The sequence below is a fragment of the Dipodomys spectabilis genome, unplaced genomic scaffold (genome assembly GCF_019054845.1).
Source record: "Dipodomys spectabilis isolate Male_0828 unplaced genomic scaffold, ASM1905484v1 ptg000019l, whole genome shotgun sequence".
NCBI lineage: Eukaryota > Metazoa > Chordata > Mammalia > Rodentia > Heteromyidae > Dipodomys > Dipodomys spectabilis.
The window spans coordinates 6819438-6891526 of record NW_024870696.1 but is presented as its reverse complement, the minus strand read 5'-3'; the positions used below and the strand labels follow the sequence as shown (position 1 = coordinate 6891526).

The window sequence follows — 72089 nt, the reverse complement described above, 5'->3', positions numbered from 1 at the left end:
GAGGTTAAGAGGTGAAGGAGCACAAGCATGCATGTTTGCTACTTGATCATAAAGAAATAGAAGTTAGTTTTCTCTCACATCTGTGGCAGGAAGTACTTTAAAATGGGGCAAGTTGACTGCCCACTTACATCATAATCCTCTCTGCCTATAGAGACTGGCAGATAAAGGTTCTTTCTTTTGAGATTATTACATTTCAATTCAAACGGATGTTTCCTGGGTCCTTGTGAATTGCATTCTGAATGATAAAACCAATAAGAAGATAAAAAAGTTTATTTCTCTCAAAGAAGCAAAGAAGTAATCTATACTAGTAAGGTTTTTTGTTTTTGTTTGTTACTTTGTTTTAAGTTTTCTTAAGCAAATGTTCCAAGGAAATCTAGATAATTTCAACTGAACTTGGGAAATTCTGAGGATGGCAAATGGGAAAATTCTTGAGATATTATTGATGCAGAGCCCTTGATTCTCGACAGAATATATTAGTTTAAGTCTTATAAATATTCATGAACCATAGTTACCATAGAGTGGTTTATCATTTGAGAAATGAGTCCACTGAAAACTATGCAGTTTTGTTGTGAAAGTAGCAAATTAATTTTTTCCAAGAACAAAAATTATCATATTTTTATTCATATATATGTATATATACACACAGTTACACAAACACACTGGCATCTGGCTCTAGATGAAATCTTTCAAAATGAGTTTCAACATCATGAGTTTCAACAGTGGAAATCATCTAATCACCTACTAAATTCTGTATTGTAGGAAAATTAAAGAGATGTAAAGAAAAAAAAGAGAATAAAAAATAAAAAGCTGAGAGGCCAAAAATCTAAATTCAAATAAAGTAAAAGGAGATGCTAAGGCCTTGGTGACCAACCATAACCTGATTTCCTTTTTCCTTTTAGTGTTAGAAAATACAGCTGTTTAAATGATAGGGAAATATAGGTTCCCTAGGTTATACTGTTACGATATATTATTTATATTTTAACAGATAATCATTTAATTTTTAAATTATTATTTTAACAGTGATGTGCAGTTATATAAATCAGGTAATGAGTATGACTTAAAGAGAGACTTCTCAAAAGAAGAAGTAGAAAAGTCCAGTACACACAGGAAGATATGTTCAACATTTCTGGCCATAAAATGCAAATCAAAACAATATTGAGATTCCACCACATCCCAATTAAAATGGTCATTATCAGGAAAACTAACAATAATAGGGGCTACAGGGATGTGACCAACAGGGAACACTAGTATACAGCTGGGAATATAAACTTGCTCAGCCACTCTGGAAAGCAGTATGGGGATTCCTCAAAAGACTAAATATAGAGCTTCCCTATGACCTAGTAAGTCCATTCCCAGGCATTTATTATCCAATAGACCACAAACAAAAGCTATCAGCACAACCATATTCACTGCAGCATTATTTATCATAGCCAAGATACAGAATCAGCCCAGATGCCTCTATGGATGAATGAATCGAGAAAATGTGTTATATATACACAATGGAATTCTATGATATTGTATCATGTGTAGGGAAAGGGGAAGAACTGGAAAGAAATATAGTAAGAAAAGGTAAGTCAGTCCTAAATAAACATAGATTTCCTGTTTTCCCTCATTAATTGTAACCAGAATGTGCCTACATGTAAACACACTGGATGGTAAAAGACACTTTGACATGATAAATTATACAGACATTCACACAGTGACATGAAAGGAGAATGTTCTTAGGAGAGGATCATAAAGGCTCCATAGCTATGTGCTTATGAGCATATAAAATGATATTTATGAAAGTGAACTTCAAGAAATGGAAACAAGAGTTTTTTCTGTACCATTGTCTTGTTCTTAAGTTTATCTGTTTTAGGGAGGGCAAGTGGAGAGCCAAGAAATAGAGGGACAAAAGGTGAACAAATGCAGCAGTGAAACTCATTAGACAATGTATTGAAAATCAACTATACAACGTGTGAGGGGTGGGGAAGAGGGAAAACTGGGAGAAAGTGAGGGGAAGGGTGACACTATCCATAACCTAATTTTCTTTAAGAATGAAGAAACCTAGAAACAATATGTAAAGAACCCCCACTTTCCTGGATTTTTCCCATGTCCTTCGGCTGGTATATGAGGATGTCAGCCATCTGAAAAGCCACTCTGTGGGGTATTCTTTTCTTACCTTTATGTCTAAAGCAAAGTGAGGTTTCATTTTGAGAAAGTATTCTCAAGCATAGTGAGTTCTTCTAGATCTTTAGCTTATCTTCCTAGAATTTTACTTGCAGCCTGAAGACACTAGTCTAAGCATTCTCTTAAAGTATGGTTGATGGCATTTGATGAAGGTTCATATAACACTAATGTTTAAAAGTTATTTTTAGGTTGAAATAATAGTACAATGGAAACTAAATTCATCTGTAGATGTTCCTGTTTGTATTATGAACACCTTGGGCTAGAAGTTGCTAGCCAAGTGTAAAAATGCCTACTTGTTTAATAGCAACAGTGCTGTTTTCAAAATAGGCCCATGCACATTTAGTTCTCAAATCACTCCGACTGATTACTTTCAATTTTGTCATGATTAACTAAACTTTACAATGATGTAACGTTTCTATTATTAAAAAATGCTCATAATTGAGTGAACAGATTTTTTTTTTGGGTCCGGTCGTGGGACCTGAACTCTGGGCCTGGGAGCTGTCCCTCAGCTCTTCAGCTCAAGGCTAGTGCTCTACCACTTGAGCCACAGTGCCACTTCCGGCTTTTTTCTTATGTGGTGCTGAGGAATTGAACCCAGGGCCTCGAGCATGCAAGGCAAGTGCTCCACCACTGAGCCACCTTCCCAGCCCCGAGTGAACAGATTTTATGTTTGTTTGCAAACAGTAAAACTGTATAGTTACATTTTCTTTTCCCTTCCTTCCTTTCTTCCTTCCTTCCTTCCTTCCTTGCTTCCTTCCTTGCCTCCCTCCTCCCTCCTTCCCTGCCTTCCTCCCTGTCTATCTCTTTTTCTCTTTCTTTCTTTCCCTTTTTCTTTCTCTCTGTTCCTTCTTTCTTGCTTTCCTTCCATTCTTACTTTTCCTTTTTATCTTTCCTTCCTTCCTTTCTTCCTTCCTTCTTTCCTTCCTTCCTTCCTTCCTTCCTTCCTTCCTTCTTTCCTTCCTTCCTTCCTTTCTTCTGTCTTTTCTTCCTTTCCTTGTTCCTTTCATTCTTTTTTCTCTTACTTTTTTGGTTTATTGCAGAGGATGGAAAATCAAATGTACCATCTTTAATATTTTTCTAGTTTTGTTTACTTATTAGACAGTGCTGAGGATCAAATCCAGGTCCTGGCACATATTATGGAAGCCCTCTACTAAATGGCATCTTAACTTTATATTTATTTTCCTAATTGACAGATTAAACTGAATTTATTATTCACAATATGTTTTCTAATATAAATACTTCTGATAAGATTAAATCTAATTATTAACAAGTGCATTACCTCAAATAGTTATTATGCTCTTGAGTGAGAATACTTAAACCTCAGTCCCTCTGTGTTTCTGAAGAAGACAGTATCTAGTCACCAACTATAGTCACTTTGTACAAAACAGTGACTTTTTCAGAGAGAAAGCATAATCAGTTAGGGGAAATTTTTGCCTTCTTTTACCCAGCACATTAGCAGGGAAGAAATTCATCTAAGACCACTGCTAAATCTCTCTTTTAGAATTTACCCATTCCATGTTTATGACCATTATGACCACAATTTTATTTTACATACCATTTTAATTACTGAATCTTAGTTATGAGACATAACATTGCATGTCTACTAGTAAAAGAAAACCTTGCACAGATTCTGCTGGAATGATTTTTTTTTATATTATTCAATTGATCTCTCAATTCTCCTCAGCCCTACACATGATAGTACATGTAATTCTTTTTACAATACCAATTATAGCAAAGGATGAAGCCATGAGGTTGAAATTTGAAAAAAAAAGGGCCAAATAAGCAATTGATACTCTGCAGCAGATTTGGTAGTAAAATGAAGCTCTGTTTTTATTTTATTTTTAATTGGGAAAGTAGTAAATATTATTTATTAAATGGCATTGAAATAAAATGATTCGACCTCTGACAAGTGTATAATAAGTGTATGATACTAGTTCATCCCATTCATTGAATTCTAATTTATGAAAACTATTAGCAAAAACTTTGGCACTTACTATATTTCAAGATATCACTGCTAAGAATAGGCAATAATAAGCATAAACTGCAAAAATCACATAATGTACATAAATTTTTAGACAATGGCCAGAATCAAAAAAAGTAGATTTCACCTTATTTAGAAGTAGTTTTATTCATTGTAGCTTCCTTTTATAGAAAGAATATTATTTTTAATTAAAAATTTGCCTAGTTTTTGAAGTTCACAGGAATTTCCTTAAGGTAATGTTGAGGTCAGTGTCAGAGTTAGGTATAGAACTGGACCCTGCATTGTGTGTCTTCCTGGAGATATGATCATTCATCAATGTCTAAGGCTTGAACTTGCACAGAGAAGGTAAGAAATAATTACAGATAAAGAGTCTTCAAATTTGGATGTAGGGTCTACCTACTCTACCTACTCCATATACAACATGAGCAGCTCCTTGTGTTGTGGAAATTTTCTAGATGGGCCATTAGCTATTCTTAGCAATATTTAAATTAAAAATATCTAAACCATATGCTGGTGGCTCATGAATGTAGTCCTAGTCATTCAGGAGGTTAAGATACAAGGATCTTGGTTCCCAGCCTTCCCAGACAGGAAAGTCTTTGAAACTACTAGCTCCATGTAAGCACTAACAACCCAGAAACAGAGTTGTGATTCAAATGATAGCGTGCTAGCCTTAAGAAAAAAAATGCTTCTGGACATTGTGCAAGCCTTAAGTTCAAGCCACAGTACTGGCAAACACACACACACACACACACACACACACACACACACACACACACACACACAAACACACACACACAATCCTTTTTCATAAATTATAATAGTAAGCCTGTTCCTGAAGCTCCTGAGTGGCCCACATTCATGCTTACTGCTATGATTATCATGTCTATCTACAAAAACATGTGAAATAAAAATTTAAATATGCAACACTGAAGAGTAAACCACATGGCATTTCTGGGTAAGAAGTCTCTAAAGCATTTCATACGGGAAAACGGAAACTTTGTAACCCAGGCCTGAGTGGAGAAAGAAAGAATTTCTACCCCCCTTTGAAAGAGTGTGATAGTTTCAGGTAACTTATGAGAACACATTATGTGGTGTTTAACTTTGTGTAGTTATCTTCCTCTTCATTACACTCCTGCCCTTGATGTTCATCTTTATTGTTACAAATGACAGAAGTTCCTTTATTTTTAAAAGGATTTTATGTATGTACTATAATCTTAGTATGTTCTATACTTTCTTTCCTCACTCATTTCTTTGATAAACCCTCAGGTGGATTTTAATTCTGTGCCATAACAAATAATATTTCTTTGAAAAAGAATGATTATCTCCCTTATCTCTTATACCCTTATTTCAATCTGATTCCTATAATATTCATAGTGTTATTTTTATACATGTACATTAATTATTTTTACCCAAATCACCCTTTTACATTCTCTTTTGTTCAAACCCCCCCACTCCTAGTACCATTCACACTAAGAACATAGTCTGTTTTATATTCTTGCCTTTGGATTAATTATATCTAGTTGTCCAAAGGATGTTTCACCATGGTATTATATACATGGACATAGAATACTTTATTTTGTTTTTCAGTGTTTACTAAATGCCTGCTTTTTAAATATTTTATTGTAAGGATACTGCACAGAGGGGTTACAGCTACATTAGTAACGTAATGAGTACATTTCCTATCGAGCATTGTTACCCCCTCCTTTGTTTTTCTCCTTCTATGGGGAGGGGATAGTATAGAATATTTTAATAAGATTGAGCCCTTCCTTTATTCTCTTTCCCCATAAAGATCCCCCATTATTCAACTGCTCTCCGTGTTTCATTTTGTTATCTTCATAGCAAATTCATGTCTTTCACTATGTTCATTCATGCCATAGCATTCTCTTTTCATCTCCTGAGTCCTTCACATAGTATTACATGTTTTAAATAGGTCACATATATATGTATGCACATATATCATGTATATATATGAAAATCCTGTGTGTATATCCATATTTTTATCTTTTAAGTTTAGCATATGCATATAAGAGAAAATGTGTTCTTATGCTTATTTAACGTAAGCATTCTTGTGAGAATTATGGATTTGTCCCACACCTAGGTTTGCCACGGAGGCCACAAGACTTATCTTTATGGTGGAGGCTCTTCTTTCTCCCCCATTCCTATTTTTCCAGAGGTATGTGGGTGGAGCTTTAACTCCTTTTCTAGATTTTTCTATGTCACCATAGTGTGTGGCTAAACTTTCTAGCTTTCCTATTTCTCTCTATTGGTTTTAAGTATTCTTCCTCAGTTGGTCTCATATTGTCTTTTCTGTTAAACAGACTCTACTTGGCAGTTCCCAATGTAGAAAACTTATATTTCTACCATCTTGAAATTCTTAGTCTCATGCTACTTTCAATGTATTTTGTCCTGAATTTGTATTGTTATTGTAAAGTTGATATTCCGAGGGATTACAATTACATGAATCAGGTAATGAGTAATGAGTACAGTTTTTTAAATGTGTCTCCCTTTCTGTTGCTCTCTCCCATCTTTCCCTCCAGCCCCCATCTACAAAATATCCAGTTCATTTTCCACCTAATGTCTATTGAGTATCATTGCTGTATTTGTTCTTCCTTGTTCCACCATTTAGGTGCCTTTCCTCACTTTCTCAATTGCAAACAAACTGACAAAGACAAAACAAAAAGAAAACAAAAACAGCAACAATGACAACTAAAATGTCTCTTGTTTCCTTTTCTTGGAGTTGATTTCATAGAATAATATTTTATATGACCATCTATACATAGATATTGTAGAGACTGAGCCTTTGTCCACCACTCCTATGCATAGCTTCCTTTGACCTCAGTATGTTAATGACTAGGGTTCTATATAATTTATCATGTCCAAGTGCATGTGTGCACATGCACACACATTCACACATGAAATAATTTGAATACCTTGATTCTCCTAAAGCCTGAAATCATAGCCGCTGTGCTCTTGATTAACTTTGTTGATTGAGGCCAGATCTCCACCATTTGAGAAATGATTTCAGTCCTAACTTTCTGCTAGTAAATTGGAGATGAGAATGTCACTCATTTATCTACCTACCTGGCTTTAGACTGGGATCCTTAGATTTCAGCCTCCTGAGCAGCTAAGAATATTGATATGAGCCACTGGTACCTGGTTTATATCAGCTCATATTAACTTTGCGTGTTTAGTGTAGTTGGAAACAGGTTTATGTTTGATGCACTCTCCTATTAGATATCCCATAATATATTTTTTTTTTTTTGGTTGGTCGTGAGGCTTGAACTCTGGGCTTAGGCGCTGTCCCTCAGCTCTTCAGCTCAAGGCAAGCATTCTACCACTTGAGCTACAGCGCCACTTCCAAATATCCCATAATCTTGTCCTTTACTACATCAGACTTTGTTTAGAAATGAGATTTTGGCTATTGATAAACAGATTTGTGTTCTGAATTTCATAGGTTTCTTTGGGTAAAAATTTTTTATTGACTAGAAATTGTGGAGATCTTGTCAAAATTTTAATGGGAAAATTTCCTCAATAGGCTTGCATATGCAGTTTCTCAAATAGAGAAACTATTTTCCTTTTTCAGGTATGTGAGGCCTTTGCTTCCTTGAGCTTGTATGGTATCCTAGATGTTCCCTGGCATTGGGATAGCTTTGGTATTTTTTGTTCTCAGTAGCCCTTGGGCTTCTAAAGTTTGTCTATTCTATCAATACTCAGTGGGAGGTGAGATAGAAACCAGCACTTCAAGCAGATCTCAGAAGATTTAGAATACTGTAAACCAAATACCTCTCCTCTCTTACTTAAAGAAAGGTATGAGCTTGACCACTTCCACCAATTACAGTTAGGTGTGTTGGCTTCTGTCAATATTATCATGTTTTCTGTTGTCCCCAAAATCTATTGGCTTTGTTATGTTGTCAGTGGTCCCACAACATCTCAGATACATGAATTCTTCTTCATCACTAAGTCAGTTGAGAAAGAATCTTTATCTGTAAGCAGCAGCCAAACAATCAGGATGCTGACTTTTTATTTCCTTTTCTTTCCTGTTCTAGACAGAAGGTTGAAGTTGGACTTTTTCTCCCAACCTTGTTCAGTCTGACTTGGAGAACTGGCTGTTGACGTGGGTTTTCTTAAAATTTTAATGTGGTTGGGCTTGAGACTTACCTGATGATTTACTGTAATCTTCTGTTTGGGTATTGAAGTTCTCACAATGCTTTGGGGGATCATATATTATCACTAAATGAGTTTCTCTGTGCCTAAGAAACTCTAGTGTTTCCTATTCCACAATCTTGTATTATCACTTATTTATATCTACTTTTGTATTTAAGCTTGAATTATCTTTATATAATAAAATGATCATCTCTTATTTGAAGTATTGGGGCTAGATTCTTTCATAATTTAAATTTGAGGAAGATAATGCATTGCACATACTGAGAACATTGTAATGTCTCTATGAAGGGTAGAGTACAGCCCTGAAATCAAGTCAAATCAACTGAGACAGAGTTGAATTTCTACAATGATATATGTGCATACTTAAGCATGTGATAGAAATTATAAATATTCATCTGTTGGATTAAGTCAATCTTTTCTATTATGTTTTTGTGAAAAACCATTTCAAGGATGGAAATGAGGATAAGAAATTATGAACCAGTAATATTTCATCCTCATTGGCAAATAAGAATATGAAAGGGTACTGTTAATATATAATATAGATGTTGATCTGTACTATTACCTTTATGTTACACATAGTGTACATTTGTATAATTGAAAATTCATAAGTTACAAAATATAAATATATAAGTGCCACCTTCTGCTGGGTGCTGGTGGAACATGCATGTAACTTGAGATACTCAGGAGGCTGAGATCTGAGGATCATGGTTTGAAGCCCAGCCCATGCAGGAAAGACCATGAGACCCTTTTTTGTACATTTTTTAATTTTAAAAATACTGTACAGAGGGGTTACAGTTACATGAGCAAGGTAATGAGTACATTTCCTGTCGACATTGTTGCCTCCTCCTTTACTTTTCCCATGAGACTCTTATCTCCAGTAAATTACCCATAAAAGCCAGAAGTGGTTCTGTGGCTCAAGAAGTAGAGTACTAGCCTGGAGCAAAAGAAGCTCAGTGAAAGTACCCAGGCTCAGAATTCAATCCCCAGGACCAGCTAACAAAGAACAACAAAAAATATCATTTGTACCAGTAGTAATGGTAATTATATGGTATTTAGTGGATATAGGGCCTGATGGGACTATATTATCACTAAGAGCTTTCTGTGAGGCTAAAACTCTGTGGATTTCTTATACCACCATCTCACTTTATATCTCCTTTTGTATTTAAGACTGAATTATCTCTACATAGTAAGGTTGATAATCTCTTATCTGAATAAAGAGGTTCTCTAAATAAATCCATTATCTAAATAAAACCACTTTTGTCCCATATGTGAAAATGAACCTGATCTGTGTACATATTCTTTTCTTTGGCCACTTGATTTTGAGACTTGGCCAATAAAAGGGTACAATTTTTCAGGTGACCATCAACAGCTATACAACTTTCATTGTTATTCTCTTGGGTGAATTCATAGCAAAGTGTCTCATGGTGAACTTTCTCCCAATGAATAAATCTGGGATCCAAATGATGATTACAGTGATTTCTTTGTCGTAAACTGAGCCATAGCTGCAGGTTCTTCATGTCAGTCTATGATATTTATTCTTTAGCTGCTCTCCGCCCAACCTATAGGAATGGTTAAAACTGTTAATTCAGTACTTTTAAAGTTCTCTCTACTTTTTGCTATCAATATTTTGGCACTTGGCTCTTTCTGTAACTAATACTATTTGATGCTAAACACTCACCACTCCTATTTTCTGTTCTTTTTTCTTGTTTTATTGGACCTGATCTGATACAGGAGACTTTTTACATAAATACTCAGCTATGTATAAAACTCAGGGGGAATGCCTTCTCTACTAAAGATACAAACGTAATATGTTTAAATACTGTAGCTGCCACAAATGTATTCATGTCCACAGTTGCAATAAAGTTGTATCAAATGCTATTTTTATTACATTAAACTAGTGTTGTTACTTTAAATTATCAGAAAAGGATGCTGATAGAAATGAAGTCCAAGGTACAGAAATAAGATTGAAAGAGGGGAGGAGTATGAGGGGAGGAATAGTAGGAGAAAAAACAAGGAGTGGGTAACAATGTTTGACCAAAAATGTACTCATTACCTTACATATGTAACTGTAGCCCCTCTTTCTAGCATCTTTACAATAAGATAAAATAAAATAAAAAGAGGTTTGTTTGTTTTCTTGTTTTTTTAAGTATATGGTTTGCAGTCATTTCTTCTTTTCTTTGTTCTCCCCCCACACCCCTCCGGACCCTTTGGTTTATTCCTGATGTCACTTCTTTTTTATTTTGATATCCCTTGTCTTGTATATAAGTTTATCTGATTTGGGGAAGGGAAGAGAAATCACAGAAATGGTGAGACAAAGGGAAAAGAGTGAATCAATATAACAGCCAACTTACAAGACACTATGTTGGAAATGAACGTTACAACTTGGGGGAAGAAGAATTGGGTGGAGAGAAAGAAAGCAGGAGTAAAGAAATGTATTCATTTCCTTACTTATGCAACTGCAGCCATTCTGTACATCAATCTTAAACTAAATAAAAGGAAAATATCTTACATGTCTATACTATTTTATATTCAAACTCTAAAAAAATGAAATTCATTTGATCATTTGTATAAGATTAAAGTGAAACATTATTATGAAACCAGATAATCAATACTTATGTTTTGAAAGATGGTAATTATTTAATACATGTTAACAAATTTCCTTTCTGTCACTTGTGTTCTAATAATAAAGAATAATAGAGCACAGTCAAGAAATAAATAATGAATGCCCACTCAAAAGAGGAAAAGACTTGATATCTAAGGATGGCAGTTCACAGTCAGCTTGAGCAGGAAAAGTCTGTGACACGCATCACGAATTTATCACCAGTTAAATACCAAAAATGCAGCAGTAGAGCTATGGCTGAAGTGATACAGCATTGTCCTTGAGAAGAAAAGCTCAGGATCTGTGCCCAGCTCCTCTCATGATTGTCCCCAGCCAAAAAAGAAAATAAACATAAACAAGGAAAGAATAGTCTTAAGCAAATTCAATCATTTCATATAGTTTTATTTTGCTTATTTCTATGACTAATTATTGTAGTATAAATATTATTCACATTCCAGCCTAAACCTGAATGCAAACTTATTTACTTACTTTGAGTAAGAATAAATTCCCTTATGTATTCATTTTATATGCAGAATCAAATCTGAGTAAGACAAGAGGGTCAGAATGGAATGGTTGTTTTTAGGTGTTGCAGAAAGCTGTCATGGTAACTAGGAGGTAGAGAATCTCACTTATTTATAAAAATAAATCAGAAAAGAGGGAGTCAGTCACAGACTTGCAATTTTACTCCTGTCAATGTGGGAGAATATATCCAGGAACATCTTAGTTACCAAGATGTAGGAAAAATAGAGGGAGAATACAAGAACAGAAAGCCATAGTTTTGCAACATTGGAGCCATAAAATATATTCATCTGAGGCCATTTGAGATTATGGTAGATGAAAAAATCCTGAATATTTTCTAAGTTTGTGTCAAAAACTAATTTTAAGTGTAAAAAAGATATAGGAGTTATGAGGTATATTTTTAAGCAAAACATAAAAATATAGATGTACTTTTGCTTACCTTGCATTTCATAGGTTTCTTTATGATAATTTTAACTCTAATATTCTCCAGTGGCTTTATTTTGATTGACAACAGCTTAAATATATAACAAAAGCTAAGTCATGCATTGATATGTAGGAAATAAATTTTATTGGATATAAATTGTAAATGATATAATTGCATTGTTGTGAAGGCCAAACATGTCCTCTGTAGACTCAAATGCATTAGGATAAGCTGTCACTGGAATGAGTTTGAGTAGTTTGGGGTTGAAACCCTGTTCTGGGTGAAGTCCCTGCAACTACTGATGAGCTTCCTGTGGGGATCAGACTGTAAGGCCCTGGTGCTCAGCAATTAAGCTTAATTGGCTAGCTAGCCTTCCTTGGGACATTGAGGAGACACCTCATTAGCAGGAAATAGTTGATTTTTGCTCCAGAATACTCTCATTTCCTGGCACATAGACTCACTGGATGAAAGTTTAGAAGTGAATTTTTCTCGCCTAATCGTGTAAATTTTAATGCAGGATAATCAGGTAGGTGGGTCCTCCCTCTATGATGAAAGCATTTGCTGATTCGAAAACACGTTTTTCTTGGTTCCCACTGGGAATCACATCTGCAGATTAGCTGTGCAGATTTATGTGTGACTTTATTCCCTAAGAAATGTTTTTGTTAGTAATTTTGTTATCCCAGTCTCTTAGGATATTTGAACAAGCAAATGGGTAAGAGACTAGTTGGATGTTTTTAAACAACTATTTACAGAACTTTTGTCAAGTGTTGGCATATTAAAAAAATCAGTAGGATGTGTAACAAGAAATAATGTGAGGGGCTGGGAAGGTGGCTCAGTGGTAGAGTGCATGAGGCCCTGGGTTCGATTCCCCAGCACCACATAAGCAAAAAGAAAAAAAGCCAGAATTGGTGCTGTGGTTCAAGTTGTAGAGTGCTAGCCTTGAGCTGAAGAGCTGAGGGACAGCGCCCAGGCCCAGAGTTCAAGCCCTACGACCGGACCCCCCCAAAAAAAAGAAAAAAAGAAATAATGTGATAGCTTTTCATGACTATAATTAGATACTTAAAGCAAGATACTTTTTTTAAAATAAGTTTTTATTGTGAAAATACTGTACAGAAGGGTTTTAGTTACATGAGCAAGGTAATGAGTACATTTCTTATCCAGCATTGTTGCCTCCTTCTTTGTTTTTCCCCTACCATCCCATCCCTCCCACCTCCTTAGCTACACAACCCTACCCCCACCTAAATTGTAAATTTCATTTTTCGACATAGTTATTTGTATATCTCATTGTTGCAATGGTTCAATCTTTATCCCTATTTAAATATTTTTCCCCTTTCCCTCCCCAAATTATACCAACATCAAATACAGTGAAACAAGGGGGAGGGACATACAAAGCAACAAAAAAAATCACTTGGTACCTTATAAATACGTTAGAAACAATAGCAAGGAAGGAAAACAAAAAACAAAAAAAAGCAAAAAAGGAACACCTGTGTCCCTATCTTTGGGTTCATTTGGCTTAACATCATCTTATCTGAGCTTTTCTGCTTGTCCCAGACATATAGTAGTAATTGCAAATAAGGGAAACAATGGGACTGATGTTTCTTTGGGCCTGGCTTACTTCACTTAATATAATTTTTTCCAAGTCTTTCTATTTCCTAACAAATGGGGCAATGTCATTCTTTCTGATGGAGGCATAGAATTCCATTGTGTATATATACCACATTTTCTTGATCCATTCATCTATTGAGGGACATCTGGGTTGGTTCCATATCTTAGCTATGGTAAGTAATGCTGTGAAAAACATAGTTGTGCTGGTAGCTTTAGTATGGTCTTGTTTGTGATCATTTGGGTAAATGCCCAAAAGTGCGATTGCTGGGTCATAGGGGAGCTCTATGTGGAGTCTTTTGAGGAACCTCCATACTACTTTCCAAAGTGGTTGAACAAGTTTACACTCCCACCAACAATGCAGTAGGGTTCGCTTTTAGCCATATTCCCTCCAGTATCTGTTGTTATTAGAGTTCTTCATTATAGCTAATCTAACTGGGGTCAGGTGGAAACTCAATGTTGTTTGATTTGCATTTCTTTTATTGCTAGGGAGGTTGAACATTTCTTCATGTGTCTATTGACCATTCTTTTTTTTTTTTTTTCCAAGGCTGAGGACCGAACCCAGGGCCTTGAGGGCACCGGGCGGGCACCCTTCCGCAGAGCTAAACCCCCCGGCCCCTCTCTTGGCCATTCTTATTTCCTCTTCCATTCTTATTTCCTCTTTAAGTCTTTAGCCCACTTATATATCGGGCAGTTTTTTTCTTTGAGGATTTGTTGTTGGGGATTTACTTTTTTTAGTTCCAAGTATATTTTAGATATGAGACCCTTGTCCCTTGTATGGGTAGTGAAGATCTTCTTCCAATCCGTGGGTTTTCTATTGATCTTGCTAGCTATGTCCTTTGCCATGCAGAAGCTCTGCAGCTTCATGCAATCCCTTTTGTCCAACCTTTCTTTGATTTATTGTTTCTGGGTCTCTATTAAGAAAATTTTGGCCTGTGCCAACCCTTATCAAATCTCATCAGAAAAAGAAGAGAACACACCCAAATAAACTCAGAGATGAGAATGGAAACATCACCACAGAAACAACCAAGATTCAGAACATTATAAGGGAATACTTCTCAAACCTTTACATTAATAAGCTTGAGAAACTGGAAGAAATGGACTTTTTCCTAGTAAATACTGGCATGTTGACATTAAACCAAGATGAGTTAAACCAACTTAACAGGCCTATATCAAGCATTGAAATATAAACAGCAATAAGAGACCTCCCATCTATGAAAATCCCAGAGAAATGCAAATCAAAACAAAATTGAGATACCATCTCACCCCAGTTAGAATGGCTATAATCAAGAACTCTAATAACAACAGACACTGGAGGGAATGTGGCTAAAAGGGAACCCCACTGTATTGTTGGTGGAAGTGTAAACTTGTTCAACCACTTTGGAAAGTAGTATGGAGGGTCCTCAAAAGACTCTCACTTTTGGGCATTTACCCAAATGATCACAAACAAGACCATACTAAAGCTACCAGCACAGCTATATTTACGGCAGCATTATTTACTATAGCTAAGATATGGAACCAACCCAGATGTCCCTCAGTAGATGAATGGATCAAGAAAATGTGGTATATATACACAATGGAATTCTATGCCTCCATCAGAAAAAATAACATTGCCCCATTTGTTAGGAAATGAAAGACTTGGAAAAAATTATATTAAGTAAAGTAAGCCAGCCCCAAAAAAATCATAGTTCCCATGGTTTCCCTTATTTGTAATAATTAGTATATGTCTGAGACAAGCAAAAATGGTCAGATAAGTTGATGTTAAGAGAAATGAACCCCAAGATAAGGATTCAAATGTTTTTTTTTCTTTTTCTGGTTATTGTTTCTAACATATTTAAAAGATATTTCTTTGTTGCTTTGTATGTCCCTCCCCCATGGTATAAAACCTATTTTTACTTTATTTGATGTTGGTATAATTTATGAAGGGGAAGGGAAAAAACAAATCGTTTAAATAGGGATACAGGTGGACCCATTTGCAACAATGAGATGTACAAGATGTTATGTTAAAAATGACCTTTAAAACTTTGGCTCCTGGTGGGGAGTGGGGGGAGATAAGGGAGGAATAGAGGGGTAGATGGGAAGGGGTAGAAAGGGGAAACAAAGGAGGAGGCAACAATGATTGATAAGAAATGCACTCATTACCTTGCCTATGTAATTGTAACCCCTCTTTATGTTATTTTCACAAAAAAGAAAGAAAGAAAGAAAGAAAAAGGAAAGCCCAGGACTGAATGGATTTAAAGAATAATTCTACAAGGCCTTCAAAGCAGACCTCACACCAATAGTTCTCCAACTTTTCAATGAAATTGAAAGAGAAAGGTCACTACCGAACTCTTTGAATGAAGCCGTCATAACCCTCATCCCAAAACCAGGCAGTGACTCATCAAAGAAAGAGAACTATAGAACCATTTATTTGATGAACATCGATTCTAAACTTCTCAACAAAATTTTGGCTAATCAACTTTAACAATTCATCCAAAAAATTATACACCACGATCAAACAGAATTTATTTCAGGGATGCAAAGCTGGTTCAATATACCCAAATCAATTAATATAATTCATCACATCAACAAGAACAAAGATAAGAACCACATGGTTATCTCAATAGATGCAGAAAAAGCATTTGACAAGATCCAACACCCTTTTATGATGAAAGCGCTGGAAAAACCAGGAATCCAGGGAACATTCCTCAATACAATAAAGGCTGTATATGACAAACCTACAGCCGGCATTATACTTAATGGCAAAAAAACAAAACTAAAGCCATTTCCTCTAAACTCATGAACGAGATGAGGATGTCCACTCTCTCCACTGCTCATCAATCTAGTATTCGAATGCCTAGTTACAGCAATAAGACAAGATGCAAACAAAAGGGGATCCAAATATGGAAAGATGAAGTAAACTCTCCCTCTTTGCAGATGACATGATCTTGTATTTAAAGCTACTTCAAATGAAGGGAAGACTTGAGAGAATAAGGGTGCCATGGAACCTCCCTCAAAGCCATGCTCCTAATCATCTAAGGCATTCCTAGTTTGCCCATCTCTCAAAAATTCCACAAGGACCCTATAATATCACTCTGCAGAACAAGCATTGAATCATAATGGACCTTGCAGTCACTGAGTATTTATTATAGTATACAGCAAAATAAAGGGTATTTTAACCTGTCTCTCCTAACGGGATTAGGGGTTATGATTACCTTATATACATTTTAGAGAAATTAAAGACCTTTCCAACTTCTGTGTTGTATTTTTAGTTCTGGATTAGACATCACAAAATCATTTAACATGTGTTTGCACTGTATAAAAGCCAGTGCTCCATGGAAGTGTCTGCTTATGAATGATTTCATAACTTGTATGTACAAAGGAAATAAAATCAATGACACTTTGGTGAATATTTTGTGTCTGTAAAATTATGCACAAACATTTTAATTAACATCTAGAATCAGAAGTTTCTTTCATTCTTGAGGCACTACAATACCACAGACATTTTTCCTTCTCAGAGACAATTTTGAATGTGTTACTGTAGTGCTTAATCCCTTCAATAGCTTGCTTCTTACCCAAGCTTAAGAAAGCTTTATCTGAGCTCTCTATCTCTGTGTAGGAGCTTGACATATCCTTCCTTGAATTCTGCCCTCTTCTTTTAAAAGAATATATCTCTTGAGCTTGTTTGAGAGGCAAAATTATTTGTGTCTGTTGCTAACCTGTATTTTACAAAGCAGCAGGAATCCTGTCTGTGCTATTCATTTTTTGTATCCCTTAGAAACTAGCTCATTTTCTGCTTCCTAGCAAGTATTCAATAAGGATTTTAGGTTAGGTGAATACTAATTCTTTAACTGGTGGCACATCTGCAGGGAAGAAAGCAAAGATGAAGGTAGAAGTTCCATTTCTCTTTTGTGTATACTCCCAAATTGTGCTTATTATGGCTTTCTTAAGGAGAAGAGCAATAAAACTTCTAGGGACAATATTGGCCTGTACTTTCAGTCACCTATTTTACTATTTTAGTAAGGAGATCAGTGAATGCTAATGCAGACAAAATACATCTAAAGCATTCACTTGAACATAGATGTGGTCAGTGATTTAAATTTCTTAAACACCAAAATGATCACTTTTTATTACCATATAATTTTGTGCACTTTTAGGTTCCATTTGAACCTAATTTTTCTAGGTTCACTTTGAGTTCTTTCCTATAGTACAACCACTTATATACCCTATATATATACCTATATACCTCCCACCACTTCCTTCTCAAAGTCTCCTAATAGTTTACTATTTGTATGTGTGTGTGTGTGTGTGCGTGTGTGTGTATAAATGAATATAGTGTATATGTATACATATAACATGCATACATATATATGCATATATATATTTAATATTCATTTATTTTGAGACAGGAATTCTCACTGTGAAATATAGTCTGGCATAGAGCTTTTAATTCTACCTCAATCTTCTAATTTCTGGGAATATATATATATATATATATATATATATATATATATATATATATATATGCCACAAACCTGAATTATCCTTGCAATCTTGGAAATTTTTATATATAATGTTATTGGTGCAAGTCATGTTATTTAATAAATTGAATAAAGCTCACCACTTCTTACTCAACTTTCTACTAGTCATAAATTTGAAGCAGCTGAATGCCAACTGTAATCTTATTTATTCAAGAGGCTGATATATAGGATTATGGTGTAATGCCAGCTCATAAAAGAAAATCCATGAGACTCTTACCTCCATAACCACGAAAAACTCAGAAGTGGAAGATATCCTTGAGAAAGAAACAAAAATGTATATTCTTCCTCCATGGTACAATCCCTGTTGTCACTATATTTGATTCCTGTGTTTTGCATCTTCTATATACATTTTTCTAATTTGGGGAAGGTAAGGGAAATAGCAAAATGATGAAATAAGGATTCAAGATGACCTATTGTAATAGTAGAGATGTACAAGACAGTATGTTGAAAATGAACTTTACAACTTTGCTGTGGGCAGAGGGAGAGCCGAGAGGGGAGTTGGTGATGGGAGGGAAGGGATGATGGGGGAAAAAAAAAAGGAAGGTGTAACAATGCTTGATAGGAAATGGACTCATTACCTTGCTCATGTAACAGTAACCCCTCTGTATAGTAACTTTAGTATTTTATATATATATATATATATATATATATATACATATATATATATATATATTAAGAAAATGGTGTAACTTCACTGAACATTTAACATAGTACCTATTGAAAAACACCGGAGGAAATGAAAGAAGAAAATAAAAAGCTAGGAATGGAACTGTAGCTTGGGTACTGAATTCAAGCCCGAGGACTGGGCTTGATTTTACATGAACACACACACACACACACACACACACACACACAATTTGAAGCATTACAGATGCTATTAACTGGAATAATTACTGGTTTAAAGTTTGCATAGATAGATGTCTGCACACTTAGAAGGATGGGCTAATAATGGATAGATGGATGGGAGAATGGAGATAGACAAGTAGAAGGATGGATGCATGCTGAGAGAGATGGATGAATGTATGCAATTGAAGATAAAGTAAAAGATGGAGGATAGACTAATAGACAAGGGGGATAAATTAACAGACAAAAAGTAGATGAAAGGATGGAGTTGGATGGATGTGTGAATGGATAGATGAAATGGTAGTGATTTGGATGATGGATGATGATGGAGCAATGGATGAATGAATGAAGGAATTGATGGGCAGATGGAGCATAGATAGATGGAATGAGTACATACATTAGTTTCTGCCTCATATCATTACTTTGTAAATTGAATTATTGAATATTATTCAAATATCAAGTAGATATATTTAAAACTATAGGAAATAAATATCAAAATAATTAGCAAAATGAAATACATTGTGAAACTTATTCCATGTACCCTAGTGTCCATTCTTAGATATTCATTTTACATTAAAATGTAACAAGTTACTTAAAACATTCTTTATTTAGTGGATATGTATTTTGTTGGGTTAGAATAAAAATAATTAAATTAAAAAATGAGAGCAATATTACAATAACCTAAAACTTCAGTGACTTTTTTTTGGGGGGAGGGGTCAGTCATAGGTCTTGAACTCTGGGCTTGGGCACTGTCCTTCAGCTCTTCAGCTCAAGATGAGTGCTCTTCCATTTGAACCACAGTGTCACTTCCGGTTTTCTGGTGGTCTATTGGACATAAGAGTTTCATGGACTTCTCTGCCTGGGCTGAATTTGAACCATGATCTTCAGATCTCAGCCTCCTGTGTAGCTGGAATTTCAGGTGTCAGCCACCAGCACCCAGCTTCAGTAACTTTTTAATACATTTTTAAATTTTTATCTAAATTGATTGTTGTGGAGTATGTATGTGTATGTAGTTATAAATTGATGAATTGATATAGAGCTGTTCTCTGTCACTACAAGAGGGAATTATATTTATTTTGAAAGTTGGTTTAATACCAGAACTTGACAATACACTCAAGCTGATTTAAATAGAAAGCAGAATGAGTGCTTTGATATCCTATACTCTAGGGCTCTCAGAAATGCAAGAATTTAATTAATGAAGCTGGCTTTCATCCTGTCTAGCTACAGAATTGCAAAACTACAAGAAGCTACCATAAGTGTTGTGACAGAGGTATAATTATATATGCTAGACTTAGGATGTACAGTGATGAATTCTAGTGAGAAGACAACAGTGAAGTTTCTGTTGAATCATTTTACTTATGACATGTTTTAAATGCAATTTATTTAATCCAAAGTGTTGTCATACTTAGAAAGCATTGCCAGTGGATTTTGCTTATCCATCTGAATCATCCCATTGAAGAGCTTCCAATGGGAAAAATCCAATAGTTGGCAGTTACCTATTCCCTGCTCCCTTCTCAGGGAATGGCTTCCAGTAAGTTCAAATTCACAATGCACACAGCAAGTTATCACAGTATTCTTCTCATGTTCCTTGAAATAAGAGTGTCAGAAGATAATTCCCTCAGGGCCTCTCACAACTGATCCGATTTGCAAGAAGAGGTACTGGCTTCTTTTGGTCAAAGATGTTTTTCTAGTGTGTGAGCTCGAAGATTGTTTCTTTCTCCAGAACAAAAGGCAGAGAGACATGTTTCATACTCATAATGAACAAATCAACTCCTAAACCTCAGCCATTTTGTTTTGGAAGACAAATCACTGGGCATGCAGGTATCATGTGGTTCTCTGCTTATGACTTGAGGAATTTGGGGTTCAGAACTGCTGAAGCTCTGATTACTCTTACTGCTAAAACACATTAATAATTATATCATGTCATTATTGTTATTTGTGATGATAACTTTTGTAGCAGATCCAGGAGTCTTCTATTATCTCCAAGATTGTAGTAGATTAACATTTTATCATAAAAAATAATGTAACATCTGATATCTTTTACAGTAAATGTAAGACATTATCTTCAACACTGTGTTATAGAATTTATTAATGAGTGCTTTCACATACTTATAGTTTCAATACTCTACTTATCACTACATTGTTGTAAGGTTAGAATACAATTAAGAAAAGGTGTTTCTCTGTGATACAATGTATGCACTTGTTGAACAGGACAACAAAGTTGTTGCATTTGGATAAAGTAGCTCAAAGTTTCTCACAAATGGCCCAATGCATCATTCTATCAAAAAGTTATGATTTTCAGACTAGCTGGGCACCAGTGGCTCACACCTCTCATCCTATCTACTTAGGAGAATATCTCAGGATCCTGGATCAAAGCCAGCCTGAGCAGGAAAGTCCATGAAACACTTATATCCAATTAGCTACCAAAAAGCCAGAAGTGGAGCTGTGGCTCAAGTGGGAGAGCAATATTCTAGACCTAGAAGTCTCAAAGACAGCAGCCAATCCTAAATTCAAGCCCAGGACACAGACACAGACACAGACACACACAGACACAGACACACACAGACACAGACACAGACACACACAGACACACACACAGACACACAAGCACACACACACACACACACACACACACACAGATCCGCCCTCCACCCAGACCACTTCAGGTCTTTTGAATTATAAATTTTTTTTCTAAACATTTTCCTTTTATTTCATGTCTCCAAGAAATTGCATTTTTTCCAAAGTGTGCATCTGATATACTCATGTTTAATAAAATTTTGAACTTTTAAAATTCACATATGCCTATATATTAAGAATCAGATAATTTTGGGGGGCCAGTGACTCATACCTGTAATATTAGATACTAAGGGTCATGGTTCAATGCTACCTCTCACAGAAAATTTCATGAGATACTTCTCAGTTAAGAGAAAAAAGATAGAAATGAAGCTCAAGTGTTAGTGTTAATTAGCTTAGAGCAAAAATATGAGACAGCATATAAGTGCTAAGATAGAGTCCCAATACTAGTACTAAGTAAATAAATAAATGCTTATGTCTTAATATTTTGTAATTTATGGAACATTTAATTTATATTTCTATATTTGATATTATTCCATTAAATCATTAGTAAGTCTAATTTAACAATTAAATAACTTAGATATCACTTCATAGCATCAATGTCATTTTTTTTATTCTGCACTCTCAAAGGGACAGAAATACCCTTTTATTTCATACTTTAAGTGCACTAAAAGTAATTCAGCATAGTAATTTTGTTAGTATATTCAGGATTTAAAATTACTTAATACGAAAGACTTAAAGAGAAACTTCTCTGAAGAAGAAAGAAGGATGACCAATAGACACATGAAGAAATGCTCAACCTCCCTAGCCATAAAAGAAATGCAAATCAAAACAACATTGAGATACCACCTCACCTCAGTTAGAATGGCAAAAATCAAGAACTCTAACAACAACAGATACTGGACGAGATGTGGACAGAAGGAACCTTACTGCATTGTTGGTGGGAATGTAAACTTGTTCAACCACTTTGGAAAGCAGTATGGAGGTTCCTCAAAAAACTCCACATAGAACTCCCCTATGACCCAGCAATCCCACTTTTGGGCATTTATGCAAATGTTTACAAACAAGACCACACTAAAGCTACCAGCACAACTATGTTTATTGCAGCATTATTTACCATAGCTAAGATCTGGAACCAACCCAGATGCCCCTCAGTAGATGAATGGATCAAGAAAATGTGCTCTATATACACAATGGAATTCTATGCCTCCATCAGAAAGAATGACATTGCCCCATTTGTTAAGAAATGGAAAGACTTGGAAAAACTTATATTAAGCGAAGTAAGCCAGGCCCAAAGAAACATAGGCTCCATAGTTTCCCTTATTTGCAATATCTAGTATATGTATGAGTCAAGCGGAAAAGGTCAGATAATGTGATGTTAGGAAAATGAACCCTTAGATATGTATTTTGATGTTTTTTTCTTTCATGCATGTGTTTCTAATGCATTTATAAGATTATCTCTTTGTTGCTTTGTATGTCCCTCCCCCACAGTATAACCCCTGCTTTCACTATATTTGATGTCAGTATAACTTGTGGAGGAGATGGGGAAAAACAAGCCGTTTAAGGATACAGGTGGACCTGTTGCAACAATGAGAAGTACAAGTTGTCATGTCGAAAATGAGCTTTACAATGTTGATGGGGGGGGTGAAAGATTGGGACTGGGGGGGAGGGGGGAGGCTGGGAAGGGATGTGAAGGATAAACAAAGGAGGAGGGGCTGCAATGGTTGGTAAGAAATGTATGCATTATCCTGCCCATGTAATTGTAACCCCTCTGTACAGTATGTTCACAAATAAAATAAAATTAAAAAAATTACTTAATAATTTCAGTGAGCCATAATAATGTTCTCCTTATGTAAAAGGTATACGTTAATACTGAGTTGTAATAGTAACCATTAATTATAGTGTTACCAGAATTGCTTGAGATTAGTTTGTTATGTATATTTTCTAGATTTCTTTCTTTCTTTTTTTCTCTCTTTTTTAATTGTACAGAGGAATTACAATTACATGGGCAAGATAACGAGTACATTTCTTATCAAGCATTGTTGCCTACTCTGTTTCCCCTTCCCATCCTCCCCTTGCCTCCCCCCACCCTATTCTCCCCCCCCACCCACCAAAGTTGTAAAGTTCATTTTTCGACATAACAACTTGTACATCTCCTTGTTGCAATGGGTCCACCTGTATCCCTATTTAAATGATTTGTTTTTCCCTTCCCCTCCACAAATTATACCAACATCAAATACATCAAAGCCAGGGTTATACCGTGGGGGAGGGACATACAAAGCAACATAGAAATCATCTTATAAATACGTTAAAAACAATTGCATGAAAGAGAAAAAAAAAACATTTGAATACTTACCTTGTGGTTCATTCCCCTAATATCAACTTATTTGACCATTTCTGCTTGTCTCAGACATACTAGTTACTGCAAATAAGGGAAACCATGGGACCTATGTTTCTTTGGGCCTGGCTTACTTCATTTAATATAATTTTTTCCAAGTCTTTCCATTTCCTAACAAATGGAGCAATGTCATTCTTTCTGATGGAAGCATAGAATTTTTTTTCCTTTTGTCAGTGTGGGCTTGAACTCAAAGCGTGGGTGTTTTCCTGAGCTTTTTTCTCTGTTACTTGATCCACAGCTCCATTTCTGGCTTTTGGGTTGCTAATGGGATATGAGTCTCTCACAGACTTTCCCATCTGGGCTGGCTTCAATCGGTGATCTTTAGATCTCAGCCTTCTGAGTAGCTATGATTATAGGCCTGAGCCACTTGTGCCCAGCTTCTTCTTAATTTTTAAATGGGTATTTTATCATTGATGACTAGTTCAGACTGCACAGAAATGTAAATTTACTGTTGAGAATCTATATTTCTTATTCTGTATTGTACATTTATGGATCTTGATTTTTTTCTTATTTCTTTTTCATTATTCCCCATTGTCTGTTCATATTTATTTACCTTCTTAATTTTACTTTTAAAAATAAAATATTCATTCTAACTTTTCAGCTTTTTATTTTTTGTATAATTTTAACTTCTTTGCAAGAATCTGATTATAAACTTTCAATATTACCATAGGAAAAACAATAGGAAAAACACTACCAATGGAAATATTTGCAAAATATATTGTGGACAAAGAATAACAAAATAAATTGAAATCTTTTGAAAATGGATAATCTGAGCTCTGCATGTTTTTGAATGTGATGTTTATATGTCTTTCACACAATCAGAAAACAGAAATAAAGAAAAATATATTTCATTAAGTCCATGGATGTAAACTTCTGTCTATGTATATTTATGTGGTGTTAGTCCTCAACAGAGTTCTAAATTTATTTTAAGCCCCATGTAGTGATGTTATTTACTTTCCACTATTTTTCTCTCATTTAATATAAAAGCTATATCTGTGGAAATGGCTTTAACATAGTAAGATTACAATCATTAGCTTCCTAATATTATAGTTTGTGCATTTTAATAGATTATTTCTAGAAGAAAAACTTTCAAAGGAATTTGTAGAATTGTTGAACTTCTACATTTACAATCAAATTTTTATCAGATCATTCATAGATTCAATCATATAAACCTCCTTTAATGTGTTTCTGATTTTTCACAGTTACTGTAGGATTTTGTTAAAGATCCACATTCAGAAATAAAATACTCTTTGGAGTAATCAATTATAATAATTAATATTTATTATTTAATAATTAATTATTATAATTAATTACTCCATATTAGTAGAAAATCAACCTATGGTTTTACATTGATGACTGTAGGATAAAAACAGCATTTTAAAAATACGTTTTTAATTGTAACAAGTGCTTTACAAAGGGGTCACAGTTACATAGTCAGGTAAAGAGCACATTTCTTCTTGGACAATGACACCCCTTCCCTCACTCTCTCCCCATTTTTCCATACCATCCCGCCCACAGTTGTATAGTTCATTTCAACATAGTATCTAGTGAGTACCACTGCTGCATTTGTTCCCACTATGTCTCCCTACTTCTGTGTCCCATTTTATGCTCCTACAAAACATGGTATTTTAAAAGTTGGATAGAAACACTAATCCAAAGACACTTTATACAACTATCTTTGGAGGGCCTAACCTGGCAATTATAAAAAGACTACTGGTGTATTTGTTACTTTTGTGTCACCCTACATTATCTACGACAATGGACCTTTTGCCCTGTGCCTTTAGGCATAACATCATGGTGGTAAGATTGTGTGGAGAAAAGGAGAGGTTTTCACACCATAATCAGCCAAGAATCCAAGGGAATGTAGAAAGGGATCAGGGTAAAATGCAGCCCCAAAGAACAACCCTCAGTGAGCTTCTTCCTGCAGTGAGAGTCTACCTTCTAAAGTAAAGCACACCATCTTAGGGACCAGGCCTCTAACCCAAGATCCTACATGGGCTATTTTACATCCTCATTATAATAAGAGTATAAATCACATCTATAAGAAATAAACATAAGAATATTCAGTATACCTGAATTGTGAAATATTTAATTTATTTTCTTATTAGCCTTTTCTATTGGCAGTACTAGGGTTTGAACTTGGAGAAGGTGCTTGTTAGACTGGTGTTGTATTGTTGATCCATATATCCATATATATTTATTTTCTTGGTCCTTTTAGAATATAGTCTCTTCCTCCTTCTCTCTCACCTTCCACTCTCACGTAGACTAAGACTTACCTTAGCTGAAGGGCTCACAGATACATGCTTCCATGTACAGCTTTCCATTGTGGAGGTTGGATCTTGAATGTTTTTCTGCTTGGTCTTGCATGGTAGCACAATCCTCTAAATGCCATCTTTCAGATATGCTGAGTCCAACGACTGCACTCAGTTATGGGCTGAGAAGGAACCTTGTGAGCTGTTCTCTACTTCTGCCCTCAAAACCACAATCCTCTCCATCTCATCCTTCTTTGTAGCTATGATTACAGGTGTGAGTTATTGGTGCCCAGATTTACCATTAAACTGTTTGAGTCAGTTATTTTCTATATTTAATCTCTAAGACATCATCATTTACATTAGTGTTCCATATATCACACTTTAACTAATTACACAAAAGAAATGTAAGTATTTTAACAAAGTACCCACACTATAGGCGTGAAGGACAAAAGACATCAAAAACTCTTATTCAGTTAAAAATAAATGTAGTCAGGTGCTGGTGGCCCATACTTATTATCCCAGCTACTCATGAGAACAAGATCTGGAGGATTATGATTTGTGACTAGTCTGAGCACAAAAGACACTAGAAATTCCATTTCTAAGCGGGATATTTGCTTGAGCCACACTTTCGACAAAAAGCCAGGCTGTAATGGTGACTTGAGTGGTAGAATGCCAGCCCAGGAGTATAAGGCCCCAAGCTGAGACTCCATTATTATAAAGGAAGGAAAGAAGGAAGAAAGGAAGGAAGGAAAGAAGGAAGGAAGGAAGGAAGAAGGAAAGACGGAAGGAAGGAAGGAGGCAAGAAAGGAAGGAAGGAAGGAAGGTAGGAAGGAAGGAAGGAAAGAAGGAAGGAAGGAAGGAAGGAAGGAAGGAAGGAAGGAAGGAAGCAAGGACAAGAAAGAACAAAAAAAACATTCACTTTTAGACAATCAGAAAAATCACAATATTAATTATGAGGAAAAAGTATGGATTTAAGCAGACAATTTTTGTTTTGCTGAAATATTCATAACTGATTTTCATTTAGACAAAGCATACATATTTAACAACTACAAATAACCTTTTAAAATATTTTTTGAGTGATGTCCCCTTCCCCCTACCTCCTTCCTCACTTTCTCCCACTTTCCCTTCCCCTCATCTCTAACATAGTGTCTTGTCACTATCACTACCACATTTGTTTATCCTTTGTCCTTTGTCTCACCATTTTGTTATTCCTCTTCCCTTCCCCAAATCAAATAAATGTATATATAATACACAAGTTACCAAAATCAAAAACAGTGACAATGGGGAATTAAACCAAGGGAAACAAAAAAATGAATGAAAACAGAAAAAAATAATCTTCACACAATATGTTAAAAATAAACAAAAACTCTCTTGTTTCCATTTCTTGGAGTTCATTTTGATTAGCATCATTCTGTATGGTCATATGTACATAGCTATTGAGCTATTGTAATCCTCTGTTTAGAACTATCCTAAATATATACTAATTATGACAAATGAGGGAAACTATGGAGCCTATGTTTCTTAGAATCTGGCCTACTTCACTTAATATGATTTTTGAAACAAGATCTTACCATCTCTTCCAGGTTAGCCTGGAGATCAAGATCGTCATGTTTTGTCCTCTGTTCTGGGATAACAGGTGTGTGCAACTATAATTGATTTATAACTGTACTTGTGTGCTTTAAACAAAGTAAATATGATCTAGTTTCTTAAATATAAGGCCTTACATGACAGTAGAAGAGGAATAATTTGGGAAGATGAAAAATAAAAAATAATGACATAATTGTGTTTCTACCTATAAGAGAAGATAGGAAAAGAATACTTTTAAAAGAATTCACTTTGTTTGTCTTTTTTGTAATTTTTAAGATGTACTGAGTATACGCATGTAATATATATTTCTGTTTTAATAATTTTGCTCCCAATGGGAGTAATATAAAAAAGATTAACTGGAGATTGAATATGATAGAATGTTGCTATATATACATATCTTGTAGTGAAATGTTACTTTGTGCAATAAATATATACAAAATAGTGAAACACAAATATATATTACATGTGTATACTCAATACATCTGAAAAATTTTTTTAAAAAGACAAAATAAAATGAAGTATTTTTAAAGTTCTATTTTCCTATATTCTCTTATAGGTAGAAACACATATCTTTATTTTTATTAGAATTAATTACAGTGTATTAGTAGTATATATTAGTTATTATACAAAACATACAATGTTTTTTTTTCAGAAATCACACTCAGTAAGTACCTATAGTACCTGAAAATTCTTCATTAAAATTCAATGGAAAAAAATAGGAAAACAGTAAGGAAAATTGTGGTGTGGAAAATCATTACTATAATAACTGATTGCTGCTGTGGGAACATCTCACCTTTTATTCATAGCCTGCTATTTTACTCTAAATTAATTGATATCACTATGTGATGCATCACAGGACTTTGGGAATAAATCAGGCCAAAGTAGAATTGTCAAACTTCTATCTTAGGATTGTGTGGTGAAGGCTGGGAAGAAAATGTTGACCTGAGAAATCTTTGAAAGAAAAGTATTGAAGCTGCCTGATTTTGATTAAAAAGAAATTTTCTTTTCTCCTTTCTTTTCTCTTATTCCCTTCCATTTCCTTCCCTTTCTTCTCTCTCTTTTTAATAGCATGAATTTCTTTAGTTTTGCAATAAACATTGGAGTTGATTACTCACATTAACCCACTGTCTGTATAATTACAAATACCAGCAAAAACAATTCCATGCATAGAAACAAGTTGAAGAGAAATGATGATTTGAAATTCTAAGAAAGAAACCTAGACTTTTCAGAATTATTTAGAACAATACCTTGTTCTAAAAGAGCAAGATGGCATTAATCTTCATTAACAAGAAAATTAGAGCTGGGCGACAGTGGCTCATACCTGTTATCCTAGCTACTCAGGAAGCTGAGATCTGAGGATCGCAGTTCAAAGCCAGCCCAGGCAGTAAAGTCCAAGAGACTTTTATCTCCAAAAACCACCAGAAAACTGGAAGTGGCACTGTGGCTCCAGTGGTGGAGCGCTGGCCTTGAGCTGAAGAGCTGAGGGACAGCGCCCAGGCTCAGCGTTCAAGCCCCACTAGTGACAAAAACGAAACAAAACAAAAAGAGTATTAACTATGGTGAATAATGCTGCGATAAACATAGTTGTGCTGGTAGCTTTAGTATGGTCTTGTTTGTGATCGTTTGGGTAAATGCCCAGAAGTGGGATTACTGGGTCATAGGGGAGCTCTATGTGGAGTCTTCTGAGGAACCTCCATACTGCTTTCCAAAGTGGTTGAACAAGTTTATACTCCCACCAACAATGTAGTAGGGTTTCCTTCTGGCCACATCCCCTCCAGCATCTGTTGTTATTAGAGCGCTTGATTATAGCCGTTTTAACTGGGGTGAGGTGGAATCTCAATGTTGTTTTGATTTGAATTTCTTTGATGGCCAGAGACGTTGAGCATTTTTTCATGTGTCTATTGGACATTCTTATTTCCTCTTCATAGAAGTTTCTCTTTAAGGCTTTAGCCCACTTATTAATTGGGCAGTTGTTTCTTTGAGGATTTGTTTTGGGTGATTTAAATTTTTGAGTTCTAAGTATATTTTAGGTATGAGACCCTTGTCTGTTGTATGGCTAGTGAAGATCTTTCAGTCCATGGGCTTTCTATTGATCTTACTGGCTATGTTCTTTGCTATGCAGAAGCTCTGCAGTTTAATCCAATCCAACCAGGTGTCCTTCAGTCGATGAATGGATCAAGAAAATGTGATATATATGTTTCCATCAAAAAGAATGACACCACCCAATTTTTGGAAATGGAAAGGCTTGGAAAAATTTAGTAGCCAGACCCAATGAAATATAAGTCTCATGGTTTCCCTTGTTTGCAATGATTAGTATACATCTAGGATAATTTTATCATATAAGCAGAAAAGCTCAAAAGCTATGTACATATGAACATATAATATGATACTAAGTGAAATGAACCCCAAGATTTGGCCACAAGAGGTTTTTCTTTGTTGTTTTAAATGTACTATGTGATTTTTTTGTTTCTTTTTTTTCTTTTCTGTATTTCTATATTTTCCTTTTTTTTTCTTTTTCTTGTTTTTCTTGTGAAAATACCATACAGAGGGGTTACAATTACATGGGCAATGTAATGAGTACATTTCTTATCAAGCATTGTTGCCTCTTCCTTTGTTTCTTTTCTATGTCCTTCCCCCTATGGTATATCCCCTGTTATCATTGTATTTGATTTGGGTACCCTGCATCTTGAATATACATTTATCTAAATTGGGGAAAGGACGGGGAATAGCAAAACACTGAAACAAGGACACAGGATGACCCATTGCAAAAATGATGCTCACAAGACACTATGTTGGAAATGAGCTTTACAGCTTGGGGTGGGGGGGGGGGGCTCGTGAGTGTGGGAGGGATAGTAGGAGAAAATCAAAGTAGGGAGTAACAATGTTCAATAAGAAATGTACTCATTGCATTACTCATATGACTGTAATCCCTCTGAACATCATCTTTACAAAAATAAATTAAAAAAAGGACTATTGGATAGGAAACAGGAAACTTTTTTTTCTTTGCTTTTATTAAATCAACACACACTCTTATCGGAGATATTATGGGGACACATTTCCTACAGCACACAAACTTACAAATATTGTGAAGTCACTGAAGCCATTAAAATTTGTGAGCAGAATATACTCTCCATATAGTATCTTAAAAACATACAAGTTAGGCAAGATACAGTTTGAGATTGGGCAACGTTTTTTTTTTTTTTTTTTGGGTCCGGTCGTGGGTCCTGAACTCTGGGCCTGGGCACTGTCCCTCAGCTCTTCAGCTCAAGGCTAGCGCTCCACCACTTGAGCCACAGCACCACTTCCGGCTTTTTTCCTTTTGCTTATGTGGTGCTGAGGAATCGAACCCAGGGCCTCAGGCATGCAAGGCAAGCGCTTCTACCACTGAGCCAACTTCCCAGCCCGGGCAACGTTTTTAATGCTCTAAAGTTCCTGGTGTCAATACAATCAGTACTAGAAAAAGTCTGTTAATTATGTCATGAGGCTAAAATAGATGATTTTCCTGGTCAATATTCCAGACTATATTTGTATAAAATTAAAAGAAACATTATTGATTAATTAACATGTGACATACAAATAAATGTAAACATTTTTAATGAATTCATGAGTTTCTCACACTTTAATGAATTTTTAGATGAGATAAAATTATTTTAGGAAATATATCAATAGAACATTTTTTATCTTTTATTATGGCAAAGATAAGCTATCTTAAAATCTACGTTGTAAGACTTATCAGGAAAATAGAAGACACTGTTCTTAGGGAAATAAACCTCTTATATTTTACTGCTCACTTAATTTTTAATGTAAACACTTCATAGAGCCATTGGAAAGATTTTTTTAAACGACAGCAGAATTACTGTTGACTAAAATGCATTATAAAGGATATCAAAATTCAACTTCTTTTATTGAAAGTTCATCTTGTTTATTTAAAATCTGTGTATAATATCACTCATGATAATTAGTAACATAAACTAACATGAAGAATAAGAAAGACACAAACATAATAACATTGCATATTTTACTGAAAATGCTTAATTTCCACAATCTTGCAATAGTTTTATTTTTCTAGTTATTAAATTGTTAACTTTGAATCATGTTTCATGATGGGGAGTAAGTTGAGGAATGGGAAGAAGATATTGATAATGAAGGTCATTGGTTGGGATTTTTTGAGGTCAACTTAACAGCCCGTTTTCAACCAAACATTCTGTCAGCTGCTGTAGTAGTAGGCACTCTTAAGCATCTACAGTTCTAGACGGTGAACAAAAGATTTATGGCTTTCTTCACATCATTAGGGAAGGCTTTGGAGGCTATCATTAAGAGGAAGAGTTTTCTGTGATAACACAAAAGAATTTGCAAGCTGCCTACTGAAAGAAAATTAAAAATATACAAAGGCAACATGCCGGGGTAGGAATTTAGATTCTTAGACTTCAGCACAATTCTCAGCTGGGAATGAGACTACTTGTATTTCAAAACAAATGGGGAAAAGGTGCTGGTGAGGCAGTATGGGACAAACACAGATGTGTGATCTGAGATGTAACTTCATTTTTTAAAAAGAGGAATGTGATTATAATTTCTAGGATTCCTCCTATCCTCAAAGGTTGACTTATTATAATAAAAATAAAATTCCCATTGAAATGCAGACAAAAATTGGGGCCTCCAGAGTAAATACTGAAAACTTTCTATTTTAAATTCATACTGAGTCCTTCCCACCAGTTTCTAGTGTGTTGTACTTTAAAGAATTTGCAAATCTACAGGGAGCATTCTATTTGCATGCACGTAAATGTTTGTTTTTCATGATGAGGAGGAGAACATTTTTTGTCTATCAAATAGATAGTTTTTGGAGACAAAATAAGATGTGCAATTTTCCATCAGTTTTTTTATATTCAATCTCAAAATGGAAAGAGTAATGATCATTTAATAAAAGCTGTGTGAAAGGGTTTAAAATACAACCATAGATGAATTGAATATATTTTTCATATCAATAAAATGTATGTATGATAATCCCATATACTAAAACAATTTTAGAAACTCTAGATATAATTTTTTTAAAACACTTTAGTTTTATGAAAGCATTTTGATGCTAAATGAGTAAATACAGTCTTAACTCTCAATTGGATAATGTTGGATTTTCTTTTATTTTATGGAACATAAACTGCCATGCTGTTTACCATTTAAGAATTTGTGATGCTCTATCTGATTTCATTGTTTTATATAGCTATTAATATAAGAAAACAAATAATCCCCAACCTCAAGTCCCTTTCCATATGTAAGTTCATGTGGTGACACTAAATTGAACTAGTAGTATGTTTTACAATTTTATTTTCTGGCATACATAAAAATGTGCATATATTCTTGTAAAATGTCATTTTAATTATTTTTAGAGCTAGTACATTGGATAACCACCACACTAAAAGACCTATTTAAAGAAATAGTTGAAGAAAAAGAGTTGAATACACTAGACAGAAGGATGTATTTTGTTTCAGACTTTCTCTCTTTTGAGAAGTAAAACTTTTGAATAATGCAAATGATATTTGAAATCTTGTACAGATCCTAAAAAGCCTCCCACTCCACAATAAAGATAGATTCTTGAATTTATAAAATCATAAGAATATCCACTCTGGTCAACAGTGTATTTATCTCCATAAACATTCTACTCTCACAGCGGATTCTTAAGTATCTGATAAAATGAATAAGTTCCAAACAAGTGATGTACAATTTCAGATGTGATTATATATAAAAATTCTGTTTGAATAAAAAGTGACTTCTAAACCCTTCCAAAAGCTTGTATTGTGTTTGTATATTTAAAGCATTTTATCCTTTATGTGTAGTGCTTACTTTCTCTTTTACCTTTCTTTTTTATTTTTTGTCTTTCTCACAAGAAAGGGAGCCACCTTTTATGACTTCCAACCTGTTGGCTTGTCACCAGTTTCTTGTAAATCTCTGACTTCAGAAATCGAGGGAAAGAATCTTTGGCCATGAGACTATAGATTAACTTCTGAGCCTCATCAAAACATTTGATAGTAGGTTCAGCGATATTCTTTGAGATAAGGTCTCTGGTACTGAAGTCAATGTTAATCTGTGGAAAATAAGGTTACATGTCATCAGATTCCTTTAGTCAGAGAATGCACAGTTCACTTGGATGGGTATGCATCTATATCATTTGAATATTTCCCAAACACTGCGCTAATCTAATGCAAAACAGCAGAAAAGTCATGAATTCAGTTTTTAGAATGCAGAGCAAACCCATGGCTCAATTATTTTTCCAAGTTTGAGAGGAGTCGCATTTACAATAGCAGAAGTAAAGCCTTATTTATGATTTAGGTAAAGTGAAGATGTAAACAGTATTCTTTATGTCTCTAAATGTCTTTTCCTTCTCATCCTCTTTCTCTAGTCCTTGGCCTGAATTCTACAATGCATTGTCAGTAGACAAAACAAAATTGAGAATCTACTAGAGGTGTCTACATTTCCTATTCTCCACAGCTTGCCTTGCTGTTCCTGTATCACTGTTTTTCCTATTTTTGTTTCCTTTTGCATGAAACTCTGTTCACTGATTTTATCCACTTTTACAGACGCTATAGATCAAATCTATATCCCTGAATCTATATCAGTATCTCTATATATCTATATATATCCTTGTCCTTTGAATTCCTGCCAGCAATAAATATTCCTAGCAGTATGTAACAAATATGCACTAATGGATCTCACTATTTATCTGAAAAATAGATAAAATGCCCCTAAGCCCCCCCCCCCCTTTTTTTTGGATGTCCCTGGTCTTGAAGTCAAAGCCTGGACACTATCCCTGAGCTTCTTTTCACCAAGATATCATTCTACCACTTAAGCCACAGCTCAAATTCTGGCTTGTTTTACTTGTTTATTGGAGATAAGAGTCACATGGATTTTCTGCCCTGATTGGCTTTGAACTGTGATCCTCAAGTCTCTACTTTCTGTGTAGCTAAGATTACAGGTGTGAGCCACATGTGCCCGGCTTCTAAGTCCAATTATGAAGTAAATGATTAACTCTATACTTAGTCCAGAATAGCCTGAGAATCAGGCAATGTCTTATTCAAGAGAAGCTATTTAAACTCTAAATATTCACTAGTTGTATAAGGATTTGAATCTTACAGTTCCAAGTTCTACAAAGACAGGTGCTACATCTTATTTATCACCCTTTCCCAGAATTTAGCAGAATACCTATCACATAATAGGAAATCAATACATATTTGCTGAATAGAATATAAAAATCTCATAGGACAAGTAGGAGAGATGATAAAAATGTTAGAATTTTGTGGTCTAGTGAAATAAAGGCTATAAATGACCATTTATGCTGCAAAGAAATGAACTTAAATCACAGACAGGATTGCAATTAAATTTCGCTTCAGCTATTAACTTGCTGTATGATGGATATTCAATTTCTGAAGTGTATAACAGAAGACTAATTGCAGACATCTTCAAGTTTGTTATTGGATGTATAAGATATGAAATGCCAAAATATTCTAGAAAGAAGTAAGGAAAAAAGAAAAGTCAATTTGAAAAGAAGCATCAAAATCCTCTATTTCATAGGTAATTTCTTTTTCTTTAGGGATTTCAGATACTTAGTGACCTTTCATACATTTGTAATTTTATTCATTTGATCTCAATATTTGATCATTCATCAAAATTCCCGATAAGGTTGCCCTCCAAAAAAAAACTAGAAAAAAAACTTGCCCATGCATGGACATAGATCATTTAAGATCATTAAAAAATTTCATAAATTAATTTTGACCTTGGTAGCCTTTGGTGAGTTTTTTTTTTTCTTGGTCAGTGGTGGGGCTTGAATCCTGGGACTGGGTGCTGTCTCTCAACTCTTCAACTCAGGGCTAGCACTCTACCACTTTAGTGCCACAGTGCCATTTCTGGTTTTCTGGTGTTTAATTGGAGATAAGAGTCTTATGGACTTTCCTGTCTGGGCTGGCTTTGAATCGCGAGCCTTGGATCTCAGTTTCCTGAGTAGCTAAGATTACAGGCGTGAGCCATGGGATGAGGTAGGTGATCTGTTTTAATATTTCTGAGATTTTGCTTCATCATCTTTTGTCTACTGATATTTCCTGAGTTAGAAGTTACAAGAATTGAAGTACATGTTATATTCATTTTTATCTCATTTACAGTTATTAGTATCTATTATATTTTTCTTAAATAGTCCAGTTATATTTGGGGAAACAACCAAGAGTGACATAAAGTATAATTTTGATTGAGAGCTGGACAAAGACAAGTGAATTTATATAATTAACAGGTGAATGAGTGATACTGGATATCACCATGCTGAGCCAGATAAGCCAAGATCAAAATTTCAACTATTGTATGTTCTTACTCATTTGTAGAAACTAGATCTAAAATGATGGTGATGATGATAATGATAATGATGATGGGACATATTTGTAAAATGAATTCTATCCTGTCAGCAAAGATAGTGGCAGGAGAGATAAAAAAGTATATTGAGAATAAATTGCACATACAGAGTATTTATGTATTCATATATAAATGTTACATATAGATAGATAGATAGATAAAGACAGGCTGAAGATAGAGGAATGAATAAACCTGGACAATTCCTATCAAACTGTACATTTTTTCCCCCAAACTATCGCTCCCTCCTTCCCACCTGCCTCACAATTGCTTCTTAATATTTAAATCTCTGGTAAGTCTCCTCCCAATTTAAGACTAAATATAAATATAATCTAACCTTCAGAGTTTACTTGTGGTTTTAGTTTTTTTGAAATTCTCAACAGATATTGTTACTTAGAGAATTTTCCATTTGGAATATCTCTCATGAATATTTAGCATGAGGTTCCAATAAATATGTGTCATGAAATCAAGAGGAGAAATACTTCTATATTTGTTCAGTATCATTTTAAAATTTTAAAGAAAACGATTGTGTTTCAACATCATAATAATGATATTGAAATATAAAAAAACTTCCTGTTCACACTTGCTCCCTACATTTTTCTAATTTGCCTGTTTTTCTTACCAAGGAGCTGCCAACCTCAGCTCTAGATAAGCAGATTCACTGTTTCCAGGAAATAATCAGTAGTTTTATGAAGATGTATCTTGGCATTTCAGTTTATGTCATTGACAAACATCACACCCACATGTTTATGTAAATGCCATTATTTTCTTCCAATTTGTACAAGCTAGAAACAGAGTCATCTTGAATACCGCCTTCTTCTCTGTTTACTTACTGAAGGTGTATACTTGTATGTAAGATATTGTATCTTTGATCTTTCAGGTTCACAAAGATCTTTTTAAATCTCACTTTTATTCCTCCAATAATTCCATAGTTAACTCCTTCCCTGCTTTTTCTGATGCTTTCGTACCATCCTTTCTACTAAATACTTTAAGCAGTATTACTATATCAATTTTCACCAAAATTTTAATTTTGACATATGAATATTCAACTAACAACCCATTTTTTTCTTTCCTTTGGTTGGTCATGGGGTTTGAATCCTGGGCCTGAGTGCTGTCCCTCAGATCTTCAACTCAAGGCAGGCACACTACCTCTTGAGCCACAGCACCACTTCTAGTTTTCTGGTGGTTTATTGCAGATAAGTGTCTCATAGACTTTTCCTTCCTGGGCAGGCTTTGAATCGTGATCCTCAGATCTCAGCCTCCTGAGTAGCTAGGATTATAGGCATGAGCCACTGGCGCCCAGCTAAAACATTATTTTTGTGATATGAAATTTTAACATCTTACGTGGGAATTTTCAGATTCTTTCTGATTTAAATGTTGTTTCCAAATCAACTTGTGCATTTTCTTGCAGCAGCCAGGAAGCTGGTTTATGCTATGCTGAAAGTGAATTTTTGCCTGAAGCTTTTGATCACGACATTTCACCATCTACAAGCCCTCAGGTCCCATGACTGTGTCCTTCATAGCTTTTGTCACTCTCAATGATTTAACTGAAATTGAATACTCTTAACACAGAATAATCTGTACAATTTTCTTGTTATATATTATTTCAGTTTTAAAATCAAGATACTTGGTTACTTGCTTAAGCAGATAGAAAAACTTCTATTCTTTTTAAGTATTAAATTTTGATGACCCATCCAGGTGCCGGAGGCTCACGCCTGTAATCCTAGCTACTCAAGAGGCTGAGACCTGAGGATTGCGGTTCAAAGCCAGTCCGGGCAGAAAAGTCCTTGAGACTTATCTCCAAGAAAACACTAGAAAACCAGAGGTGGCGCTATGGCTCAGGTGTTAGAGTGCTCGCCTTGAGCTGAAGAGTGCAGGGATAGCTCCCAAGCCCAGAGTTCAAGCCCCATGATCGACCAAAAAAGGTAATTGTAACCCCTCTGTATGTTATTTTCACAATAAAAAAAGAATCTTTTTGATGATCAATAAAAGGTTTGTGACAAAGGCAATTCAATAATTTAAGATATGATTTAATCTAAGGATCATTTTCTGTCTTTTCCCTAGTTCTACACATCTTTAGGACAATTTGTAGGGAAGATATTTATTCCACATGCTCTCTTTCAGCTTTCCAATTTGTGCAATTACCATGAGCTGAACCTTGAGCTTCACATTCTCATTTCTTGCTTGCAGCTGGCCTACAACATGCTTGATCCACATCTCTAACCCCTCCAACATTTTTTTCTGATATTTTGGCCTAGGATTGCTTTGAACTGAAATCTGCCATACCTCAAACGTTCAGCCATTTTTGTAACTAGAATTACAATTGTGAACCACTGCTATTTGTCTTCCACCTTTTCTTTTCTTTATTTTTCCTTTGTCCTTTCTGATCTGTCTTCTCTAATAGTAAATTATTCTAAATGATGACTTCAAATTTAAGATAATCATAAGGATATTTAAATAAATTATTTTAAATTTAAAGCAATAACTATTATTTGATTATCAATACCAATGTACTAAATCCTCATAGACTACAGTGTGTATATCACACATGAACATAATATAATTAATATTACTTATTAATATGATTTTCCCAGTTTTGGGGTGAATAGTCTAACACATATCTGAAAAGTAACTATTTTCTGCTTATAGTCTTCCTTAAATTCATTTATGTGGGGTGTTTATTGAGCAGTTGCTTAACAGTATGATGGAAACTTAAGATACATAGATAATACTGAAGTCTATCTAGAAGACAGATTTGGAAAATCAATCTAAAAGAGAACAGATGCTGTTGGGAAGGAAGCTTTTCAGAAGGAAATGAGGGTTAAACTGACCCTGAAGTATTATTATTAATGGTGCATATGTAAAAAGGGACTTGCAATACAGGTATAAATTACAATAATATCTGTGGAGCTTAAGGAGGGAAAGATCAATTGTGAGTGAAATAAGTTGTTAGATCTTGTAGAACTTTATAGCCTTTATAAGGGGCTATAAATGAAAAGATTTTAAGGTGATAATGTAAATACATGCTTGAAAGGAAATGTAACTATTTTCTGTGTGGTGTTATCAAGTGACAAGAAAGAAAAATTAGGAAACTATATCAGAATGGACATTTGGTAATATTGTAGGAAATTAAGGAAAGGAGTACCATTTAAATATGTTAAGAGAATGTGATGACTAAAATTTCTAACAGTACTTCTGAGCATGTATAAGAAAGAAAGTTTTTAAGAAAAGCAGAATTAATTATATATATATATATATATATATATATATATACATATATATATATATTCAAACATATTATAGAAAGTGCCAGGAAGTGAATGAGAAGTGAAGAAATTATGAAGAGCTATCTACCAATGATCAAGGTAGAACCCCAGGCCAGAATCGCTATTCCCTGAGATGGAAAATACTTGGACAGAAGAGGTTTTGAATGGAAAACCAGATGACTCTCCTTTGATCAGTTTGAGATGATCTTTCAGAGGTGAAGGGATAGAGATCACTAAGAGATTAAGCATAAACAGAACATAAATGAGAACTGTCTCCATTTACTATAGTATATGCTGGGTTATAAGTAGGAAAGAGTAAGTGATTCTTATCTCCAATTAACTACCAAAAAAGCCAAAGTGGAGGTGTAGCTCAAGTGGTAGAGTGCTAGCTTTAATCAGAAAAACTTAGGGATAGCATAGCTCATGACCTGAGTTTTTAGCTCCAAACCCAGACACACAGATGCATGCTTGTGCGTGTGCATGCACACATACACACATTTTGATTAATAGGATGTGATAAATGCTGTTACATGCTAGTTGGAAATCTATTCTGGTGACATACAAAAATAAGCTATCCAGGCTGCCTCATCTCTTTTTATTTGCATTTGTTTGAGATTTCAAAAGGAAAATAAGTGACAAATGTTAGAGTTTATATTTCTTCTTATCTATCTTCTCCTGAACTGTATAAACTTCTGGAGATATTTACATAAACTCTGTCCTCAACTTACATTCATCCCAAATGTGATTATTTTGGCAAAATCATCCTGGATACATTTCTACCTTAAATATTAAGCCAGATGAGATATTGACCTTTTAGCATACTGAAGACATGACCATATAAGTAGTGGATATGTAAAAGTTGAGCTTTCCAACTGAATGAGCTAAAAGGAAAACCTGAACTAAAAGATGTGTGAATATTGCTGAGCATTTTAATCAATTAGATTCTGCACATGGGCTGAAGCCTGTACCAACTGAAGTAAAGTCTTACTACTGATATAAACAATTACTTTTTAAATATTTTTTGGTAAAGATCCCATTTAGTTTCAAGGACTTTGGAAACAGATCATTTTATTTATTATTCAAAAAGTCATAAATCATTCTCCATATCGGTGACAACTATACTGCCAATCAGAGAACACAATCCAAGATTGTGCTGCTTTTGAAATGACAGCCAAGATGTCACCACAACCGTTTAGAGACTTTTAAATCCTGTCAGTTTTGAAAAGGCCCTGACACAGCCGACACAGACAGCAGTTCACTGCCCAGAAATGTCTACTTCCTGAATGTTGTTTGTGGTACTTGCTGAAAAGTTAAAAAAAACAAAAAACAAAACAATTTTATTATAAAGAACCAGAATATTTTAATTCTCAGATGATTTTGTTATCTAAAAGTTATAAAGACACATTCCATTTTTTTCTCTGCCAGCACTTTTCAATTCTTTTGGCTTTCAACAATTTATTTTTGCAGAAATAATACATTTTAAAACATGTCTTTTGACACTCTTGTGACCCTACATTATGCTTTATATATTTCTAAATAATTTGAAGGAAATATTTTCAATTGTGCTACCACATTCAAATTAGCCTTTCCTCATTTAGAATGGATAGTGTAGCAGGAGATGGTGTTTATGCAAAGGATGTGTGCATGCATAAGTAAAATACCTTAGAAAAAGAGAGCAAGCATCATCTTTGGCCTTATTCACTACTGAGCTTAAAATTATTATTCAAAGAAAAGCCATCCAGAATCATGTTTTGCAGTGATCTAATTCTATTTAAATACCTCTGACCCTTTTATATTACTTCATTTTCATTTCTTTTTGTCTTGGTACTGGGGCTTGAACTCAGGGCCTAGGTGCTGTCCATAAGCTCTTTACCTAAATATGGTACTCCTCAATTTGAGCCCCAGCTCCACAGGTTTTTTAATTTTTAGTGAGTATTTGGAGATAAAAGTCTCATGGACTTTCTTATGTGTGCTGGATTCAAATTGTGGTCCTCAGATCTCAACCTCCTGAGTAGCGTATTAGAGATGTGAGCCACCTGAGCATGTCTTGTATCACTCTATTTTTTGGCATCATTAAAGACAAATTATACACTGAAATACAAAGTTGGCTGTTAAAGATGAAAGTAGCACTCTGAAACAAACACATCTAGAAGGAACTGTATGCAATTGTTAGCATTGGCTTTGGTGACAAAAATAAATGACACAGTTGGGTGGTAGTACTCACATCTGGAAGGACATAAGAGAAAGGAAAGAAATAGAACTCACGAGCACCTTGTTAATTAGACAAGTAGTCAAAATAAAGATGGGATTCAATAGAAACCAGATGCCTCTCCCACTCTGTGGCATAAAGGAGATGACACATAGAAAATCTCAGTGTATACAGATTGCTATGAATAGATGTTTGAATGCCACAACTATTCAGGAACAGCTGAAAGGCAGTTGGATTGACTGGTTTACTTCTCCAAAACCAACAAAGTAGTCCAAGGTTAAGTGACACTAAGATAGAAAGGAGTTTGAAGAACACCAAAGTTTTATGGTTTTAATTAAAGGTATAGATGGTATTTTGAAGAACAAATGATATTGCAGATTATTTTAAGAAACACTCTTGAAACTTTTATGCTCCTAATGCCATTTATAAATCTGGGATTTATTGTTTAAAAGTTTATATAAATTAGAAACAAAATGAAAAGTGTTTTGTGTATAAAACAGGGTAGGGCTGGGAATTTGGCTCAGTGGTGGAATGCTTGCTTTGTGTGCATGAGGCTCTGGGTTCTATTCCTCAGTGCGATATAAGTAAAAAAAAAAGCCAGAAGTGGTGTTATGGCTCAAGTGGTAGAGTGCTAGCCTTGAGCTGAAGAGCTGAGGGACAGCGCCCAGGCCCAGAGCTCAGGCCCAATGACCGACCAAAAAAAAAAAAAAAAAAAAAAAGAGAGAGAGAGAGAGAGAGAGAGGCTATATTCTAAGTGACCAGAATATTTTATTTTTCTGCTTCTAGCACACATATCAAGAATCACAGGCTGTATCACAAAAACATAAGAATGAGTAGTAGGTATAGGGAAAGGAATTCAAAACCTAACAGCATAAATTTAAGACTTCCCTCTCCATGGATTCTAATGACTGCAGACCTCATCATTTTATCTCAAAAGTGTGGTTCATTTTTTATCTGAAACATGTGGATGGTTGTAATATCTCCTAAGATAGTGAAGTGCAGATAAAATGAGATAACCCACATGATAGCAATGGACGTATTTCTTGCAGGTTATTTAGTTTTAAGTTTGTCTCTCTGCTTCCCCTCTCATTTACTTCTCCATACTACCTCTTTTTTTTTTAAAGATTTGTTTAAATTTTGAGATGGAATAAGAGTTCAGGAATCACTGTTGCATTGGTTTGTCCTTTGTATTACCCTTTTGTTGCTCACAAGACAATATGTTGAGAATGAACTGTACAACTTGGGGGAGGGAGGGAAAGTGGGAGAAAAATGAGGGAGGGGATAACAAGTTTGAAAAGAAATGTACTCACTATGATTACATAGGCAATCATGACCCCTCTGTACATCACTTAGACAATAAAATTTTTAAAATTCAGGAATCATTGAGATCCATTGGTTTATTTTCCACAAGATGTGCTCTGCCACACATCACTAAACGTCTTTCATTACTGCACTAATCTAGGCAGTATTCTTCTTCATGTGTTCTATCCATCTCTCTTCCCCTTATTTCTCTTTTATATTCATATTTCTGCAGCATGCTTATTAAGTGCCTCTTCTGAGATACATGTATAATCTCTTGATCTCCCAGACATATTTCTGTTCCTAATGCAATCTTATCTGGTATTTTCTCATCACAACACTTATGAAAGCTTACTGCAATTTATTATAGCTTGAGTCTTCCTACCAAGATGGCTAGCTTATCTATTCAGGCTCTATGATTGTCTATATCTTTAGGCATGCCAGCATAATGCACAACAGACAGGAGATAGCAAATTTTCAATTAGTAAATAAAACTTTAGGAAAATAACGAATGAGGACAGTCATATCTGACTATAGCTAAGGGTGTACAAGTGGCTACCTGGGAAGAAGGTCTCTCAATAACTTTAACACACTGGGGAACTGCAGTTTGAAGAAACTGGGGAATAGACATTGTTACTAGAGTAACACAAAGAGTGACTACAAATGAATAGTTTATAGGCTTTTCTCTATCAAAATTTCAAGTATCTATTTTCCTTGAGAGAAGGTTCAACCAAATTTATTTAAAATACTTTACTTCAATGTTTTATCTTCAGTACTCCTATTTTTTTGGTCGGTCGTGGGGCCTGCACTATGGGCCTGGGGGCTGTCCTTCAGCTTTTAAGCTCAAGGCTAGCCACTTCTGGCTTTTTCTGCTTATGTGGTGCTGAGGAATCAAACCCAGGTCCTCATGTATGCAAGGCAAGCACTCTTCCACTGAGCCACCTTCCCAACTGCCAGTAGTGCTATTTTTATAAAGTTTATTTCCAATCAAATTAGATTTTAATGCAGCTTGTCAAGATTATTTCTACTGTAGATTAAAAGCTTCATTTGAACGGAATCAGTTTCTACTTTTGTTGTTTGTTTATATTTCCTTACTGAGAGCCACCTAGTAAAACAAACTTGTGGTGCAAGTTTATTTTATATTTTCACGCTTAGAAGGAACTTTTCACTATTGCCAGATTTTATTCAGATGAGGAAGTGAATAGCAGGTGCATGATATGCATATACTGAGGGTAAATAAAATATTAATCAGTAATAAATATTATATTTCATTAAAGATAATAGCTAGACACATATTTCAAAATGCCCTTTAGAGAACCATTATATCATATTTTATGTATAAAATTTAGTTTTTATGAGTTGTGTCTTAACATTAATGTTATAAATAAATATTCCTGGATTCATATTACTATAAAATAGAATACACATATGGTAGAGTTTGAACACAAGGCCTTGCTTATGGTAAGTATGCTAAGATTGAGTTGTATTCCTCACCCTAAATTAATGTTTTTAAAATCATTACACTACTATGATTTGAAATTATCTCGTAATTTTATAGTATGACTACAAAATTTTCCCATTAGTCATGTATTTTCCCTCTGCATTGGTCATTTTCCTTTTTAACATTAAAGAGAATATAAATTCATTGATTTTCTTACACACATAAGTTGACATGCTGAATTGAAACCCCTTTCTACAATTATTTCATGATAATACAACATAAGAAATACAAAATAAAAGACAAAAAGAAAAATGTCAAAAAACCCATCACTAAACTTTTAAATGCCAGTCATAGGAAAATATTAAAATATTATTTTTTTTATAAAATAATTTTTCCGTTAGCCAATTAAAATTATTTTCTTAATAATTTCCAAATTTTATGTAACAAGTGGTCCAAATTGAAGGAAGATTAAGTACGGGCCTAATCACTGTGGTTGCTCTGACCTTCCCAGGTTCTTCTACATACAACTAGTGATGATTTACACACATATTGCTCATCTAATAAAGGCTACTCATCTACGCATTTAGTCAAAACATATGATCCCATCTTTTTTCCTTGTACCATTTTCTCCTGAACTCACAGATAAAAATTCACTCAGTGATTTGCTCTTTTTTCCTCTCAATCTTTTCCAGTGTATTTTCCAAATATTTTGATATGTATACTATTATGACATTCAAAGTTTGCTCACCTTCCAACATTCATAGAACTTAGCTAACAGTTGTTTTTATTCTTATAAAATTCAATGGCCTATTTGAATGTAGTTACAAAAAAGGGGGGTTGAAATTTCTTAGTATCTGTTTTACATGATGCAAACCCTAAACAATATTTTCTTTGTTTTTTTTCCCCATCTCTTCTAGAAAAGTGTCTCATTTTTTGCCTTTTTAGATGAAGAGACTTGAAAATAGAGAGGTGAAATAGTTCACCACAGATTACAGAAGGAAGACATCAAGACTTGCCCCCAGGTTTAGCAATCTTTAAGCATGAGGATTACTCCTCTGCCATAAATAAATACCCTAGTCATGTCTCAACCAGACAAAAGTTGATGGCATAAAATGGAGAGCATACAAATAGTTGAAACCATTATCACTCACAGAGACCTAAAAGTTTGTCTCTTGTGTGTGTTCTCTGACTAGAGGATCAGAAATTGACAACCATCGTAATTATAGTTTACAGATGTGATCATTCACTAAATTCACTATAGTATAACTATATTTTTCTTGGTTAAATCAATAAAATGTGTTATGATACCTGTTTTGTGGATAAAAGAAATACAGCCATCGGTAGAAAAAAAAGTAAATTTGATTCAGATAACAGGACTTTGTTATTGTTCTTTATTGTAGAATTTTCTGCCAATGGAAATTGCTTATAATTTAGATTCTTTGTAACAGTTAATTAGATAACTAAAATTGCCTATAGAGAAAAGGTAAATTTTCTTATATAAATTATCTTAAATTATTTTGTATTCATGGAAAACACTGCATTTTTAACCTATATTTCAATTATATCAACTAATCTTGTTAAAACTACTCAATAAATTTAAGTACGTTCCTTTCATTATTTCCATTATTGTCTACATATCCAATCTCATCTGCCATACTTCTGCTTGACTTTGAAATATTAAATACTTGTAATTTATGGAAAATAACAGGAAACTTCCTATGTCGATACTAAATCAATATGCTCCTAGTCTGAGATATTAATTCTTCTTTTGTTCTTCATACGTATAATATGACATGTTTTACAACTTACCTCTTATGTGTGAAATAATCTGTAAAATCTGCTCTCTAAATCTCCAGGAAGGTTTAATAACTTTTCTGCTGTGATAATAATGAGCTTTAAATGTGGTCATATTATCACACAGTTTGTTTTATATGCCAATCTTACTCCTAATCTATGACTTCATTGTGGGAACACTCAAATCAATATAATGAATCAATGTATTAAGAGCTACAGTACATTTAACATACAACTGATAGGATTATACAGACATATTTTGAAAAATGCACTTGTATGTAATGGTGAATGCCAGAATTAGAAACAATTTTTTTGTAAATAATAGAAGTGAGAATGCTTATGTATTTGAGCATGTGTATATAAACACATATGCTTTCTTCAACGCATTTTTCATTTCTGAGAGACACTTTCAGAAACATTTCAAGTGGACAGTATTTTTACTTGAAAAGATTCCTTATTTAATATGTATTATTTAATCAAAATTATTTAGATGAGCTGTGCACCAGTGGCTGCTGTCTGTAATCGTAGCTACTGAAGAGACTGAGATTTGAGGAAGGAAAAGGCATGAGACTTTTATCTCCAATAAAGTACTCATAAAAGCCAGAGATGATACTTTGGCGCAAGTGGTAAAGTGCTCACACTGACCAAAAGAAGCTCAGGCACAGAGTCCAGGCCCTGAGTTCAAGTGCCAGGACTGGTAATGGAAAAAAGGTGTATGGATAATTTATATAAAGCCATAAAAGTTATATATACAAACATGAATATTATGCCATTTAGCTAAATCATTACTATGTACACATTTAATTTGGAAGGAAAGTTTAAAAAAATAAAACTAATTTTTGCCAAGATAACTATGTAACTTTGAGTCAGCTGCATTTGAAAAGACTAAATTTTCTATTAGAAAATATTCAATACAGTTTGATTATAATATTATTATAAAATAATTATGGCTAATTTTGTAAACTAATAAAGGGATAAAAATGGTTTTCAAACCAGTAACACCATAATAAATATAATTTCTTATGACTGGCTTCAATCTATTTCCAGAAGTTAATTACCTTGGAATATTAATTAATTTGGTATATTAATTAATTAATATTCTAGAACATTAATCACCTTGGCAAATTTATAGACATTTATACTTTTTTCAGAATTATTGATTTTAAATGATAACTTTAAAATGAAGGGTACAAAACGTTATAAGAGTTAAAGATATTTTCTCCTGAATTCCAGGTCATGCCTCAGATATTCATGTGTCTCTTGATGTTATAATACAGTAATAACTATTGTAGTAATTAACAGTCATCTAATTTTGACTACTGATAATTTAATGCCCCAATTATCATAATATATTTGAATTTCACCTCTTCTTATCATCTGTCCCCACAAGCAAACAACTGTCCACAAATCATAAATCCTAATTTTGAGTCAGAAATTATAGTAACTGTTTCCTGTAAGAATATCTGTATTTCACTTTTGTAGGAAAGGTGCCTGGAATTATGAGTTTGTGTGGTGCAAGTATTTTTATGTGGCTTTCTGTTTGCTTGCTATTTGTATGTTATACTTCTTGCTTATATGACATATTTGGCAAAACATCTAAAACAGCTTTGCTTCTACTTTATGTTTACAATTAAAAGCAGATTATGGAAATGTTCAATGATAGTATTAATTCTGCAGATGACAGTGCAAATAAGGTGTATTCCACATAAAACACTTTTGTGGGAGCTGTTTCCAATGTCTTTCCAGATTTTCCCCAAAGCTCTTTCTGCTAACTTGATCTTCAGGTCATACAAATTATGTAATAATTGTATCAAATTCTTGGTTTATTTTACTGCCAAGGAAGTAAAATTAAGTTGGGATATTGCTTGGTGGTAAATACCCTGCCTAGCATGAACAAGGCCCTGAGTTCAGTGTAATTCCCATCATTGAGCACTTTGTAAGGGAGAGAGAAGAGCAAGGAATGGGAAAGAGATGAAGAAGGGAAATGGGAGGGAAGTAGGAGAGAGAGAAATTCAGGAGAGAAGGAGGGGGTCTCCTTGTAGAGAGTACAACATTACTACAGGTAATCAAGGAATCTTCTAACATACTAAAACTGAATAATTTACAGTGAAAGTGCTTTTACTCCTCCACATGGATTACTTTAAAACATAATATTTAAGAGGACTATACCACTCAGTTTGTTTCAATTCACCATTTGCAAAAGGAACAAAGATATATCACTAAATAAAACAAGGTTTAAAAAATAGATTTTCTGACAAGTTGAAGGTAGAGTGATTTATTTGGAATTATTAGACACTAATTTTCAAAAGTTTGCATATGGGTTAAGTGGGAGTGTGGCTCAAATAGTAGAGTGCCAGATTTGCACAAAAATGCCAAGCCAGAGTGCAAGAAGACCTGAGTCCAAGTCCCAGCACCTGCATATGTGGGCGTTCACACGCGCGCGCGCGCGCACACACACACACACACACACACACACACACACACACACACACTTGAAAACAGTATTGCCAGGATAGAAAATGTTGTTATATGTGTCCCATACATAGTAGATGTTGGAAACTACAGCCATTCTTCATTGGAAAACAGGATTCTATTACACTTCAGTGTTATGCATTTAGCTAATCTTTTTCTATCTTCAAACAGATCTGTTAGGAGATAAGAGGTTTTAGTTTCCTGAAGGATTTCACTTACCTCTTTTGGTGCATCAGCTACGATAAATTCAGAATAAATTCTCTTGGCTTTGGAAACTATTTTTTCTGCACATTCTGTTTTCTTGAAGTCTTCACAGGCAAGCCAAAATTCAACATTTTCTTCACTAAATTCTGATTTTAGAAATGTTCGAAAAGCATCTAGACCAGCTATATAACATATGTGAGAAATATTTGTTCAATATAGAACAATAAAATGACAAAAATGAGTACATTGTGTTAGTACATTGAACATTTCCTTAGCAACCATTGGTAAATATTGATTAACCTACATAATATAATATTTGCATCTTTTGGTGTTGAACTTCAGAAAAATCTTATTTCTGATCAATAATCATAAACACAAATTATGTAAACATATATCTTCTCTACTAACTCCACCCACAAAGAAAAGTGAACACTTTCTTTCAAGTTATGAAAAGTTTAGTAATTACACTTGGAAACTTTTGACGGTAACCTCATAGTAATTCCTGTAGGTTGTTTTTGAAACCAGTTGCACTAATTTTAAGCCACATTAATGATATTATACTAAATGCAGAGTAAAATATCTGTGTTTCTCTAAGAAACAATTTAGTATTCAAAGATTAAATTGTACCAGGCACCAGTGTCTCATGCCTGTAATCCTACTTACTTGGGAGGCTGAGATCTGGGGATCTTCTTTCAAAGAGCTCAGGCAAAAAAAAAGTCTTTGTAAGACTCTTATTTCAAATTAACCACTCAAAAACCATAAGTGGAGCCAAAAGTGCTCAGGGATAGAACCCATGCCCTGGGTTCAAGCTCCACAGCTCACACACAAAAATAAGTATTCGTTTGGGCTTAAAACAAAAGAGACACTGCTGTACCCTACTGGTTTGAGTGACTATCTTGGACAGTTATCATCTTTAAGTCAAGAAGTAATTGAGATATTTGATGTGGATACTTCTCTTTATTTGGTAATAGGCATCTTATTTTGTAAGGCAAACAAAGAGGCTGTTCCCCAATATTTCCTAATCAAAATATATGACCTCTTCCATTCTCCTTCCATGTACCCTTTGCACAGTATTTGCTCCTGAACATTTGTTGGGCAACTTTTAACTAAAGCATACAAATAAGTCTTCTTACGTGAACACTTATTTCCTTTGTCTTGGTTAGTATATGCTTAAAAAAATTAGTAACCACAGGCAGGTCATGTAATCTGTGATTTCTATCTGTTTCATCTTTCCCTTTTCTTGCTTGCAGTCAAATATAGGCCTTTATTTCTTGCTCTGAGCACTTGCTGGTGAGCACTTGTTTAAGTCCTTCCTTCTCTGCTGTTCTCATCAAAGTGTACCCTGAAATAAATTTACTTGAGAAGGTTAGTTTTGCTAATTAGGGCTGAGTAATTTATATCTCTGACTAGATAACAGGTTAGAAAGATCATATTCCATCCTCTCCAATGATTAGGCCTCTTCAATATGATAAAGCCATTTTAATCAGATTCCTAGTCTCATTCTTCATGGCAGTTCTTTTCCTGACTGAGGCTGTGCATGTTTAGGAGAGGGAAACCCTCTTGCTCCATTCAGGGGAATTTGCCTTCCAAAACACGGATAGTTTTTTCCTCCACCTGCTAGGAGGGCCCTGTGCATACACTCAAAGCAGCTCTCCTCAGGCTTCAAGATGAGAGACATAATCTTTCAAAAGTCAAGATAGAGACAAAGGAATTTTATGGAGCTATTGAGAATAAGGAAAATTAACAAAAGAAAATGAAAATAAAAGAAGAAAGTTAATGGAAAGGAAACTATACCAGTTTTTAATTAATTAATTAATTAATTAATTTATTTATTTATTTTTGTCGCTCGTGGGGCTTGTACTCTGGGCCTGAGCACTGTCTCTGAGCTCTTCAGCTCAAGGTGAACGTTCTACCTCTTGAGCCACAGTCACTTCCTGTTTTCTAGTGGTTTTTATTGGAGATCAGAATCTCATGGACTTTTCTGCCTTGGCTGGCTTTAAACAGTGATCCTCAGATCTCAGCCTCCTGAGTAGCTAGGATTACAGGTGTGAGCCACTGGCGTCCGGCTACATCAGTTTTTAAATAGGAAACAGAAGTGGAGTCTTGTAAGAAAAAAAATCTTGAACAAGATTTAGGTGTCTAAAATATTGGATTAAAATGATTTAACATTTTGGTTTCTTTGAGTAATGTTGAAACAAGAAGTCATTGTGAAAGATTTCAGGTAACTATTAAAATTCTCAGTAGAAACATTTGAGAATGCAGATGTCATTAATAAGAAAGTACTATATAAATTTAATTAACTTGCATTTAAAAATACATCCAGTAGTTTCCTGTGACACAGATTTAGGTTATAAAACTCCTTTTAGCAACACTCAATTAAAAATTTCCCTGAATTTTTTCCAAACAATGATGCATTTGGGAGGTCTAAACAGAATCATTTTAAAACTTATGTATAAGAGATAAAATATGCTGTGTAATACAGGAAACATTGGAGATTCATGCCTAGTAATATTTTATGTGTGTCATTAAGACTTTCAAAGCTCCTTTTCAGATAATCTACAAGCATCCAGAGAAATGGGAAGAGATCAAGGAATTTTAATAATTTATTTATTTTTTTTGGGGTGGGGTCCAGTTGTGGGGCCTGGGTACTGTCCCTCAGCTCTTCAGCTCAAGGCTAGCACTTTACCACTTGAGCCACAGTGCCACTTCTGGCTTTTTTCTTTTTTCTTATGTGATGCTGAGGAATTGAACCTAGGGCCTCATGCATGCAAAGCAAGTGCTCTACCACTGAGCCACCTTCCCAGCCCCAATTGAATTATTTTAATTATTATTTCTCTCCAGTTTTAAATATAGGCTACTCAGAACTCAATGTATTCCTTCCTTGGTATAATATGACGTACAATAGTATTAATGCTTAGGGCTTCAAATATGCTCAGATTTCTTGCTTGGCTGACACTCTACCACTTGAGCCATACTTTCAGCCTGACTATTTGATAGTTGTTTTGAAGATAGAGTCTCATGGGATTTTCTGCTCAGGTTGGCTTCCAACTTTAATCTTTTAGATGTCATTCTTCAAAGTAGATGTGATTACAGGCATAAACCAGGGCCTAGCTACACATACAGCCTTGAGTTTTAAAAGGTAGCAAATAATTTTGGAAGCGTGTAGTGTATGAAATTAAAGTTATTGTTTGAGAGTGCTTTATGGGATGGACTAGTAAACTCTCTTAGGTGAAACAGAGGATAGTGAGCAGAATAGGTAACAAAGGAAGTGAAAGCCACAAGATTCAGAAGGCCCAACCTCAGTCAGTGTATGAAAAGTATATGTTCAAATTGACCGATATAATTGGGTGAATGCTTTAGGTATGTATGTTAAAAAAACATGCATTTTCTTCTTTCTGTGAGTATTAAATAGATAATCCTGGGATTTATGCAAGGAAAGTGATTGCCTTGATCTCGTAGGCCTTTGGCCTTTGTTCAGTGATTCAGCTTCATAGAAATCCCTCACTATGTAACTCCACATCATAACCAGCAGAGATACTCTGATGAGATTTAGCAAATGTATGTTTCATTGATTACATCTTTAAGAGAAAAAAAACAAGCCCACCATCCAAAGTTGGCAACAATGAACATTCCTGTATGTCATTAATTGGATTGCAGGATTTATATGGATTATTTATGTTAATGTTTTAGAGAGTTCAGTCTATATTTATATATAAATAAATAGAAATGAAATATTTCAGCTTTATCTTTTTCAACATTTTCTCATACTATTTTTATTTTATTACTTTAAATGGAAATTTCATTCAATTAATATACTCATTATCTCACTGAAAATGTTTTCTACAAGAAAGGCATGGTGGTACATGCCTGTAATTCCAGATGCTCAGGGAAGAGGAACTGCAGGTTCACAGTGGAAGCTAGCCTAGGATAAATTAAGGCATGACCCTATGTGGAAAATCAAAACAAAACATTAACTAAAACATAAAGGGCTAGACCAGGAACAGGGTTCAAATAGGAGTGGGTTTTGTTAATAAATGCATGACCCTGAATTTTATCCCCAGGAGTCTTAAAATAAATAGATAGATAAACTAATAAAACATTTTCACAATTTTTATAATATTTTTTTCCTTCATGGCTGAGATAGAACTGATGCAAGCAGTTCTAACAGAAACAGAAGTTGTAGAGACATTTGTGATTACATTGAACACAATATTTTATCTCAATAACTGGAACATTTTGTTTATATCTGGCCCAGATTTTCTTAATTCAACTTTGTATTAAATATAAATATGTATTCATACATGATACTATACACATAGTTAAACATGTTTTCGTAAGTATTAAAGTGAGAATAATTTGAGGTGTATATTCCTTAAAATATGTGTGTTCAGTTTATAGGCTATGTAAAACAGGTTCTTCTTAAATTTTTCAGATTTTAAGAGTTTGCACGTTTCTTTCAGTTTGCACAATAAGCAGTTTTTATATGTTAAATGACAAGGAGAATCAGAAAAAGAAAAGCTTCTTACTTGCTACCTCTTATTTGCCTTTTACCTTAATATATATGAACTATCCACAATTAAATATTAAGACAAACCCATTTCTCTTTCTAAGCTTTGGACCTTAAAAGTTATGAGTCTGGGAAGCAGCGCTGTAGCACAAGTGGTAGAGCGCTTGCCTTGAGCTGAAGAGCTGAGGGACAGCACCCAGGCCCAGAATTCAGGCCCCACGACTGACAAAAAAAAAGTTATGAGTCTGTTTAGAGCATTTACTTGAATTATTAATGGAATTCAGATTTCTGATCGAATTGAGACCCTTGAAATTATTAGGCAGATATTCTGCCATTTGGCCAATCAGAAACTTTAGAGTCCTATTTTAAGATGTATTTTCTGTAGAGAAAGTAATAAAGGGGAGGTGAATCTGATCTCAGCACATTGAATGCATGTAACACATAAAATTTGCAGTTTTACAATTAATACATGCTAATAGAATGGTATTTTGGTTTGCATCTTACCTTGATTGGCTAAGAGCGTGTCCATGTTTTCAGACCATGTCATTGCTTCTGTAGTTGGTGACCTGTAGAAACAACATCTACCCTTGACAATATCATTGTGATCTTTTTATTTTATATCCTGAAGTAATACTTGAATTATATTTCTGGGTTAAACTATACTATTTATAAACATTTAAGTTTTTAGTTAAATGACATAAATTACTGTGTATTTTGGTACCAGAAACTTATTTATTGATCTAACCAACAGTGTGAGAAGCAATTAGTGAAATTACTATTAATTTATAATTGCTCACTGTTAATTTGATCCACTCTCAAAAATATTACTTCGATAGAAGTGATAATGAATGTAATATTTTTAAGGTTTCACAGTTATCAGAAATATCCATTTCATATTTATGTATCACAAACTGTATCAAGAATATCAAAGATTTGATTATCTTTAAGATATTTTATTTCAGTGTTTCACAAAGAGTCAGATTTTATGTCTCCTTAGACTTGATACTTCTTGTTTGGGACTGATTTATTTAAATATAAGAATTTGTCAAGATAGAGTACTATTTTTTGAAAGCAGCCAATATTTATAGATGTAAGTCTTTTGGAGAATGTATACTTTAGGGTATATGATACAGAAATAATATATTAAGTTTAAGATTCATATTTTCTGTGACACATCATGCACTATTCCTCTTTAATAAACAAAAATCTTAATAAACAGTCTTCTATACACAAAAAGCCTCTATTTGCAGACAAAAAAAGACAAGGTGTAGCTGTGATATACAAATATATAGTCACAAGAATAGATGAGAACATTTAACCTTTAAATTAAAATTATTGAATTAAAATAAAATAGTCTCATATCTAGGAAATTGCATAGAACTTTTGCATCTGCACATCAAGGTAACAATCTTAAATATGGCAATGTGATATGATAGCCACGTTCTAATTTCTTCCAGGTAGAGGTCGTCATTTTTTATTTCTTTATATGTTAGGGCATACCAAACTGTGAGAACAAAGATATCTAAGATATTATTTTGAAGTGGTACATTTTAATTTAAATGGGTAATCAAAAAGATTCAAACTGCTCAGATTTCATCTTTCATAAATAAAGAATGAAACAAAATCCTAGAGTTAAGTTTACATTGTAGAGCATTTGTGCATTGTGTTACTTTTACATGAAAAGTCTACATTTCAGGTGTTACCTATGATTTAAATGTTAAATTTTGTAGAAACTCTAAAATGACCATAAGGTCCCTTGAAATATGCTGTCTTAATACATATCTGTAGGCCGACTTAAATATAGTTATTAGTACATCATTAAAATTTAAAACAATTTATTCCTGTGCATATATGCTAATGCACGGGCCACAGAGAAGGTTTGAAACAGGATTTATCCATTTTGAATGAGGAACAGGGTAAAACTCTGAGAAACAGAATCTAGGCAAATTCACTCAAGGATAAACATCTATTACCTAATTCAGGTTTAAATTCTCCAGTAATAGGACAAAGCATTGTTCTCTTCCTGCATTGGGAACAGTAAGAAATACTGGTTGAATCTGTTAACAAATAATCAATGAATGATGACCAAACTTTATATAAAGGTAGATATTAAAACATTCAATGGAAAGGGGACAATGGCTTTCTAGATGCTGGTAGACTACAGTTGGTACTACAGACTATATTGGAAAATATAGCTAGATTGTGGCGGTTAAAACGACACAAGATCGTGTGTTCTGGGGCAAGAAAGGGAAAGTTTACTTGAAAGCCTCCCTGAAAGGTAGTGGAGCATGGTGCACTTCAGGAACTTGGAAACAATGAACAATAGCAAATGAATCTAACACTAGCCAAAGACATAGTGAATAGCTCTCCAGGAACTTATCAGCTGTAAAAACTGTCTCTGAAGGATGGAATGTTTAAATAAATAAATGCTAGTCATACTTATTGCTATCATTTATTTGGGAAAACTGAAAACCAAAAGAAGAAAAATCTAGAAGATGATGTTCAATTAATATAATTTGTACAAAAAAATTGCAGAGATATACTAAGTGCTACATAGATATAGATGTGGAATATTATAAACAGTAGAATTCCAGGTACTCGAGTATTCCAATATTAAGTAGGATGCACAAAATGCTAACTGACTCTAAAGGGAAAAGTCGCCCAAAAAGCTCTTTGAAGTTATATATTTACTTGATGTAATTATTATAGATATACTCAAATTTTTATTCTTTTTATTACTCTACACCTATGTTAGAGGTAATACTGTACTTTTCAGAAATTAGATGACATGTTATTATTTTAGGGAAAATCTTTGCTTGTTGAATTTAATTTTTAAATATTATATATATTGTAAGTCGCTGAAAGTGCAAATTATTGGCATTTTTAAACAAACTGAAATAAAATATTTATCATAGCATTAGTATGTACAGCATTTCTGGATGTGCACAATGTACAGTGCATGTTTCTATCCATGTCACATTCTTCACCTCATTAATCTTGAAAATAATGGTTTGATTTATTCCTATATTACCAATGAGAACAATGATCAGAAATGTTGGTAACTGGGAAAATATTTCCCAGATAGTAAAGGGCAGAAAACCCATTCCTCTTCATAAAATGACTCTTTGTCTACTATGGCTGCTCACTCTTCATTGCCTGGAGCACCTAGGATAAATGGGATGAAGTAGTTTTCTTCCATTAGGTTTTTATCATATTTCATGCCAGTGCTTTATCTAAATAATAGTTTGGTTGTGGCAATTAGTTATTTAATGTTTATTACAAGGAAACTGTGTACAATGCAAAATAAAATAGTGCATTTCATAGGTCATTTATTTATAAAAAGTACAAGATTTATCATTTAAAAAAAGTACTGGGCACCAACAGCTCTTTTCTGTAATCCTCAAATTCCCAGGAAACTTAGATCTGAGAATTTCAGTTCAATGCCAGAGTGCAAAAGACATTTACCTCAAATTAACTAGAAAACAAAACAAAAAAAGCTTGAATTTCAGCTGTGGCTCATGTGGTAAAACACCACCCTTAAGCCCAAATACCAGCATTAATTAATTGATTAGCTAATCAATTAATTAATATCAGAAAATAATTCTACTCAGTAAAAATTAGAGAAGTGGCTGATTTAAAATGGTATTGGAGTGGCTGATTTTCTACCCTTGCAATCTCTTAAATCAATCAACAAGAATCCACCTTATCATTATATATCTGGATTTTTGTTAAATCTTTAACATAGGCTTTGTCTAGCCTTCTCATTTCTGGATGTGTGTGTATGTATTTCCTATAATTTTTTAAACACTTAGAATAGGTTTCTGCATGTGTATGATTTGCCATGAAAATTCACTGTGTATCTGGAGCCAAAATAGCACTTAGTATTTCATGGGGTTTTGGCTGATTTCCTGTCTGTTTTCTTCATTAAGCAAGTGCCATCAAGGCCAACAGTACCCATATTATATGTCCGGAGAAGAGCCAGGCCAGATGGGAGCTGCATGAAAGCTACCAGTTATGCTGCTAATTGTGCCAGCCTAAACCAGTTGTATTGCATTAAAAAAATGTGCAATCCAACAACTTAGCTGTTCACACTTAATTAGCAGTGTGCTGGAGAATGGAAAATTCAAGCAAGGATTCCTTGTGCCCGAGGAAGTGCCAGCTGCTTCCTTATCCAGCATTTGATATTTCTTGAAAAAGTTTTTTGGAAAGTTTTGTAACAACACATTGTTTTTCCCAGGATAATATATAGGTCTCTAACACCACTGGTAATTTTGCAAAACGTCACATAGATACAGAATCACGGTCTTGCTCCACTTTATAATCTTTCTGTATCTAGCAAACCTGAAGAATTTACTGACAAAGAAAGACAACTATGTCACATGTGGTTGATACATTTTAGAAAGGAAGAAATTAATCAAGGAAGGAGAAAAATCAAGGAGGACAACATAATTGTATTTATCAGAAATGAAAGAAACAAAAGAGGTAGATGACTTGAATGTTTCGTTTGTGTATCTTCCAAAGTAAAAATAGCTTTAAACAGCAACTCACTTTACTGGCATTTTTCGTTCCACTCTGTCACAGTTGATGCCGAATTTCTCTTTCTGACTTATCTTCAAGCTGAAGGTAATGTGACAGCAGGAACATTATAATTAGTATGAAAACACCTTTCCGTAGGTTACAAATTGGCATTCTTTAAATTATGCTACTCTCAGCCTTTTCCATTTTCTTGTTAACTTTTCTGTGGTCAAAACATTTTAAATTCTAAGTAACAAACAAGTCTTCAAATAAATATTACATTTCTCTGAGTCTGGTTTATGATATCTATTTCATTTGAAAGTTTACTTGCTGAAGCTCACATGGATTTATTTATAAGTCAATCATTGCTCCAAAATGCTTATTATATTTTATAATATGTTTACTGTTCACCTTTAGTGTTCAATCTATTCAAAAGTTCATTTAACTTTATTTTGTTCTTTTGCTTTCAGAATGTGTGAGGAAAAATCCCTCTTTACAATGTCACAACTACTGTGTTTAAGTAGTTGAAAATGTTTTTTTTTTTTCACATGGACTAAATCTAGTAAAAGCATTATCTTTGAAATGTATGCAGTCGGTGGCTGAATAATGTTATTACTTGTAACAACTAATCACATGAAATGTATACTAATACTGATTTGCACAATGGTAATATTTTTAAAATATACCAATATACTTAATCCAAATAAAAGCTATGTACTGGTATTTGTGCTGACAGACATGCTTTCAAATACTATGCTTCATCAGGATTTTCTCTCATTTTAACAGACTTCTTTCATCATCAACCTACATTATATACATATATATATCTTAAATTTACCATATATATGTAAGTATTTATATGCACAATTATGGATCTCCATTTTGATATAGATAGATAGATAGATACCATTCTGATATATATATAGAGAAAGAGATAGAGATAGAGATAGACAGATATACACACATATGTATTTACAGATATTTCTAACAGTATATCTTTAAAAATGCATAGAGAAATACATATATTTATTGATATAGCTGTATGTAGATATCTCTATATATATTAGAGATATATTTCTCTCTTTATCCATCTCTATATCTTTATCCATCTCTATCTGTCTCTCTATATATCTACACAAATATATATATATATCTTATATAGATATATAGAAATAGATCTATACAGATATGCAGATATACACATACATGTATAAAACTACATAGTTTCAAATAGTATATGTAAATGTGAGAGCATGTTTTATACATAAATACACACATACACATATACATGAAACACTTTATAAATTAAACATGATTATTTGACTAAAGAAGAATGAATATTTAGGGTGGTAGAAAGGAAGAAATGAGAAGGCTGTGGAAATTATTTTTCCCTAGCCTGGCACTGGTGGCTCACACCTGTAAGCCTAGCTACTCAGGAGGGTGAGAACTGAGGATCATGGTTCAAAGCCAGCCCAGGCAGGATAGTACATGCGACTCTTATCTCCAATCAACCACTACAAAACCGGAAGTGGTGCTGTGGTTCAAGCAGCAGAGCACTCGCCTTGAGCTGAAGAACACAGGGACAGCACCCAAGCCCCAGAGTTCAAGCCCCATGACCAACAAAAAAAAAAAAAAAGAAAAGAAAGAAAGAATGAAACAAATTATTTTGCCCTGACTTACTATTGAAACATCCCCTTTATCTGCTTTGTAGAAATGCCTAGTATCTGAATGACCCTGGACTAATGATACTGATAAAAATAGAAGAGATGCCATGATATGTCAGTGTTTCATTAAGAAAGGATATTATCAAGTAACTCAATTCATTCCTTAATTTAAGCACCATTAATTAGTGTTCTTATGATATGCAAAAATGAACCATTAAGCATATTTTACCTTTCTTTTACAGTGAAATGATAATGAAGTACAACTCTATAATATATGCTTTAAAACACTACATTTTTAACAAGTTGCCTAAGTTTTAAGATTCTGTTGGTAAAACTGAGTAAAGTGTTTAAGAAAAAGGAGCTTGGAACAGACTTATTTTACATTAAAAAATAATGGAAACTTCTATTTTGAGTTTGATAAATTGTAATCATGGCATTTCTCATTGTATTCTTGTTATAAACCACAATTATTATCTAATAGTATGTTTCCCTTTTTTTTCCAATCTTCTTTTCCTAGTTCAGGACAAGAAAAAAAAAAGAATTAAGCTTCATATCCTTAAATGAAGGTCTGGAATACAAAGGGCAAGTGAGACTAATCTTTTATTTTGGGACAAATGAGTCTTTATACAATGATCAATACATCTGGATAATCAATTCACACAAGTAGACATCATTGATGCCTCTAAATATCACTAGCTTTTAGTCCAATCATGTTCAGGTTCAATCATCACAGCTTTTCCCAGTGTGATTAGTTGAAAAATGACTCCACAAAGATATCTACTTCCTACTGTCTAGAGAATATACTATCTTCCATGTCAAAGAGGGTTTGGAATGGTTTTCTTAGATTTTCCAGTGAACCCAATGTAAATATTTGAAGTCCCTGGAAAGGGATGGAAGGAAGATTAAAGTCAGTAATGAGATACGTGATAGATATGGGAGCATGGAGTTACATGATAATGATAAGTTATTTTTCTAGATCAAGCTTCCACTAGCAACCAATACTGCCAATAGTTTGATTTCATCATGTGAGATAGATTTTTATTCTGCAACTGCTGGACTCTAAGGTTATAATCTGTTGCATTATTTGTTTTGAGCCATGAAGTTTTCAGCAGCTTGTGTAGAGGCTGAAGGAATCCCACATGCTCATGAAATGACACTCTATAAAAATTGGAAAAGCTGATAAAAGATAGCAAAATAGACTCATATTTTGACGCCAAAGCAATGAATACAAAAAATTGTGTACCTTTCAATTCTCATAGTAATCTTGAGTTTTTTGAGCTTCTATGTTACTGAAATTGAGAGAGTGTTTTATGATATATGGCTCAAGTGGTAGAGTACTCATCTTGAGCTGAAGAACTCAAGAGCAGTGGCCAGGCCAAGAGTTCAAGCCCCACAACCAAGAACCAAAACCACCACAACAAAAGACTACAGAGGAAGTGTTGCATACGTTTGCCTTGTTTTCCTTTCTGTGTTTTACAAAACCCAGCGATAATTATAATACAGTATATCTAAGTCACAATCTTGCCATTAATTAATGGCTTGAGCTTTAGAATTAGCACAGGTAAAACCTTTGTAAGAACACATCTCAACAGAAAAGGCTGGATATGGTGATACATTTTTTTTTTTTATCTCAGCTGTACTAGGAAGCATAAATAGGAGTCTTATGGTATGAGCCAGTCTGGGCTCAAAAATAATGAAGGGGAAAAGGAGTGGAGATGTGGTTCATGTGCAAGTCCCTGGCCACCAAAACAACAGCAGTAACAAGAGAAAGAATGAAGCTAAGGAGGCGTGAGTGTTCAGGATAAAACTGAACTGATTATCAGTCCCTAAGAATATTTTTTACAAATATCCTCTGAAGTGTAAATATGTGGCCTATATTAGCAGTGTATTTGGCGACAAATTATTTAATATTAAAATTTGTTTTATAAACAAAAGAGAATACTGTATTTTTTAAAAAATTATGCCTTGTCTGCTAAGTTACTACTATGTGAGGGACAGTTTAATTGATGTGGTCCATAAGTTATTTTTTGAAGCAATTATGAGGGGGAACATGAAATGTTTGAGCAATGGCAATATCACTGATATGTGTCTCATCTCGCAAAGGGTCTGTTTGAAATATAATGCTCATTTATGTATATGTATGTGGAGAGAAAGTGAGGGAGAGAGAAAGAAAGAGAAAAGGAAAGAGAAAGAGAGTCCTTCTTAATCTGTTTGCTGCTAAATCACTCACAATACTTTCTAGTCACACCTGATGACATTAGGCCTTGAATGTCTGTCTGTTCTATGTTTTCTCAGAATACTGATTCTAGACAGTCCAAGAAAATATCTGCCTCAGTAAAGAGAAATATGTAGAAGGTTAAGAAGTCCTGTAATATAAAAATGTTTTCTAATGCCTTAAAAGTTAGGTGACAGTCATTATATGGTGAATTTATATTCATTATTTAATTAAAATTAAATGTGAAACACATCATAAAAATCTAGTGAGTTAAGAATATTATTCTCATTCTGAACAGTGTCTTTTGGAGAAAGTAAATAATGCTGACGTTCACACTATAATCTCATAGTCTTTATAATTTTGATATTAATTAGTCCCTAGTTTTTTCAACTGCTGCTAAGTATTTCAACATACAGATAGTAATATTGCAACCATTTAATTGGTATTTCAGCATAGTTAAACTTTGCCACTGATATTTTGTATATACAGCAAGTGTTTAAATTTTCTCCTGGTCCCTTCCCTCCCTTCCCCTCCCCTCCCCTCCCCTCCCCTCCTCTCCCCTCCCCTCTCCTTCCCCTCCCCTCCTCTCCCCTCCCCTCTCCTTCCCCTCCCCTCCTCTCCCCTCCCCTCTCCTTCCCTTCCCTTCCCCTCCCCTTCCCTTCCCTCCCCCTCCCCTCCTCCTCCCCCTTCCCTCCCCTCCCTTCTTTTCCCTTCCTTCCCCTCCCCTCTTTTCCCTTCCCTTCCCTTTCCCTTTCCCCTTTCCCCTTCCCCTTTCCCTCCCCTCCCCTCCCCTTCCCCTCCCCTCCCCTCCCCTCCCCTCCCCTCCCCTTCCCTTAGTCCTTTCCTTTCCTTTCCTTTTTCCTTTCCTTTCCTTTCTCTCCCCTCACTTCTCTCCCCTCTCCTTCTCTTCTCTTCTCTTCCCTTCATTTTTTGTTTTGTTTTTTTTTTGAACTGTCTTGTAAGGAGCTCATTATTCAGGTGCTGGGAATGTGGCTTCATGGTAGAGTGCTTGCCTACCATGCATGAAGCCTTGCGTTCAATTCTTCATTACCACATAAACAGAAAAGGCCAGAAATGGACCTGTGGCTCAAGTAGTAAAGCTGTAGGCTTGGGCATAAAGAGGCTTAGAGACAGCGCCCAGGCTATGAGTTCAAGGCCCATAGTAAAGAACTCAATATTCAATGGACAGTACTTAAATCTAGGGAGGAGTCTTGGGAAACCTTAATAATACTATATAACATAAATTTGAAAGAATTTTACTATTAAAATCTTCAAATGTCCTTTGCAAAATATTTTGTTAATTATTTTTCAGCCCAGTAGAATGGGTAGTGAAATTCTGACAAGTTAATAACAGTCTACAAATTGTAGCATTTTAAAAATGTACTAAGAGGCAGGTGATCCAATAATCCTTATAATTAAGGACATTAATCCTTAAAATGAAAAGAACCAGGACAAATGTAAGATACACACACACACACACACACATCTCTATAGCTATAGATATAGCTATAACAATACAGGTATATCTATCTATCTAAATATATATCTTAAATATAAATTTTATTTATATACACTTATATGTATATTGAAGTTTGTAATTATTTCCAAAAAAATCTCAAACATTGCATAGATTCTTATGTATTTTATTTGCTCTATTTCTCTTATATATTACTGTAAATAAAAATAATTATTTGAACTATAACAAAAATTCTGTTACTTCTATTATCTAAATTACATTTAGGTTCCAACTATTGATAATTTGTCTCATCTTATGTGTTTTCCCAATGACAGAGAAAAGTCGCAAATAAAATTCTCATGAAGCCAGTCACTTTCCTCATCACATATAACTATTGTTTTCATGAATTTTGTTTATAACTAGACACTTTCATCCAAATCACAATTTTGCTTCATACTGTCTTAACTTTTAAAGTGAAGGGAATTTTCTAGAATATAGGAGGACAATAAGCAGTTAAAGCAATTTGTTAGATCTTAAGTTTTAGTAAAATAAAATCTGGCATAATACTCAGTGATATTCATTTAACTTTTTGACAGGCTAAATGGGCTTCTCTTAATTCATAGATTATTGCTGAAGGAACAGTCTTCTCCACATTAGAAAGATGGGAGGAAGTCATCAAGTGAGCGCACTGCCGGGAAGCAGAGAGCCGCAAGTCTCCCATTGAATTTATCATTCCTTGACCACTTGAGACTTTTAATCTTCTAGTCAGCAGTACTTAGGTTTAACTTACAGACTGACTACAGGAAATTTAGAAATGTCACACATACATTAGTTTTCAATCAATTGGTTTTTAGACAATATGTCTCAAGGCGCAAGAATTTAATGCAGGTTGTTAGGATAGATACTATTACCACAGTTATGTTTCCCTGTCAACCACCACACACACACACACACACACACACACACACACACACACACACACACACACACACACACACACACACACACAACAAAAACAAAAAAAAAACCCTACTAATTATTTTCCTCTTGCTTACCCAGTGAGTCCATGATCCCCTAACATGTTGTTATGGAAATACTTCTCTGGAATGTAAATTTTGTATTTATACTCCACATTGACTTTGTTGGTATTCTGATCTGATATCTGTGTCATTCTTATTCATCGACATTTTATTGCTTAGAATTCTCTGCTTTTTTTTTCTTCTGAAAATTTCATGGCATAGTTGAAAAGCGATTGACTCTGCTTCTCCAAACATTCTAGCAATAGCCTTCTTTTGGCAGTACTATGTTCTACCAGCCACTTTTTTTTCTCACTGTACTACTGTGCTCCTATCTTTCCTTTTATATGAGTATAGTTAAGGTTTTACACATCTTGAAGAAGAGTGGATTCTTGCAACATTCATAAATGAAATGGATATGTTAAGAGGCCACTATGTGGTTTTGTGGGGCTTTTATATTGTTATTATCATTATTATTATTATTTTAGGAGGGGACATTACTACAGTTTCAACTCAAAGCCTCACACTTGCTTGATGCTCTACTACTTATATGATGTTCTCCTGCTATTTGTGCCTTGGTTATTTTTTCAAGCAGTTTCTTAATAAAAGCCTTGATAGCCTGGACCATGATCCTCCTAATTATGATTGCTATGTCACTGAGATGACAAATAGCATCATGGCAGCCAGTTTGCATTGGTTGAGAAGGGAAGGGGTCTCATGAACTTTTTATTTAGACTGGCCTAGAGGTTAATCTTGCATTTATACAACTGGACACAGGCCAGACCTTTAATGTATATAATTGGGAATATACTTTTGGTAATACTTTTTATTTTCAATTCTTTGTTCTGGTTTTTAATACTTACCAATCATAAATACTATGAAAATCTCCCATTTGCTTTTATTATCAAGGTGATGTACAGAGGGATTACAGTTACATAAGTAAGGTAACGAGTATATTTCTTGGTGAACTTGTTATCCACCCTCCCTCATTTTTCAACTACTTTCCCTCCTCCTGATTCCACCTCCCCAGGTTGTACAGATCATTTCCAACATATTAAATTCCCACATTTATTTTTATTTGTTTTTGTTTTTTTGGGGGGTCCAGTCGTGGGCCTAAACTCTGGGCCTGGGCGCTGTCCCTCAGCTCTTCACCTCAAGGCTAGCGCTCTACCACTTGAGCCACAGCGCCACTTCCGGCTTTTTTTTCTGCATATGTGGTGCTGAGGAATGGAACTCAGGGCCTCATGCATACAAGGCAAGCACTCTACCACTGAGCCACCTTCCCAGCCTCTCATATTTATTTTTGTAGTTGCTCTTTCTTCTAGTGGCATTGAAGCCTCAGGCTGAGCTATACATCACTCTCTCATACTTTATTTGCATGAAGTGATTGTTGAAAAGGATTCTTTTTTAAAATTTAAGACACTTCTCTAGATATCTTCATTATTGTGAATATATGTTGTATTCATTCCCTTACTATTATTTTAAAGTGGCCTTCAGGGAATATAGACAACTATATTGCTACTATGTTCCCACTACTTTTAATAAAAAAAAAGTCAGATACTTTTGCATCCAAATCTGAAAAGTATTAAAATAGTCAATATATTAGAATATAGTATTACTTATTTTATTATTGTATCTCTAATATATTTTATAGTTTTTTATAGTTTTATTATCTTATCAAAAAATCTCTATTAATTTTGTCTTTTTTTAAATTTTGGCTTTTGAGACAGGGTTTGCTATGAAGGTCAAGATGACCTCAAACTTGTTATATTCCAATGTGGCTACCAGTTCACTGTTTTCTGGCCTGAACTCCTAAGTGTCATGGTTTAAGTGTGTAGCAATTCACATGGCTTGTGCTTTTAAGTTATTTCCTCTATGCCACTTATTAAGATTATAAATGTTACATGTGCTGAATATTTTGTTTAACAATCAGTTAAATTATATGCATCCACACATGAAAACATAGAATTTTTTTCAACCATATCACTGATAGCCTTTTAACCCATGAACAAAAGACGCAGTACATTATGGCCAATTTGCACTGCTAAACACCAGAATGCGAATCTCCTACTCACGCAATGGTTGATGGGTTCCATCATGTAGTTATGTTAGCCCTAAATGCTGCTACCACATGCTATGCAAGCATCAATTCAATCTCCCATGTCATAGTTACTCAAATAATTATCAGAATGGGCCTGACGATTCTCAATCATTGAAGACTTACTTAACCCTCAACTCACCAAACCTAACTTATCTGTTATTTTATTTTTTAACTTCATTCTCTCTTCCTTCTTTCTTCCTCCTTCCCCAATTCCTCCTTCTTCACCCAAATCCTCCTCATCCTCTCCCTCCTATTTAATTTCTTTTCATTTTCTTCTATTCTCCAAACCCTCATCCTTCTCCTTCTTCTTCCTGTCCCCTTCTTTTTTTTTTTTGCTGTGCCTATTCTTCCTGACGCTCATACAAAACTTCCATTTTCACATTTGTCTCTAGCCCCCACAAGCCTATCAAAATCAGCCTAGTCTATATTTCTACCTTAACTGATGTTCTCTTTCTACTCATTTAAATCCAGTCTAACTGAACACAGATTTGATCACATAAATTTAAAAATTGTGTTTGTAGGGTTGTTACACAGAGGGTTAGCAACTTCCATGAATCTGGTAATGAGTACAGTTCTTTTTTAGCCATGTTTCCTCTTCCATCACTTTCTCCATGTTTTTCCCTCCTATCACCACCCACAAGATATCTAGTTCATTTCCACGTAGAGTCTAGTGAGCACCTCTGTTGTATTTGTTTATCCTTGTTCTATCCTTTATGTATCTTGTATCCTCCCAAATATAAATAAACTAATGAACGCAAGAAAAGGAAAAGAAAACCAAAACAACCACAATGACAAAAAAAGTCTCTTGTTTCATTTTCTTAGAGCTGATTTCAAACAATATTATTTTAGATGATCATCTGCACAATAGCTATTCGAAGATGATCACATTATTTTGTATCTTGCAACCTTGTTTGTCTCCGCTATTCAGCAAATTGTCTGTAAACTATTTATGACTCCCAGAATCTTTCACAATCTGCTTCTGATCTGATTCTCCAGATTATCTCCCAAAACATATTGCCCCACCTCAAACTCTTCAAAGCAGTTTATACTTTAGGAAAATGTTTTTTTATCCACAGTTAACTTTAATTCTATACTTTTCTTAACATTTGTTCCTTACATTAAAATACCTCAGTATTTACTTATTATGTGACTTTCTAAAGTCTACCCATTTATCAGTGTTTATCCTGAAGGGTTTCCTGCCTCTCATCTCCAGAGCTGGAAGTGAGCTCTGATCTCTGAACTCTAACATCTTCAGGACACTTGAATGCATTCAAATTTGTGTACTTCTAGTATGCCACAATGTCTTACTTCTCCTTTGAGATTTCTTAGGCTGTGAGGATTAAATTCTATTCAGCTTTAATCCTCCTCAGCCCTTAACACATTACATACATGACAATAATACTGGTTGACACATTGTACTCAGAACATTATAAGATGCAAACATTTAATTCAACAGAATAAAATAAAAAGTCATATTCTTTCTTTCTCAATAGCTAGAATGCTCCCTCATGGCAACATGATTTTCACTTGCAGTGAACCTGTCTACAGGTAGGATTTATCTTCGAATTATAATACTTCCGTTTAAATAAATAAGCGGTTATAATAAATCCTGCTCAAAATACTATATATATATCTATATATATATTCTGTATATAGAGATTTAGTTATACTGACCTCCATTTCTCATTTCTATTATGCTTCAGGCAAGAAGATTAAGACAAAATATCTTGGCTATAATTTTGCACTTATGTGATACATTTCATTTGAGGAACATGTCTCCTTAATAGAATCTACTAAATTTCTTTAATCCATCGATTTCTCTGACACGAATATTCCTTACATGAGAATGTCTTTTTTCTTTTGTAAAAATCAGTTTTTTTCTTTAGAAACCTATAGTGTCCATATATACCTTTTATCTCTTAATAGTAACAAGGATATACATTTGTAAAGCTATCCAAATTTGTCCTTTTCAGACATTGCCATTATAAAATCAGAAATGTAGCTGCATTGCACAAGAGATCTGGTTAATCCCATTGTAAGGATGTGAGAAGTACAATTTATAAAGGTCCAGTATTAATTCTGTAGGTAAATGAGTTTACTCTCTATTCAAGGCAAAACATAACAGATCATTGAAGTTTATATTTGCCTGGTGATATAAGTATCTGTTATTAAAAAAAGAATTCTGGGCCTGAGAAGGTGGCTCAGTGGTAGAGCGTTTGCCTTGCATGCCTGAGGCCCTGGGTTCTATTCCTCAGCACCACATAAGCAAAAAGAAAAAAGCCAGAAGTGGCGCTGTGGCTCAAGTGGTAGAGCACTAGCCTTGAGCTGAAGAGCTGAGGGACAGCACCCAGGCCCAGAGTTCAGGCCCCACAACTGGACCTAAAAACATAATAATAATAAAAGAATTCTGACTAATAAAATGAGATAGCATAAGTAATAGACTGAGATTTTTATCTGGAATTTGAAAGTATATGTGATTTAGAAACACACAAAAAGCAAAGAGAAAAATTATAATGCAATTACTAAGGAAAGTTGAATTATAATAATAAAATCATCTAATTCCAGCGATAGCTATTTATGTTTGTATTTACTTTTTGTATTCATTTATAGATATTTATGATTCTTTTACCTCCAATTCTTACAATCTGATAACTGAGTTAATATATCCTACAAAGGAAATTATATGAATTTCAATGGTTTTCTTTTGTTGCATAAGCTTTCTTTTTAAAATTCAGAATGTTGCATTCATTTAATTAATGAAATATATTTCATATTGCCAATTAATTGGATTTTACTCAGCAAAGTAAAGTTAACCTTATTGGTTATTAGACAATAAAACTTAAAAATAATAAGCTCCTTCTGAGGAATTAAAATTTCCTTATTCATTTAATTGTTACAGATGCTGAAGTCTGCGTCCCAGTTCGTTGTTGTGAGTTTTTTCCTCACATCATCATTTCATGCATGATTGCATAAAAGAGACTATATTTACCAAATACAAATACTCCCTTTATTGTTTAATAGGACTTTGCTTTGGAGATTAAAAAAATCAATCCTGGGGGCTGGAAAGGTGGCTCAGTGGTAGAGCATACCTTGCATGCATGAGGCCCTGAGTTCGATTCCTCAGTACCACATAAGCAAAAAGGAAAAAGCTTGAAGTGGAGCTGTGGCTCAAGTGGTAGAGTGCTAGCCTTGAGCTGAAGAGCTGAGGGACAGCGCTCAGGCCCAGAGTTCAGGCCCAGAGTTCAGGCCCCAAGACCACACACCCCCCCCAAAAAAAATCCTTTTAAGAATGCATTCGTGCCGGGCGCCGGTGACTCAGGCCTGTAATCCTAGCTACTCAGGAGACTAAGACCTGAGGAACGTGGTTCAAAGCCAGCACCTCCAGGAAAGTGCGAGAGACTCTTATCTCCAATAAACCGCTAGAAAACCGCAAGTGGCGCTGAGGCTCCAGTGGTAGAGCGCTCACCTTGAGCGGCAGAGCTGAGGGACAGTGCCCAGACCCAGAATTCAAGCCCCAAGACCAAACAACAACAATAACAAACAAAACAAAACAAAGAATACCATCTCCTTAAAGTTATATATATATATACTATGTATTACATTTTCTTGATCCTTTCATCTACTGCGGGGCATCTGGGTTGGTTCCATATCTTAGCTATGGTAAATAATGCTGCAATAGACATAGTTGTGCTGGTAGCTTTAGTATGATCTTGTTTGTGATCATTTGGGTAAATGCCCAAAAATGGAATTGCTGGGTCATATGCCTCCATCAGAAAGAATGGCATTGCCCCATTTGTTAGGAAACGGAAAGACTTGGAAAAAATCATATGAAGTAAAGTAAGCCAGGCCCAAAGAAACATAGGTCCCATAGTTTCCTTTATTTGCAATAACTAGTATATGCCTGAGACAAGCAGAAAAGGTCAGATAAGTTGATGTTAGGCGAAATGAACCCCAAGACAAAGACTCAAATGGTTTTTCTTTCATGTAATTGTTTCTAACATATTTATAAGATATTTCTTTGTTGGTTTGTATGTCCCTCCCCCACGGTATAACCACTGTTTTCACTGTATTTGATTTTGGTATAATTTGTGGAGGGGAAGGGAAAAAGCAAATTGTTTAAACAGGGATACAGGTGGACCCATTGCAACAATGAGATGTACAAGACATTATATCTTGGCTAGGGATAGGGGGGAGTGGGGGTGATGGAGTTGGGGGTGAGGAGATGGAAAGAATGGGAAGGGGAAACAAAGGATGAAGCAACAATGCTTGATAAGAAATGTGTTCATTACCTTGCTCATGCAATTGTAACCCCTTTGTACTGTATATTCACAATAAAACAAAAAAAAACCCAGCTTTACATTTTAGGTAGGGGTGGGGGGATGTGGGGGACTGTAGTTGTGGAGGTGGGAGGGTAGGGATGGTAGGAGAAAAACAAAGGAGGAGGTAACAATGCTTGCTAGGAAATGTATTCATTACCTTGCTCATGTAACTGTAACCCCTCTGTACAGTATTTTTACAATAAAAACATATTAAAAACAAATTCCCACATTAATTAATGTCTTTTTCTACTTAAGAAATGTAATATTTAAAATAGCACACTTCTTTTTTTGAGTCACTCTACGTGTGTGTGTGTTTTGCTTTCTTGAGTTTCTATATTTTGGCTATGGTATAATCTACCTGCTATCATTTTCCTAACACTACTCATTCACATGCTATGTTTCTTCTCTTTTATACTCAGATCTCTTGTTAATATGGCAACACTTGTATGTGGCTAGCTCTTAACAGCTTCCGAAGACACCAGATTTCTAAAGTTGAACAATGTATCGGTTTCTTGATATTCATTGAAAGGTTTATATGAAATGTAATTCCCAATACTTTGAACGAAATGGCTGTCAGCTTTATCATCAGAATACCAAGTTGGTTCTACCATTTTATATTGTACTGTAAAGCAGGACCAACGAGCACAGGAAGGCACTGCATGCCAAGTCTTTAGGCATGTTCCTCCGACTTTACTCCAGATTCTCCAGATATATACACTAGTATATTGATATTTTCCCCTCTCATGAATGGGTTTACATCATTTCTGTCTAAAATTTACATAGCTAAGTAATTTACATAAAATTTACATTGCTGAAGACAAATATTGTTTTTAAAAATACTGTGCATATGAAAGTAATGTTGATTTCAATAGGATGTTATCATTGTATGATATTTTTAAAAGGCAAAAATCAATGTATTGCCAGGTGATGGTGGCTCATGCCTTATAATCTTAGTTACAAAGAAGGCTGAGATTTTGGATTTGCTGTTTAAGGCCAGCCTGAGCAGTAAGGTCAATGAGATTCTTCTCCAATTAATCACCAAAAAGCCAAAAGTAGAGCTGTGACTCCAGTGGTATTTGGTAGCATTGATCAAAAAATAGTCATGGTCAGCACTCAAGCCCTGAGTTCAAACTCAGGGCTGTCACAGAAAAATAAATATATATAGATATAGATAGATGTATAGATAGATAGATCTATAGATAGATATAGATATAGATAGATCTATCTATACATCATCTATATCTATCTATATCTATATCTATATATAGATATATATATAGAGAGAGAGAGAGAGGGAGGGAGGGAGGGAGAATGGAATAGAATTTTGATTTCTATTGACATTTACTTGATTTATTCTCATGAAAGAAAAGCCAGATTTATTGTCTTTTTTGTTGATTAGGTGATATGAATGAACCATCAAAACAGGTTAGACCTGTTTGCTCAGTTGGCACTCTACTAGTTGAGCCACAACTCCAGCCTAACTTCACTTGCTGTATTGGAGTTGAGACCTCACAATTTTACAGTCTGGCTGGCTTCCAAATGTGATCCTCTGGATAAGTGCCTTCTGAGTATGTAAGATAACATGCATGATACACTAATG

The 72089-nt window shown here is 34.5% G+C and overlaps 1 protein-coding gene across 1 annotated transcript; it reads right to left on the bottom strand.

The window, feature by feature from the left end:
* Positions 1-33501: 33501 nt before the first annotated feature.
* Positions 33502-57844, bottom strand: Rgs21 (regulator of G protein signaling 21). Its single transcript, XM_042674640.1, has 4 exons — positions 57752-57844; positions 53708-53784; positions 48712-48878; positions 33502-33705 (listed from the first exon to the last, which is right to left on the bottom strand). Exons 1-4 carry the CDS (start codon positions 57760-57762, stop codon positions 33502-33504), a joined length of 459 nt encoding a protein of 152 aa, XP_042530574.1. The 5' UTR covers positions 57763-57844.
* Positions 57845-72089: the final 14245 nt, after the last annotated feature.

Excerpts from the sequence above, each read along its gene's own strand:
- Rgs21 (XM_042674640.1), bottom strand. Across the intron at positions 48,879-53,707 it reads CACGCTCTTAGCCAATCAAG|CTGGTCTAGATGCTTTTCGA; the intron begins GTAAGATGCAAA and ends TATGTTATATAG. Across the intron at positions 33,706-48,711 it reads TAGCTGATGCACCAAAAGAG|ATTAACATTGACTTCAGTAC; the intron begins GTAAGTGAAATC and ends TATTTTCCACAG.